The sequence below is a fragment of the Saccostrea echinata genome, unplaced genomic scaffold, assembly GCF_033153115.1.
Source record: "Saccostrea echinata isolate AGI-Se365-2 ecotype Australia unplaced genomic scaffold, CSIRO_AGI_Sech_v1 ptg000009l, whole genome shotgun sequence".
Lineage (NCBI taxonomy): Eukaryota > Metazoa > Mollusca > Bivalvia > Ostreida > Ostreidae > Saccostrea > Saccostrea echinata.
In genome coordinates this window covers 42763396-42835484 of record NW_026889758.1, presented here as the reverse complement: position 1 = coordinate 42835484, position 72089 = coordinate 42763396, and the positions used below count along the sequence as shown (strand labels likewise).

The 72089-nt window shown below is 32.5% G+C and overlaps 4 protein-coding genes across 6 annotated transcripts; 3 read left to right on the top strand and 1 right to left on the bottom strand.

Moving 5' to 3' along the window:
- Positions 1-16766: 16766 nt before the first annotated feature.
- On the top strand, positions 16767-38169 carry LOC133182756 (photoreceptor-specific nuclear receptor-like). The gene is made up of 8 exons (XM_061317604.1): positions 16767-16905; positions 34160-34433; positions 34527-34630; positions 36375-36575; positions 36681-36877; positions 37130-37376; positions 37701-37806; positions 38037-38169. Exons 1-8 carry the CDS (start codon positions 16767-16769, stop codon positions 38167-38169), a joined length of 1401 nt encoding a protein of 466 aa, XP_061173588.1.
- Positions 38170-40409: 2240 nt separating this feature from the next.
- LOC133183756 (transmembrane 6 superfamily member 2-like) lies at positions 40410-44702 on the bottom strand. The gene is made up of 8 exons (XM_061318665.1): positions 44441-44702; positions 44081-44282; positions 42860-42942; positions 42590-42690; positions 42196-42294; positions 41949-42041; positions 41737-41859; positions 40410-41575 (listed from the first exon to the last, which is right to left on the bottom strand). The coding sequence occupies exons 1-8, from the start codon at positions 44643-44645 to the stop codon at positions 41294-41296; spliced, it is 1188 nt and encodes a 395-aa protein (XP_061174649.1). The 5' UTR covers positions 44646-44702; the 3' UTR covers positions 40410-41293.
- Positions 44703-45018: 316 nt separating this feature from the next.
- On the top strand, positions 45019-47610 carry LOC133183755 (uncharacterized). Its single transcript, XM_061318664.1, has 2 exons — positions 45019-45726; positions 47179-47610. The coding sequence occupies exons 1-2, from the start codon at positions 45064-45066 to the stop codon at positions 47254-47256; spliced, it is 741 nt and encodes a 246-aa protein (XP_061174648.1). The 5' UTR covers positions 45019-45063; the 3' UTR covers positions 47257-47610.
- A 3746-nt stretch (positions 47611-51356) lies between these two features.
- On the top strand, positions 51357-69585 carry LOC133182424 (tyrosine-protein kinase CSK-like). 3 transcript variants are annotated; one of them, XM_061317270.1, is made up of 12 exons: positions 51357-51473; positions 54775-54842; positions 55347-55466; positions 56960-57060; positions 57506-57731; positions 64662-64830; positions 65219-65321; positions 65883-66044; positions 66549-66648; positions 66830-66925; positions 67228-67314; positions 67492-69585. In XM_061317270.1, exons 2-12 carry the CDS (start codon positions 54813-54815, stop codon positions 67666-67668), a joined length of 1371 nt encoding a protein of 456 aa, XP_061173254.1. In that variant the 5' UTR covers positions 51357-51473; positions 54775-54812; the 3' UTR covers positions 67669-69585. The 3 variants fall into 3 exon arrangements, with proteins under 3 accessions (XP_061173254.1, XP_061173255.1, XP_061173253.1); XM_061317271.1 differs by lacking the exon at positions 57506-57731 and adding an exon at positions 62238-62457 and having other exon boundaries at positions 55344-55466; XM_061317269.1 differs by having other exon boundaries at positions 55344-55466.
- The last annotated feature ends 2504 nt before the right edge of the window (positions 69586-72089 follow it).

Here is a 72089-nt window from a genome sequence, read left to right as displayed (position 1 = left end):
GGGTCCGGACCACCCCCTGGAATTTGTAGAGTTATTTAATGTATAGACCTATATTAAACCATCTAAAAGTGACCTTGGACCCCCCCCCCCCCCCTAGAAAACGCAGATCCGTGTTAAGTTGATATATGAAGCATAAGAAGTGACCCCCCCCCGGGCGGAAATAGGTTTTTCACGTTTAGGAAAGGAGTTTACGTTTTTGTTTTTTGTTTGTTTTGTTTTTTTTGTCAAGAAATTTCTGGGTTGGATTTTTTTTTACTGGGGTGGGTCCCTCCTGTAAAAAAAATCCTGGATCAGCGCTTGGTTTTATGAAAATTCACATAAATATCAATATAAATATAAAAATTTATTCAAATATGTGTGGCAGTTGGCAGTAAGCAGTGAGCAGTTGGCAGTAAGCAGTTAGCAGTTGGCAGTAAGCAGTTGGCTGTCGTATATGGAATTCCATAGTTCATTACTATATTATTTAAAAAAAAAATTAAAAATCTTTTACATGAATAAAAAAAATAGAAAAAAAAATCAAAAGAGATTTTAAAAATTCTTCGATAAATTACAATTTTTCTCTTGAGCCATTTTAAGGCCAGACGACACATTCTTCGATAATATATTTTTCCCCCAAGAGTTTGACATTGAAGTATTGCTATTTTTATACGTTTCTTCACAAAAAACTTAGGCACCTTACCAGACATTTGTGCAAGATACCAGAGGATGGTGTTTCCTATATAATCCTTTAGAAATCGCTTGAATTGCCAATATTACAATTTTTGGTGTACTCATTTTTCAAGACATTTTGAAAACAGTTTAAAATTCACAATAGAATTACAATTATGAATAATTTTTGATATATTACGAGGAGATACAAAATAGATATTTGAGGAACGTGTCCTCAGACCTTAACATAAAATATATTCCACATATATTTTTAATTCTCCCTTTTTAATCTATTGCGATTGGAGTGAACCATGTCTCTGTAATGCTGTATTCCAATTAATCAGATACAGCGATCGGAGAAATACTCTAACAACGGTTTTTATTCTTGATTCATGTGACGAGTGTTTGATTTAAACTAATAAATGATATTTTCTGGCGGTCTTCAATGAAGTGAAAATTAATAGGCGAGATAATACCGTTCTAGAGGAATTCCATTAAAACATAATCATATTTAGTCAATGGAGGTATCGCAACTGATTGGTAATTAGGACTAATGCAGGCAAAGAACCACCTGAAGACGCATATTGTGACCTCTTGTCATTCAGAAGCAAACGACAAAATCCTTCCAAGTATAATAATCGAGACGTGGAAATAAAATGTCATTATCCGCGGTTTTCAATGGCAGAATTATGGCAAAATTGCACGATATGAAATACGTCCTGCTATTGACTGATATTGGGAAAAATGAAATTAGTGATAATTGTGATATAACGTAAAATTGTTTAATATGGGGAAAACATTATACTAAAGCCTTAATAAAACTCAAGAAAGTTATGTTTAATTAAAAGATATCAAGTTGAGAAACATATAGAAATACACTTTTTGAAAATAAATATAAAAAACCAAGTGTAGAAGTGCCTTGTATATTAATTTATTTTTAACGCTTTCAAATTTAATGTGGGTGAATTATTAGTTTGCATAATCACGAATATAAATATTTTTAAAGCTCACCAGTTATTTTGTCGTAGGTAAGTGTAATGATTTGACTCACAAACAGTGACAGAAATCTATACTTATAAATTAATAAATTTTGCAAATAAACTCCGAAACGGGTGCACCAGAGTTCTTACTAACTCCTCTAAGAATACACTAGATACAAGATGATGTCTGTAAACTATATTTAGATTTCACTCGCATAATTAGTATTGTACATTAAATTAAAAGTTTACCCTCATTTTCTATATACAGCCATGAAATAGCAAAAACATGAGTACGGTGGCGTTTCCGGTTGGCGGATCTAAGTTACTGGCAATTTTTAATAGCATTAACAACAAGCAATCGTTTATTTATTTCATAAAACGTCATCACTGAATTATTCAATCAAAACTTGATTTAAATGATATAAAAGAAATAAGTTGTGATACCCGATTAAAAAGGGAAATGTGCAATTTTTTTCGTCATTCACCGATCCTAATATTGATGGAAGCTTCTAGAACATCATATAGCATCGAGCCCGATGTTAAAAAAAAACCCCAGGCGATTATGCTGCATGAACATTAAAAGAAGCTTTTGTGTGAATGGTCATTGAAATAATGGTAAATCATTGATAACACTATAAGTTTTGAATATATTTATATATCGAAAGACTATTACATATATGTAGTAGGTTTTCCTAATAAATTTATCGGTAAAATGCTCACTGAGAGCATAGTGGCAACGAACCCGAAGTACAATTTAACTTCATAATAAACTTGCTTACATGAAAAGAGAAAATTAAAGAATAAGGTATTGTCCAAATACAATTAAAGCTGTAAATTTTTGTGCTTTAGTCAATACATTTCAGTTCTATTTTTCTGAATACAGTCTTTTGTATCAAATACTCGGCCTTTTCATAGGGCATTAAAAGCCCCCCCCCCCCCGGAAAAAAAATCAATTTATTAATAAAATGTGCATATTCGCTGCTTTTTCCTTGACGGAAATGAAATAAAAGCACTTGAAGTACAATATCCATAACTATAACATAGTATAACAGGTTTCACAAACGTCAATTAATGAAATAGTTATTTTTCAAGTTTTTACAAAAAAAGGGAGGGGGGCTACATCTACTTCATCCGGGATTTTTAACAAAGTATTTCTTCCTGCTATAAACCTGTAGGTTGTCAGTAGAAACTACAATATATATTATTGGAATTTTTCTTTCGGTAGTGATATAAATTCAATTCCCCGCGCTTGTGCGGGATTTCATCTAGTAGGTATTAAAAAGAAGATAAGTTTTGTTTGGTTGTTTAACATCCCTTCGAGAATTTTGCCTTTGAGCAGCAAGGGATGCTAGCGAATGTTAATGAGAATATTAGACTTACATGCAAAAAATAATTTTGATTGCCATTCCTTCAGTTTTCATTTGGTCAGACTTGAGTGATGTGTGGTAAAATGGAGACTTTATATATTCAAGGTTTGTTTAGGATTAAGAGATTACCAGTATTTAGTGACTTCAACTAAAACCTGTTCAATCGATTAAGTCAGCAAAACTTACTATTAAAACCTCAATTATGCTACGATTGTACGAACTAGTACAATAGTTTCTTAAAGGTCTACTGCTTGAGAGAATCACGCAAAGAAGTTCTCTGCTAGATACCCGCAGTAAAGAAGATATTATTTTCTGCATTTCCTATACGGGATCAGCTTAATTCAACACCCTCAACCAAAACTGAGTCTGAACCCTGATGAGAGATACTTAATCTATTGGTCGAGGCAGACACATAAATATCAGATTATTTATGCCTCTAGTTGAGGTGCCATCGCTCCTTATAAACTCCAAAAACGGGGTAGACGTTTGAAAACTTCAGTTATGAGTGCCTTAGTACGTCATACCCCAATTTAATTGGAATTTTCCCTGTACCTTTGTAATGCTATATACATGTACCAGCATAGCTTTGAAATTCAGCTTAGAGGAATAAAGAAAAATACTGGTATATGGTATATAGATTACAAATAACAGAAGGCAAAAGGTCACCGAGTCTCTAAGGGGATTTCTAAAATGAGCGTGAGGATTTTTATCGGCCCAAAAATTTATATTGTATTCCATGAGTTGCAGAACAGTGATTGATGTTTTCAAAATATATACTAAGCAACTGAACTTATTTTCACAACAGATAACAACTTAAAAAAATATAGCATCTTTTGAGGCATAATATCCATCCTTAATTCCATGAAGAACACAAAACAGTTGATTTCTTTGTTATAGTAAACTAAGCAAGAAATGTTAGAGAAACTTATATCCCCCCTCCCCGTGTGGTAATAAGTTAAATTTTAGAATATGTGTAATGGTAGAGTATAAAATTGGTCATCTACTAGTCATGGCAAATATTATACTAAGTTTGATCTTTATTAGACCTCAATATCATTAGCAGTAATTTACCTCTTAAGGGAACTACCAATGTACTGAGTTTGATGCCTGTCAAGCAATTAAAGGGTCTTCAAGATATTGAGCGGTCAATATATTCTTCTGTCCAATTTAACCCTTAACCATGTGAACCCCAAATTAATAGGGGTTATCTACTCCTTAAAGGGAACCAGAGTACTCGAATCAAATTTGATGTCTGTCAAGCAATGGGTTCTCAAGATATTGAGTGGTCAATATCTTTCTATATCCAGTTTGACCCTTAACCGTTGACCTTGTGACCTAATAAGCAGCTGGGGTCATCTACTCCTTAACAGGAACCAGTGTAAAAAGTTTGATTTCTGTCAAGCAAAGGGTTCCCAAGATATTGAGCTGTCAATATTCCCCAATATCCAGTTTGATCTTTGACCTTGTGACCTCAGAATCAATAGAGGTCATTTACTCTTCAAGGGGTACCAGTGTAGCAAGTTTGATGATTGTCAAGCGAAGGGTTCTCAAGATACTGAGCGTACAACACTAGGTCTAACGTCATACCGACCGACAGAGGTAATGCAATATGCCCCTTTTTAAGGGGGGGGGGCATAAAAATGCCAGTACTAATGGAATCTTAATTCAGTCGTATATTTATTTGTTCCTTTACATAAAGATTCTTCTTATTTAAATCTAAAGTTTGATCTAAATGAGCAAATTTCAGTTGAATCAATATTCATGCATCGCTCCGAAATAGATCTTTTATGGAATCTGACGTTTGGCACTCAATTCATTGGATAAAAAAGCGAGACGAGTATTTTTCGGAGAAAACAAAACGATATCTTATGCATCCACTGTTCGAAGTGGTACACTCTTTTTTCGTAGCTGAATCCTTTTTACGCAGGTATATGAAATTCAAATATTCAAGAGTGATTTTACTTCGAACAGTCCTTGAAGTAAATTAAAGAAAGTACTCGTTTTGTTTTTTTTCTTTAAGAGACTCGAGCGGTTTAATTAGATTTTCTACTAGAAGGATTTGCATTGAATAAAAAGAGGCAAAAAAGCAATCTTTCATTGCGAACAATCACCTTAACTCGTTAAGAATCCTAATTGAATTCCCTAGCGACAACTGGCTTGAATCAGATGTAATCTAACCGACTACGATAGATAGTGACAAAAGATTTGTTGAGATTATGGAAGCATGTCTGCTTCTTTTCGTGAATTACTGGTCGCGTTTGAGGGCATTATTTATAAGAAATTAGTTTTATTAAAGATTGCTGTTCGTGTTCTATGGGTTTCAATTTTTCACGCCACTGTGTCGGAAAATGGACAGGGAGAGAGGGAACATAATGTGACTTAAACGGTCGGTTTCACGCCTCTGGGTCACAAATCGCCACAAGATAGAAATCCGTTTTCAGATTGGTATCAAGAGCGACTGAGGATTTTCTGATATTCAAAAAAATTATCTTGAAATAATTTTCGATCGATCGATCGAGAGAGAAAGAGGGGGGGGTGCCTTTATTTATTAAAAAAAAATCTACAATGTTCTATGCATTCGTATTATTTGATTTACTGATTGGAAAAAATGTAAAGAGCTCATATGTAATCTAATTTGACATTTATTCTTCTGTTTGAACTTGGCTAACGACGATTTACCAAAATATACTGTATGTTAGCTATATTCTTGTGCCAAACTATGAAAGTGAATCAGAAATTGAACTAGGTTGAATTCACCGTAGTTAAACTGTGCAAAGTGATTGCAACAGTTCAAAAATTTCTTATCCTCCTATCTATTATATTTTTGGCGAAGGTTCTTTTTACTGGATGCATCAGACAATATAATTATTTATTTCATATGCATCTAAACTTTACTAGAGCATTTCCAAAACTTCCATTTATAGAATAATTCTTGCTCACCAGTTCTAAACATTGGATCATACAGAGATCTGTAGGAAGTGGTTTTTTGAAACACAAGCTGTTGACTATGTTTCTTGTATATTTTGGAACTAAAGAATCTTGAGAGTGGGCTTGGCGTTTCGACACGGAAGTCGACAAAAGATTATTAATTTATAAAGACCAGTAGACGAAACGCTTTCCGATCGGAAATTCAACTTAGAATGCAGCACTTTGAACTGCCGGCAATTAATTTTACATCTTATTGATTCTCTTTTCCAACTTATTTCCGATTCTGCAACATCGCGATTTCTTTTTTCAATACCTTATCTGTCCCCTGCTTGATCTTAGGACATCAGTAAAGATTGGAACGTTCCCCATTTCCGCTGCTTGCATATAATACGAGGTCAAAACTATTGAGTCTGTCATATGGTGATGAAGTTTAATTCCATTAAAGATGCTGCAATGTCGCCGTCTCTTGCTTTGTAATGTAGATATTTTTTGGGTTAACATGCGATCTTTACGTGTGGTAGAGATTGTAAATTATTGATGTGCCCAGAAAACTATCAATTGTAGTACTTATACAATAGTCGCTCTGAAGAAAGAGATGGTTTCTTACATGAGATCTTTCTATTAAATAGGAATGCCACGACAAAGAATTTTACACCTTTGTTGTTTGTGGTAGTCTTTCATTTTGTCATTTCTTAAATCCTTACATCAAACGTATTGATGAAACTGCCTAATTTCTAACGGATTCAAAATTTAGATATTCTATTAACTAATTCTCAGTTCTCAGTGAGAACCATTATTTTTAATAATTAAAAATAAATATAAATAAGTATCACTTATCTTTTAGAAAAGTGGGAATTTTTAAAGGATTTTCAAGGGAACTGTAGATGTAAATTGTCAAAATGTATTCAATGATTACTTCGTTTTGATAATTAATAGAATGGTTTTCTCCATTGCATAAGTGGCTAAATTATAGTACATCTTGTTTGTGCCTACCTGATACTTATGTCAATTTTTGCAGAAAAAGACGAAATATTGCGAGAAATACTAATGTTTTCAAGTTTTTCAAGGTTTTCAAGTTTAAACCATCACCCCTTTTCATTCATGAACTTAAATACATGTATAATTATGAAGGGACGTATTGGAGAATTATGGAAAGGTCACACAGAGCATTTTCTCAGAATGAGAATATATCGTGTTTTATTACATTTTCAACTGTAAAATACTGTAATTTATTAAATTTTCATCAGTACTATACTGTGATTTGTTAATGGAATAAAAGAAATATTTTTTTTCAGTGTGAGAAAATATAAACAGTGCGACAAAATTCTCGATTTTCCTTCCCTTCAGGAGCAGTGTTATAAAAGATATAATCCCTAGCCTGTTATAAAATAAAAAGAGTAAATAAACCATTCTGCCAAAGTTTCTCAAATTGCTGTTTAATTAAATACATTTTTACAATTTTCAATTTCACAATCGTCGCTTAGATATGACGCCTCACAACCGCTCAACGAAAAGACAGAGGCAAACGGAAGATCAAAGAAAATGTAATAAACAGAAAATTAAGTGTTTATAGTGACAGGATTTTTTATATATATCTTCACTCGTAAATATATATTGAAAAAAAATCCTGTCCCATTCGTGAAATAAATTCCATATCTAACTACAAAACATTGAATGTCCTCTATATCTTAAAAATCCCTTTAGAATGCGGGAAATAACGGTTATTTACAGTATATTTTATTAAGAGGAAAATATGGACAAAAATATACATGTAGTGTTGATCTGAAATGAAACCAAGTCATCAGTTTAAGACTTAAAGTCAAATCTAAATGACAATGGATTTGGCAAGTATATCAGGATTGTTTTGTCAAGAGCTTGCTTAATTCAAAATTAGTGTAAAGAGGGTATTGCAGATACCTGCGATTATTCCCTACATCGAGAAGGAGGTTTAAATACCCAAAATATCTCTAATTATACAGATGAATTTATTTACTAGTATACGTCGGGTATGTCTAGCTAGCTTTTTAAACTGTTAAGCAAAAACACATCACATTTTACGTTTATTTCATGCATAGCTTTTCCTAACATAGCAACCGTTTAGCGACCTGTTGATGGACTTTTTTTTGCATGTATATGTCATTGTCGCCATATTGTATGAGAAAGCTGGAATAACAAGCATTCTGAAAGTATTGCATTAGCAATACTAGTCTCCTACCGGCAAGTGTAATCTGGTTCCCGTTAAAAATTGAAAATGCCATAATTCCGTCAAAAATCAATGAAGCGGGGCGAAATGCAAACTTGATCTATAAAGGTAAAGTCACATACCAAAAATCAGCTCAATATCTGAAAGCGTTTAGGAGAAAATTGCGGAAAACCCCTAAAAATTGAAAAGGCCGTAATTCCGTCAAAAATCAATGAAGCGGAACGAAATGCAAACTTATTCTATAACTCATCAAGATACACTCACATACTAAAAATCAGCTTAATATCTGCAAGCGTTTAGAAGAAAAGTTCGGAAAACCGAGTGGGACAGACTGACAGACAGAAGGAACAGACGGACAGACAGACAGACGGACGGACAGACTCAGAGGAAAACTATGGTCCCCTCCGGTTTCACCGGTAGGGGACTAATTAATTAACAGAATAAAAATGAACCAAAATAAGTATGTAAAAATTAAATTATTTAAAACAATACTTTATTTTTCATTACATCACCACCAAACTGAATATATCATGATGCATGGTGGCATATTTCTGCCCCCTATGTGCAAGATAATTATGTCTACATGCAAGAAAATTATGTATATATGCAAGTTACTAATCTCATAAGAAAATATTATTTTAAATGGGTAAATTTACTTACTAACGTTAGTATCTGCCATCGTATATGCAAGATGCAACATAGTTATGTTGACATGGGACTTATTTGTGTAATCTTGCAAGATAATTATGTTAACATGCAATATATTTATGTCAACATGCGACTTATTTATGTTAACATGCAACGTAATTATGTCAACATGCGACTTATCTATGTCAATATGCGAGTTACAGTTTTAATATGCGAGATATTTATGTTAGCATGCAAGATAATAAGTTGAATGTCAACATACATATCTTGCATATTGGCATAATTAACTCGCATGTTAACATAATTATCTTGCATGTTGAAATATATAAGACGCATGTCTACATAATTTTGTTGCATGTTAACATAAATAATTCGCATGTTGACATAAATATCTTGCATGTTAACATTAATATCTTGTATGTTAACATAAATAGGTAGCATGTCAACATAACTACGTTGCATCTAGCTTGTATGATGTCATATAATGGCGTTAGTAAGTAAGTTTACCAAAATTAAAATCCTTATGCAAGATATTTATGTCAACATGCGAATTATTTATGTTAACATGCAACAAAATTATGTAGACATGCGACTTATATATGTCAACATGCAAGATAATTATGTTAACATGCGAGTTAATTATGCCAACATGCGAGATATGTATGTTGACATGCAACTTATTATCTTGCATGTTAACATAAATATCTCGCATATTAAAACTATAAATATCTTGCATGTTAACATAATTATCTTGCATGATTACACAAATAAGTCGCATGTCAACATAACTATGTTGCATCTTGCATATATGATGTCAGATACTAACGTTGGTAAGTAAATTTACCCATTTAAAATAATATTTTCCTATGAGATTAGTAACTTGCATATATACAGAATTTTCTTGCATGTAGACATAATTATCTTGCATGTCAGGGGCAGAAATATGCCACAATATTATCCATATTTATTCATGATCTTTTTTTAAGAGAACTTCGTTAAAAGATTAAAAAAAATACTATAATCATTTCCATATGTAAAGTTTAAATCACTCTAAAGAGCCGTTTACGTCATATTAAGCACATTCTTTCAAATAACTGAAATCTTATCATTGATGAGCACATGCATGCAGTGTTGGATAAAACTCGAAAAGTTAATTAAACTGTTCGCCTCTTCCACCTAAAAAAAATATCAGAATTGAAAAAAAAAAAACAAAAAAAAAAAAAAAAAAAAAAAAAAAAAAAAAAACAAAAAAAAAAAAACCCACCTGCACAATAATTTTTCATTGATACAACTTCTATTGATAATGAACTATATCAAGATGATGGTACTTTATTTAAAGCATGCACTTGAACATTCATTTGTTGCATTTTTTTCCCTTAAGTATTATATATTTCTTAATTGATATAATATTTTGATACACTATTTTGTAAATATTACCTTTCATTATAAATTTATTATAACTATGCCCGAAATCGAGGTTCAGCTAACGAGACTTGCCATTGTAAGAAGCTATGTTATGCTCTAAGAGTTCACGAGAAGAACATTTACTAAACCAGAGAATTTTCACAGCTAATTAACAGAAAATTTTCATGTAAAGGATTTTTTTTTTTGGGATAAACCTCTCAGTCCTAGTTTGGTAAGAAAACCTATGAAACATTTTAAAATAAGCTTCTCCATATTAAGAATAGAGGATGTATAAATATGCACTTCTTATCAATGAATGAGACTCTTGAAATTTGCATTTATGATTCAAATTGGACGTGAAATATTACTAAGAATAAAAGTCTTTCTAATTTGCATGGTTGCAAATCTGTCGTATTACTCTTTAAAAAAACATATTGAAGAGGGCTGGAAAAATCTCTGAAAATATTACATTGGTTTGTCGGTTCACATGGCTTGATGGAAATGTAATGAATTCCATATTTTTTTTTACTATAGATTATGATTATCTATCATAATTTACTATCACAAAATAGCATGGATCTATACGTTTTAATTCATTAATTAGGAGACGTTTGTGATCGTTTCATTGACCTAATTGCTGATTAAAAGAATTATAGCGTCATGTTTAAATTTTGAATACTGGGTAGCAATAACTTCAAAATTTATGATAACACCATGACAACTGGTAAATTATAATTTACTACCACTCGGCAAATTCAAAATTTACAACAGATAATTAATCAAATTAAAACATGTATTTTTAAGAAGTGCATTTCAGGCACTTCGCAAGCAAATGTAAAGACAAGTTTAGTAAGAAAGGAACAATATGCTACCAATATACTTTACAATTCTTTTTACATGCATATGTCAATACCAACAATTTTTTTTGAAGAAGTTTGCCATCGGATAATACCTAGATAGCAATGCTCTGTCAAAACCTTTCATTTTGGGTTGCTATGGTTGGAAATACAGAAATCCCAATTCCACTTGGCCTTTGGGAGGGTTCTTTTTGTTTTAGTATGGATGATGCATGAACAGAGACTAATTGCTATTGCCATAAACAAAGATACATGAAGAGTCTGCAGTCAAAATGCTAATGCCGTTGACCCTAAAGGAACTGTGAAGATATTTTTATTTGGAACCTTGTTCAAATCATGGTAAGGTTTTGAGGTGGGAAAACTCTATTGATAAAATGTCCTCTTCGCAGTCCTAAGTATGGTACTTTATCGTATCATTCAAAGCAGATTAATACAGACGGAAAAAAAATTGTCTCCTTCCGGCGACTTTTTACACAAAAAGTAAAAGAACAATGAACAGTATTCCGAATTATAATGTTTAAAAACAGTTACTTGTTCGTTGTTTTTATTATAGTTGAATGCTGATTCTAAAATACTTTCATACGCAAAAATGCAAATGCAGAAAATATCTATAACTTGATGTGTGCCACACTTGTGAATGAAGTTTTTGGGGTGGTAGAGGTCAATATATAATCAATATGTATCTAGTTGAAATAATCAGTGAGAAAGGGTACGTGTATATATTGTAATTCATAATGACGGAAAATCGCCAGCTGTATCATAAAATAACGTTTCTCTTGAAATTTCAGCAAAATTGCGGTTTACAAGTAATGATCCATAATACCGTACGATATTAATCCGCAAGTGTAATATGTTTATTTGCTAATAGAGTTATCGACTGTCAAGCTATATACAATCTTCCCTTGCTCTGACAAATCAAACGGTATTATATTTCTCTATTTTCTGATATATTCCTGTAAAATATGACAGAATTTAATGGGCTATTTTCTCGATTCATCACTGCTTATACGAAAAGATTTCTGGATATGGCGAGAACCCGCAGATCATTTTAACAATGACCGAGGATCCAAACAATAGAGCTGTAAAATTTGTGAGGAACACCGGTGATTGCAAGTCATTATTCGAAGTATCAATTTTCCTTCTATGATTGATGCCAGGAATATCCCTCGTCTTATTAAGTTTCCTGTTGAACACATTACTATTAAAATCTTGTTTATTACCCTGTTAACTCACACGCCCTTCGTTTTGCTAAAAGGCAAATTCGCGTCATGTATTATAAATGTTAAACAAGAACTCTATTGATTCTACTTTGCCATGCGCCACCTCGCATGTGAAATGCGCGTGCGGAAACGTGCACTGAATGATGAAATAATCATCAATGAGAAAAGTCATAATAAAAGCTTTGGAAAATGTTTTCATTATTTCTGCACCAACTCTCGTACTTTACCAACAAAACTTACCAAGTCTAACCTAAGCTTCATCTACTGTGAGACATGCTTATTAATCAGGTATTTTTTTAAATAATCCAATTACATGTGTTATAATTTTTTGGTTTTTCTTTTTGGATTGTGTTTCGTTTTATTTTGACCTCGTTCTAATGGCGCCGAGGAAATCGAGGTACGATTTTTTGTTTGTTGATGTTACTTTGTTTTGTTTTTTGCTTCAGTTCTCCCAAGTTGGTACAGAGTTTGTTACAGAGGACTCCAGTTCCACAGTATTGCAAATCTGACTTGTATTGCCTCACTGAGAGACTATAGTAACATATACGAAATACATGTAAATAATTTCCATTTCAATTTGACTTGTAATTCAACAAGGTTTATCTGTTTTTATGCGATTTTGTATTACGACGTCAATAAGTAGTAATACATTTGAAGAATAAAGACATTAAAGTTTCGGATGTAAAATATTCAAGGGGACGTATTTCTAAATTAACAATATTCTTTTCCATTCCTACGTTGATGATATATCCCATTGAACTCGAAATAAAAGATACCACAGAGTCTGACACATCTATTTCATATTTGGATGTTTTTTTCTGGAAAAAGACATTGATGGCAAACTAAACTTTATGACAAACGCACGTGATGACTTCAACTTTTCTATCGTCAACTTCCTTTATTTATGTAGCAATATACCATTATCACCTGCATATAAGGTTTATGTTTCCTAGTTGATTCTACGTACAAACAATTTCTAAAACGAGGCAGGCTACTGACAAATAAATTGACGATACAAGGATATTTATATATTTCGTTTAAAGTCAACATTTCGCAAATTCTATGGTTGATATAATGACATTGCTCACAAATACAATCTATCATTTGGTCGAATGTTGAGTGACGTCTTTCATAAAATTATTAGCCATTATTTTTACACTGAATTATCTACGGATTTTTCTGTATATCCAATCATGAAAAGGGGCACATGTGGTGTGACCGTCGACAGGGGATGGTCACTCCTCCATGGCACCTGATCCCACCTCTGTTTTCAGAGGTCCATGCTTGCTCTGCTGACAATTTGTATTGTTTATTTCGAATTTTGAGCATGATAACTGTTCGTTATCCTCACGTCTCATTTGTACTATTTTTTATTCATCCTGCTGATTCGTGAGCTTCCACCTAAATGGAAATAAACCAAGTATCCCTGGCGTTACATTATATACAGCCTTACACTAAATAAAGCTCAGAATCAGCATGCATCATAGAAAAAAGGTCTGTTAATATACAATTATATATGTTTCAAAATTTCAAGGGTGTAATCACACAAAAGAGAATCACAGATCTCTAGTCTTAATGTTAATCATCGTCATTCAACAACACACCAGCTCATAGTAACTCTTTACAAAAGTATTTTATTAAAGTTTAAAAATACAAGGACCGTTACATTTTAAAGAGGATCGTGAACATGTATATACATGTGTATTTTAAAAAGATTATACCTCTTTTAAGATTAGACCATATAATATGCACTGAACTCAATATGTAACTCATTTCTATAAACCACGGCTGAGGAGCCCTATCTGGTATCCTGCAAACGGTACCAGATATTCTGAACCATAAAATACGCACCGTAATGTGCAGATAAAGAGCAGAAATACATACAAGTGCATACAGGCAAGGCTTCACAGGCAAATCTACACCTTTTGTTCGAGCTTCCCCTATCATTAGTAATATTCCCCTACGTACTTTAACATGCAGAGAAATTGCATATAATATCAATCAAAGATTACATATGTTGACTAAACAAAAAAGGTTTAAATTCGTCTGGCTTGCATTCCAATTCACACTACTTGTTGACTTTGTGACAGGTGAAGCTCGTAAAGGAAAGTAAAGGCACATGCCATTTCAAAGCCAAATGACACAGACCGTGTATCGGTAACAGATCCAAATGTCCTCAAGTGTCATCTATTGCACTTCAACAGCTGCGCAACCCATTGGTCACGTGTCGCGGAAATTCATTTCCCATCATTGCTGCCATTTTATTTTACAAATCTGTTTGTGTTCCGACACTTGAGGTGTCACATTACTGTAAATGTTAAACCAATAGTTGATTGAAAAATAACAAATTAATTTTTTTTTTAAATAAAAGTTTTTGTCCAATTCTTAAATGTAATAGGTTTGTTTCTAGCAAGACGCGGTTCCTCACATTCATATATATATACAGACTGGGAATTTTAGAGATTTAGATGCACATACTAAATATATATCATAGATATTTGGAAAAAAAACAACACTTATTATATTTTTTTCTAGATTGTTGTAGTAATTATTATGAACTTATTAATATTTATAAATAACCATCGCTTTATACATAACCGATTGAAATTTTAAATTTTATATACAGTACTTCACATCAATTCGCCTATTTTGCAGTGCTTCAATGCAGTGTTTCTTACAAAGGCTCAGCTGATTTACATATTAATTTCCTCACGTTTCTTAGTTTACAATAAAGGCTGGACTTTTGTCTCATTCGACCAATGAAACTTGGGATCATCCATAATGGGCATCATCCCTAAAAAGCACCAAATAGAAACAGAAATAAAAACGGGATTGTCCGTGTCTTCAAAGAATTGTTGCAACAGACGGCAAATGGTGATTGCAGAAAACAATTTTCATCTGTCCTTCTGAAGACAAGAGGAATGGATCTCCATCATGTTGATGACGACTCCCCAGTTTCACGCGTTGGTAAGTTTGCTGAAAAGTTATATAAAGATTGGGAATAACAGGACTAACCTAGAAAGGGAAAACTAGAAGACTGATTTAGCAATGTTTATAATGTAAGGAATTGTGTAAAGTTAATTCAAGGTGAAAAGTGTTCTACATTCATATGAATGAAATTAAAAAGGGTTTATGGCATAATTGTTTTCTTCTAAAAGTTGATGGTTTAATCTTGAATGATAATTAAAGCATGGCAATGTTTTATTTATAATATTCATTTTATACAGTAAATGAGGAAAAAAAATAAGAAAACCGTGTCATATTTGGCAAATATGGCAAAAAGCATGAAAAATGTACTTGTATATGTGTTTGTTTCTATTTCTTTTTTCATTAGATGATTTTTTGTCGCCTCAGTGGATCTGGTTTTTGCATGATCCCTTAAGATTTAGCTGAATGTTAACTCGATTTATCTTGGTACTATATCTTGTCTTCTTCTGGTTTTATGTTATGTACATGTGTAACTTACAGGTAAAATTTGAGATACCAAATCTCACTACAAACGTTAAGCAAAGTTATGTTATAGGTATTAAAAAAAGAAATGCCTCTTAAAGAATTAATGATATAATTTATTATAAAAATTTAATATAAAATTAATTGTATCATTAGTAATACATACTTGTTTTATGATCATCTTGTCTTAGAGATTTAAATCTCAGCCAGTTCAGATGCTATCAGATGTTAAATCTGTATCTAATTTTACGTAGAGTTTTGCTTGACAATGATGTTTCTAATTAGGTTACACTGTATATACTTTGGCGCATTGGTGTAACATTCGGTATGCTTTTATGATGACCTCCAAACATATTTTATATTTTTATATAATAATAACACATGGAAAATTCTTAATTGTTTTCAAATATTGGTGATAATTTTATATTATAGGTGCTAAATTTTATATACTGTAAAATAAGTACTCATAATATTATTAACTGAATTTTAGATAATTTATTTGCAAGAAGTTTACATATTTTCTTTCTAATTAAATGTATAGAATAATCTTTATATTTTTATGACATATACGGAATCTGCAATAAGCTATTACATTTCCCATAATAGTGATACTCTATGTAATAGAGTGCTCTATAGTTCTTTGTGAGGATGCTATATATTTCCAATGTTTTTCAAAAAATGAGAGGGGAGAAAGGGATGAGAAGAAAAGTAAATGTATATATTCATAAATACATGCAATAAAGTTGTATACGTTTTAAATTTAGGGAATGTTAATATATTTCATTTAGTGCTTTTGTTAGAAATTTAATTCCCCCAGTAACAGTTCTTCTGCGGATTCGTCCGCAAATTAACTGGTATTGAATATGTAGATTAAGAAAACAAATTAAAGGTTAGAAATTAACTTTCAGCCTTCCACTTGATGTCCCTCCTTCACCATCACGTATCATGATAGGAGTTGATGACTAACTAGATATCTAACTGTGTAATTCCCAATTCTTTCATCCTTGAGTTTATTGAATCAAACCAAACTGGTGATATTTTTATTGAATTAAGAGGAGATAATGAAAGAGACATTGAATAAAAATCTGATTATGCAGAGCGGGAAAAATCTTCGCCATTTTGATTATGGTGGGATGGATGATGAAGAGGCTAAGTTAGAGATCAATGTGGAGAATTTCTCAAATTCACAGCAAAATTATTGTAAGATCAAAAATGCGTATGTTTATTCCTATTTCTTTTGTTGACCGTTCAACGACGATTTCTTATGAAACAAATAAATAGTTGCTTTCATTTGTGACGTTACACAGAAAGCATTCCATCGTGGTAATTATTATTTAGAGATATCCATATTCCGCAAGTTTGGAAAAGTAATTTTATTAAAAGTGTGTGAAAACTGAAGAACAAAACGTTAGTGTTCTTAGTGAATGAAAAGAGAAAGATATAAATATATCCTAACAAGCAATTAGTATAATAAACTAGAGCCGAGCTCGTTGCAATGCAACGAATAGGTCTTCCGTCGGAGCTCCGGACAGGACATAGCGACCTTGAGTCAAGGTCATGCAACATTTTAAGGTTATAAACAATCCTGTAAGGGGCATCAACTTTCAATGTTTCAACAGTAGAAAGACAGTAAAGGAATGTAAAATTCCCCTGTCACTGAACTTGAACTTGTCCAAATAACCTTGCATCAAGCCATGACACATTCTGCAGCTGGTTAAGAGCAAACTCCATCTGTATGTCACCGACATAAAAAAATTCACAGTCACGTATTCTTTCAGACTATTCATCCAAAACATCATATTCTAAGTGACTTCGAATTTAAGTCAAGGCCATTACACACTCTGGATGATATATTTATATCATCTTTTCAGTGAAATGCAAATGCATCCAATTTTTTCTATTACAAAATTATAGAACTTTTTGTTTGTTTGTTTGTATGTTGTTTAACGTCCCTCTCGAGAATTTTTCAATCATATGGAGATGCCACCAATTGCCGATGGAGATATGCAAATTTTGACCTACCGTATACTCGGCACTCATGGCCATTGAGCAGTGAGAGATCTTTTTCGTGCCAGCACCTACTGCCAGTATACGGTTTCATCCGAAGGATCGGTCTCTGCGTCCCACAGTGGGATTCGAACCTGTGACCTAAAGATCAACTCCTTAATCCACGACTCTAGAGCAGACACTCTTACCACTGCGCCATGTGGGCGACTAGACCTTTTGAATTTTGCACTTATTATATCAGTGACCTTGAACTTGCCTAAATGACCTATGCTAAGGTCAAAAACAACCTTTGAACAAATTATGAGCTTCCATTGATACTCAATGACAAAGATATACCTGAAAAAGAATATTGCACTTTTCTGTCAGTGACCTTGAACTTGCCAGAAAGACCTTGGATCAAGGTCAAAACACATTCTTCGATCATAAGCAATCTCTGTATCAAGTAAAAGCTTCCAGTGATTTTATATTACACAGTTATAGCATGGAAAAAAATAATATTTATCTGCCAGTGACCTTGAACTTGCCGGAAAAAACCTTTGTTCAAGGTCAGGACAAACCCATCTCAGGCAATCTGAGAAAAAGTTTCCTGTGTTCATCCCACCCTTTATAGAGGATGACTGCACTTAAGGGCATGGGAAATTTGTGACAAAATAAACTTTCAAAACAAGCATTTTTCTTTTTATTGCAAGAATGGTCAACATCCAATCTACAACATTATGTAATTATGTTAAATAAAAGTGTGTATTTACGAAGTTCGAATCTGTTTTCAAAGGCAGGGGTCATCACAATTTCTTGAATCTCCGTTCGAAAATGAGGACGTCACTTTTTTACTGACCTAATACATAGTCAGTGCATGTTTGTCTATTGTTCTACGTTTAACAGTAGTTGTATATTTGCATAAATAACAATGTGTCTAAAGGAGATTAATAGACAAACATGCGCTCATGGTTAAAAAGAGAAAAAACTGCTTCTTCTTACATTCGCTCTCTGTGTTGTAACCAAGGATTGTGACATGTTGAATATTATAATTCACCACGCGATTTCTTACTTCAGGTAACTTTGTGAATACTAAATTCCATCACGTGAATTGTAAGGTAGCATGTTTTGTGCTAACTACTCTAGGACATTGTGTTCGAATTAATTTTAAGATCCGCCTTTTCAAACCGCACGAGACATTTGGAACGTCTAGACTGTGACGTCACATGACGTCGTATGTTAGCTGTATTTCCATAAACAAATTTTGAAAAGTGCAAAAATTTTAACAAAGAATGTTTAATCTACTATCTGTATGCAATTCATTGATTAAGGTGATTTTTGGTGAATTTTTAGTTGTTGTTACCGCACGAACGAAGTTAGCAGCGTTGCTATAAACAATCTAACTCCTCAGTGGTTTAATTGTGACGCCACAATCGTGAAACACGACGTTTTGTTGCAATGCAAACATGATGGACACGTGACCTTCTTAGCCAATCAAATTCTATTTTACTAGTGATTTTTCACTTGTAAGCTAGTTTCACAGAGGTATAATAAACGTTTTTTTAGACCATACATTGAAATGAATTATCATAATTTCTATAGTCGTAATTTATTAGGTTCAACTCACTGCTTTAAAGGTTCATTGTAAATGTTTTATGCCCAATTTGGATACTGAACAGGGTGTGTTTTTGAAACACTGATGCCCCCATATGGCATCTTATGGCGAAAGTTAAAGTTTCTCAAATGTACGTCAAACTCCATGTTCAAGGTCAAAAGATAAAAGAAATGTTTTTACCCAAAGAAAGGTCTTGAACAGAGAATTTACTGTGAAATATATATGAAAGCCAAAGTAGCAACAGTTTAAAAGTTATGGCCAAGGTTAATTTCTTTAAAAGGTCAAATCTCAAGGTCAAGGGGTCATAATTGTTTGTACTTGAGGGGAGGTCTTAATTGTTACAAGGAATACACATGTGGTATAAAAAAGCCTTAGTACCTACTGTTCAAAAGTTAAAACCAAGGTTAAAGTTTTTCAAAAGTAGGACATACTCAAAGGTCAAGGTAAAATGGTCAAAATTGTTGGTATACAATGACAGGCCTTGTCACAAGAAATACACCTATGAAATATGAAAGCCCTAGTACTAGCCATTCAAAAGTTGTTGTCAAGGCTAAAGTTGTTTAAAAGTCGGTCAAACTCCAAGGTCAAGGTCAAATGGTCAAACATATTTATACCCAAGGAGGAGACTTATCACAAAGGATACAGAAGTGAAGAATAAAAGCCCTAGCACCAACTGTTCAAAAGTTTTGGCCAAGGTTATAGTTTGGTAAGATTTTGCAAAAGAGGATCAAACTCCAAGTTCAAGGTCAAGAGGTCAAATATGTTGGTACCTGAAGAAAGTCATTGTTACAAGGAATACATATTAGAAATATGAAAGCAATAGTCCCAACCAATCAAATTTTATGGGCAAAGTTGAAGTTTTTGCGGACAAACAGGCTAACATAGGCTAACAGACAAATAGACCATCGGACAGGACAAAAACTGCGTATGCCCTGGGATCTTCGTTTACAACAGCATAAAAAATGTTGGTGTCTTTGGGTTTTCGCACTGGCCTTAAATCTGAAAATCCAAAGGATTACAAGGTGCATTACTTTCACGTCATGATCTATAACGCAGAACATATTGTCTGCAAAGAGAAATATTCAATTCAGTATTTAATTAGCTATGCATAATTATCTACTAGAATGTTGTGTTCATAAGGAAATATAAAAAAATATTTGTTTTATATTTTTCATGTAGAGATATACAGAAAATGTTTTCCAATCTTAAGTTCTATCTCAATACACATTGAAATAAAAAAAAAATGTGTGTGTTGGAGGGGGGGGGGGTCATTACATTTTTGCAGCGATTTGCCTATGTATGACCGTAGAGGAACAAAGAGTGGGGAGGGGACAAGCAGCAACTAAATCAAAATTTACATATTAAAACTACAGCAAAAGACTATTTTCAGAAAAGTCTCCCCCCCCCCCCCCCCGGTACAATCCGTACAACGGACCTGTGAAAAAAAACTGATCCTACATTCAGAGTCCCAGGGCACCAGGAAAGAGTGACAAAAAGAGAATATCAGTTTATTTCAGTCTATAAGTCGAATCAAAATATCTTTTCCTCAAGAGTCTTCTTTTTTTGAGTTCATCCCAGTGATCGTGTGATTCATTTCATTTATTTTACGTTCTGTTCTGGACTTGGAAAATGAGGACATCTTTAGGTTCCTGAGCTGGCCTTGAAGCCCGCAGAACAGATTTTATGCTTTACGATAAATTCAAATGATAAATGCAAGTTATATGTAATTCGGTATTAATTTTGTGTTGATTTTTTTATGTTGATTTCATCAAGAAATATGAAAAATCAATTTTTGAACTATACATAGTGAGGCATTTTTTGTGTGGAACGATTATTTGGGGTTTTTCACGATTTTTTCATATGGTACAGATGATGAATAAGTGCAAAAAATATAATTTGTGAAAAAATGTACAAGCCCCGAGGTTGAATATCTGGGGGTTGGGGAGGGGGGGGTCTAGTCCACAAGTACCTGTGGTCAAACCCGTGGAAAGCAATTTCAATTTTTTGAGGGGGGAGGGATCAAACAGAAATTTCCACAGGTACTTGAACTCGATTTTTTCCTATAGTGCACCTGATGAATAAGTGTAATAAATATAGTTTGTGGAAAAAAATGTCCCAACAAACATCGGGGATGAATTGGGGTGGGGGGGGGGGTGGGGTCCTGTCCACAAGTACCTGTGGAAATTTCTTGATACATAAACAAAATTAAAAAGCATGTATAAGACATCAATTGAAGGGGAGAGCGCACGACCGTAATTAAAAGCTATATAGACTTGGAAGGAATGAACTGTCATTTGTTAAGAACTATTACCTAAACTCTTCACTTCCACATTTTCAATTACAGATTCTTGTTTTAAAAAAGCTATTTTTGTACATTTATATGTATCTATTAGATGCATAAATTATGTTATTAATCATTTTATCTTAAAGGAAAAGTAAAAATCTCAATCAAACTTGTTCCGCATATTATGCTCTCTAATTCATTACTTAACAGATGCTTAATATACATGTAAGAAGGGAAGACTGCAGGTGTGATAAATTCACAGCATGCAGCTCCAGTCTTAATTCCAACTTTGTTCCAAAATATTATTATTCAACGCGAAAAATTAGAATTAGCCGAAAGAATATTTTGAATCACTTCGGAAATGCTGCCGTAGCACCAGACGGAGTTTACAATATCGAGTGATTTTGATTGACAGGCGTAGCGCCGTTGTGCATGGATTTCGTGTACGTTATATGTACAGATTGTGTTTGAAAATAATAAACAAACAGATCTAAAGAAAAGATACTGTATAATGTACATATATTTGTTAAGAACCAGTTAATTCATGAAACGAATTTAGTCGTATTATGTGGGCCCATGTTAGATTTGACAGGTTGATTTACTAGTAGAAATTAATATTTTAATTCATCAACTTCCTTCCGTTTCGAAGAAAATGCCCGTGTAAAAACGTTGCATGATATTTCTCATCGATGTCGTGGCGTTGTTGGTGGATGAAACATGGCATGTTAGGTATCGATAGAACGGCAATTTTATAAGCTTCTGTGAGTATTATTTGTTTTTGCTAACACCTCAAAAATATACTAGTTACATGTAAGGCCGCATTTGTAGCCCCCTACAGTTTGGAGTATTTCGAACCACGTGTGTACATGCCCACAGCCAAATAAATTGCACGCGCTACATACATGTTATATGTCAGATATTTTCTAAATGTTGTTTCTTAAATGCAAGGGGTATGAAAGTAATGATTTGACAAAGCAAGAGCTAATAAGACTATCCCGGGTCCCGGTATACAATTGATCAGTATTGATCACTGTTGATGTGTACGAGTACGTGCAAGTTATGCAGTGATATATATGTCATTCTTGATAATCATGATATCTAAATATGAGTTGATTTAATTCCTTTTCACAATTTTTTTTATCATCATTATATCATTTTTGGTAGCCTACTCGTAGAATTATGACAGTTCAATGTTAATTGTTTTGCATTAAAAAAAATCACATGTGTGAAAAAAAAATACATAATTATCAGGATTATATTTTAATTACATGACAACAATTTACAATCAGGTAATTTCTGAAAGTATTATTTTGTTGGTATTTGCTTTTCTGCATGATCCGCCTCTGAGAACGCTGTTTTATAGTGTGCCTACAGAGGGGTGGGTGGGTGGGTGGTGGCTTTAATAACTTAATAAATAAACAAGAACAATCAACAAGAAAATAATTCTTTTTATTTTTGATACTTTTGGTAAACAATACCAACTAATTCGTTGTTATCTGACCGTTTTTAGCTATTTACCTGGTGATTCGAAATAGCCTGAAGTGACCTGCAATACACTCAAAAGGTGATGTAAATTTAACCCCTGTCAAGGCCGCTGTATCGTAGATAGACTCGCCGTGTAATGTAGATCTGATTTTTCATAGAATTGGCTTTCCTTTAATACCAACCATTTATAAACTTGTTAATAAAATCAATAAATAATCAATAAAATCAATAAAAAGTGATTCGGAATACCCTAAATGTATCCGTTATAAAAACAACTCATTATCAACTCAGCAGACCGATTATTTACTTAAGGAATAACTGTCTAATTTTTTGGATTCATGATGTGATCAATCGAGTGGCTTGCGTGATAATTTGCATAATCGCCGAAGGCGTTTATGCATAAAATTATCACGCAAGCCAATCGATTGATCATCGTCATGAATCCAAAAAATCTGACAGTTATTCCTTATATTTACATGCTCCTGATTCTGCAAATTCCCGTGCTAATAGCCCCGCGTCTGTCTCTATTTGTCCCGCCCCACACGTGATCTTTTTTAACCGCGCCTATCGATGAACCAGTAGATTTATGTAGAAATAAAGTATTTTTACAATTTGTAATTTTATCTCGGACAAAGACATTGGAAATGTAAATATTTCAAAATAAGCTATAAATCAATAAAATCGATTTCAGATTTAGCGATATTTTGTTGCAAAGATAATGTAAAACAGAGACGGGGAATTCTGTATTTCTCTGTATTTTAAACTCTCGATATGCGATATTTGGGGCGCTTTGCATATACATGTACACTTGTACATTCAAATTCATGAAGAGCATGTTCTGTATTTGCATGCATGTATGTATGTATCCGTAAAACTTTCCGATTTTCCCGAGAATTCATCCTCACAATGTCAATTAAGGTTCCGAAATCACAATACCTTGACATTGTGAGGATGCCGAGAATTGAAAAAGTCACCTCCACTTACAATTATCATGCATGTGTACATGCAGTTTAAAACATGAGACAGAAAAATAAATTGTTGCAAACTTAATGGTTAAGTCGGCAATGAAAACGCAAAAAAATTGAAATGAATAAATGCACGGGCGATTAGGATTGATAAAAATAAGCGTGAGATAGTGTGAAATAAAATAATATGTAAGATTCGAAATGATTTCAATGTATTGTTGTGTCGAGTGTCGACAGTGAACAGGCCGGTGAAAGCGATTCAAATTCGAAATGATTTTATGCACCTGTGTTTGGAATTAAGATTAAATCAAAGATGGGATTAAGTTATCTTAAAGATTCGATATTAAATTAAAAAAACCTTATGTTTCATTAATCTTTGTTTCTACACAATGGATTTTAAACGCGATCACAGATGTTTGTTTTGTTTACATGGTTTATGACCGCAGGTGGCTGGTACACTGGTGACCTCGGCAACGTGGGATCACGGGTTGTGTTACATAACTGTATGCATCGAAGTGAACATGGAGAACCTAAAATGCGTACAGTTAATGATCATTAATTATTCAATGCTTAAAGTTTAATATTACTTATATAGTTATATAGATACATTTAATTCCTTCCTTTATTTGAAGACGTTGTTCCCTTTAAAACTAAATTAAAAAAGAAAAGAAAGTTGTAAAATATAATTTATGAGTACACAGAACACGTTTAAAACCTTATTTAGAAGAAAATTAGCATTAAATACAGTAGGGTATATTATTTATAGCAAGTTTGTTTAAGTTATACACATGAAGAGTTCTGATTTACTTGCCGAATGAAAACGCTTACCTGTTTGCGGGACCTGCTTTTTACCTTCATATTACGACATATTACGCAATACTCGAACAAAACAACATTTTTATGAGATCAATAAGGTGTTAAAGAGCAACTTTAATTCCGAAAGCCATATCGAAATATTTACCGTTTTTGAGTTATAAAGCAAAAAATTTCAAGGGCTCTAGATCCCTAATTTTAGGGGCCAGCCCCTTTTAAATGATATCAAATGAAAGCTCTTGCAATTATGCACAACTTTTATTCTACATGTTTTAACAAAATATTTTTAGTTTTAAAGATATAAAGGAAAATATGTCAAAATTTTTGCTCTTTTCCGCGTTCCAACTTTTGACCCCTCTTTAGCGCCATTTTTAATGCAAAAATCAAAAAACAAAAACCGATGTGCACAACTTCAATGCTTCTTCTTTTCAAATTCAAAGGGTTTTGTGCTCCAATTATTACAGTCTCAGAGCCTTTGTCTGGAAATCGAAGGCCTAAAAATTTCAATCAAAGGGGAATAACTCGTGAACAGAAGGTAATTTCCGAATTGTATAACCGTATTCTGAGAGTGTTTTGTAAAGTCTGAAAGCTCTGAAAATTTGAACAAAATCCGTTCAGAACTGAGGAAGATATGAAGCTTCAAAGTTGGCGTCTAGGAAAAAAAAAAAAAGAATAATAAGAATAATCTTAACCATCAGAATCAGTAGAAGGTCTCCCGCTGGAGCGGAAGACCTTAACTATGAATTACAATTCTTTAATACTTCGATACTTTACTTTGAATTTGAAATTAAACTTTGAATTAACTTTGATTTACTTTGAAACTTTACTCTATATTTTTTTTTGGGGGGGGGGCATTTCCAAGTTTTTTTTTTGGGGGGGGATATTATTTGAATAAACAAGTAATTTTTTTCTTTCTGTATATAAAAAAAAACTCATTTGAGAGATTGATAGATACAACGGTATTATTATTTAAATTTTATAGTAAAGTACTTTGATCTTCTACAGTAAAAACTTTGATATACTATAGTAAGCTTTAGTTGATTAGAGTAAACTATAGTTGAAAATGGCATTTTGTTAGGACATTTTGACCTTATGAGACTTAGTTGAACCAACTAAGAGTAACTAACATTATTAAAAGTAAACTGTTCATGAAAAACGAAATTCATATCATCTTGCCGGTGGAGGTAATTAACTTTCTGATATTCTTGAGAAGAATATGGTCGGTACAGATTGGTAAATTTTAAATTAAGGATTCATCTTTTTCTTTTAGCTTATTCACATGTCTAGTAAACAACATTAAATTATCTTTTAAAGCTTTAATCCGTGTTTTAAATTTCCTTTACGATAGCAGACTTCAACACCTGTACCAAACGTTTGTTTGATTTCTCCACCTGTGCTCCATTTTTATTTTTCTGCTGTAATGGTGATCTATTGAATTCTCTTTGGTCTGGAAACCCGATATCTGTTTCTTCTACGTGCTGAACTTTAGTCTTGGTCATCTTTTACTTCATCTGTAACCCCCAGAGTTTATCTAGTAAAATCAGACCAGTACATGGTTATTCTGCAGATAATGAGTTCCTCTTTCATAGAATAGAGACGTGTCGAGGCATTAAAACAGTTCACAATTTAATTACCATTTCTTCAAACAAAAATTATAGACACCAAATGTTGCGCCTCAGAAGTGATACAAAACACACTTATGGTGTGTTCAGAGGTCACCTACTTGATCACCTCTGTATAACATTTATATTACTATATTTAAAAGAAATGCTTACTTCCAATGTTATCTCCTTCATTGCATGCCACTTTTATGTTGTGGTTCCTGAAGAAAATTTTTGCAATTTGACTTTTTTAAAAACATATAAGAAACATGTTACTGTCTGCACTCATTTACTTCATCAACAAGATAATAAATAACTTATTACATACTAAATTTCAAATTATATTTTTCCTATCTTAAAATATTTAGTTAGTGAACTTTTTTTTCTAAATACTTTTAAAAACAAAGAACAAAATAATGGACACTAAATAACTATGACATTTTTAAAAAAAAATAAAATCAAGTGTACTTAAACTATATTTATAAATATATAATCATAACGTACTTTTAATGTGATATTTTATAAGTTTTTTTTTATAGTAACATGTTTATACATTAATTTTACACTCATCATATAAACAAGCATAATATAAAACACCCTTAATTACATGTTAAATAATAAATAATGCCTAATAATCTTAATTTTTTACAAATAGATCATCTGGAGAAATACATTTTTGAGGATTTTTATTAAGTTAATGAAAATAAATGGTACTCGGAATGCACAGAGTTACAAGGTGCTGTATATGTTTGTATCTGCTAATCTGAGAGTGTACATTGCAAAGCTATTTAATTATTTTTAAAGTGAGATGGTCTCTAATTTAATTTTTCATATTTTTTTTTTAATTTTTGACTTGTGTCGAAAGTTACAAAAACAAATTCGTGAAAAAGAATTCTTTCAAGAGAAAATTACATGTACGAGGGTTGATCCAAAAATAATGTTACAACTTCTATAAAAATCTTCATTGTATAGACTACTACATGTATGTATATCACGAATAAAATTATTCTCAAATAAATAAAAATCTTTAATAATCAAATGTTATCAACAAAATTTGACATACTAATACCCTTATCTGTGTTGACTTTTGCCTGAATATTTCATTCGATAATATAAAAAAACTATTTAAAATATTAAAATAAACACAACATTAGATTTTGTCTATGGCCGCACGGCAAGAATGTTACTGACGTCGTTATTTATATGACGTTGCTTTTCGGCACTTATTTTCAGTTCATTCGCATATATCTTTTTAACCTCTCACGTGCTTCTATAGATTAATAATCTTTTCTGCTATATTGCTATTAAACCGTCTTTTTTTGAGTTGTAGTATTAGATTTATTTGAACTTTGTTTATTCTAAATTCACTCCTTTTTGCGTAAATCTTAGGTATAACCAGATTCAAAATGAATGTCGACGTGAAACGTCATAACGAAGTCGATACATTTTGTCGTGCGGCGATAGACGAGACCCATGTAGCGTTGTATTTATTTTAAATATTTTTTGAAAGTACAGTGAAACTTGTCTAATCCTGATGTTGTATATATCGAAATCTTGCCTATAAGGATGTTTACATTTAGTCCCTTTTAGAACTTTCAATTGTTTGAAATGTTGTCTAATCAGGAATGTTATCTAATCCAGCCAATTTCGGTGTTCGAATTAAACAAGTTTTACTGTATTGCATATATCCGAATGAAATTTTATGGCAAAGTCAAAATAGACACAGGTATTAGTATAAAAAGTTTTGATGAAAACTTTCGATTATCAAAGATTTTATAGCAGTTGTCACATTACTTTTGAATCAACCCTCGTATTTGCACAAGTGTTCAGTTAATAAAAATATTATGAATATTTATTATTAAGAGATCTTGAATATCGAGATATTTTTGAGAGAGGACTCTTGTTTTCAGAAATACCACATTGGAACACTGTTTTTAAAATATTCAAAACAAAAAATTCATAACTGAATAGGCAAAATTTTAGTAGCAATCTCCTCTTATGTGGCATGATTTTTTCCAGAACTATTTTTCTGCAAAAGATATTTTGTATATATTCATGTATTGTTCTGCTTCCTTGTATGGTTAGAGCTATCGATATAGCCAAACTGCATTCTTTTTTATCCCTCTGTTGAGTTGTGGGGGTTCAGAATCACCATAAGTTTGTAAAGGAAAGATACTTTTGTTATGCCAACTATAGTTTTTCTAATGTTACGGACTATGTCGCTTTAATATCATGGCAATCCTTGAAAATATCTTGTTTTTAAAACTGGTTTCAATATGTAAATATTCGGAATTTCCTCATTGTGTAAGTACGAGGGTTGTCCCAGAAAAACGCCAACATTTTCAGTATCTTTTGTTTCACTAATACTATGAAGTTAAAAATTGGCATAACCATAATCAACATTTTTTGAATAATGCATAAAAATTTCAATAAAATATCTCTAAAAATAACATTTTTCTCTCAGGTAAACGAATCTTACAAAATAGCTGTCGTATTTGGTAGGATTTATTTATATAAATAAAAATTACTTATATTATTAATATTATTGCATGTCATTGTATATACATAATATAATATAATAGATATGTTATTTTAAGAATGACTCTAATTCTTGGCCAAATTATTCGAGTATAACCTGGTTTGGGTCAGTTTACGCTTTTATAAAACAGCGTAAACTGTCCCAAACCAGGTTATACTCGAATAATTTGGTCAAGAATTAGAGTCATTCCTTATAATTTAACTTTAAAATCATTAATCATTAGGTTTGAGTTTTAATGTAGAAAAGAACATACATGTAACTATATCTATTTCTTTACGTTTTTAGCTTCGGTACTCTCCGTGAATTTTCGTATCTTAAGAATACTGGTTTTTCATGCGCGAGCGCTTTAAAAGCGCTCACTATAAATACATTTACCGGTAAATGTTCGATTAATGCGACGTTCATTACAAAGAATCGCAGGTCGTTTTGTTTCTTTGGCTTTCCCTGCCCGCCCAGCCCTTGCATTGTTTATTTTGTAAAAATTATATAATTGATTTGTGTTTGTTTGTTTGTTTGTTTTATTTGAACCAGAGACATTACATCTCATAGGTATACAAAGTATGTACATAAATATTTATACATAAGCTTTGCACAGGATAAGTGTAGTATATGCTATACAATATACATTACATGTGGCAATTACATAAACAATAGCATTTAATGTATTATCACTTCTTATTGTACACTATTTAAAACATCATTTCTTAATTGATAAGAAAAATACAGAAATTTACCTAGGTTACATAGTTCTTTAGTATTTGTGGAACTCAGTAACTGTACTAATTTAAAAACTGATGGTTTTTTAAAATAATAACTCTTGATATATTTAATTCTTAGTTCTTCATATCGAGGACATTTTAATACAAAGTGAAATTCGTCCTCTATCTCATCTGATATACATATTTCACATTTTCTATCTTTTCTTTCTATGTTACAATACCTTCCCCTCTCTATCTTTAAATCATGCGCTGATAGTCTTAAACGACTAATAGGTATTCTATACTTTGAATGTAATGGTTTTCTTAAATACGTCTGTAGTACAACATTATCCACTACATGTTGATATAAAAAATATTTAGGAGAATTACAAATTCTTGCCATAATATCTTGTTTATAACCGTCATACATTCTTTGAAATACGATGTTCAAAGAATTATTATCAATACAATTGCTATTATACATGTCAGTTAAACCAAGCCTTTGAAATTCCTTCTTAATGTTTACAATCCATTCATCATTATTTTCCACCATATCTTGATAACATGATTGTAAAATACAATTATCACTGTTTTTTAATTTCACCCAATATTTCAAAATTTTCTTTTTCCTTTCTAGTATAAGTGGAAATCTACCTAATTCACAATAAACTGCATCATTACTGGTGCTTTGTCTGACTTTTAAAACTCTTTTACAATAAGTTAAATGAACATTTTCTATATCTTGACCCTTGTGAAATCCCCATACTTCAGCTCCATAACTCATTACACTGTTAATATAGGTATCGAATACTGCTAATTGTGTTTCTACGTTAAAATGCAAATCCCTGGTTTTACTATTTACACCATACATAGCTTTTTTACCCTGACATGAAAAATGTTTCTGTGTTTCAGCAAATTTGCCATTATAATTGAACAACATTCCTAGATAATTAAATTGATTTACAACTTCAACAATGCAACCGTTGTATATCCAACGTTCATTTTCAAGGATTTTACGACTATTGCGAAAAATTAATATTTTTGTTTTTTCAACATTTACAGTTAAATTCCACTCCGTGGTGTATGTATACAATGCATCCAACATTCTTTGTAAACCATCAGCAGAGTCAGATATTAAAACAGTATCATCTGCATACATCAGTAAAAATATATTTATCATCTGCAGTTCAATTGATGGACAATTATTTGTAATAAAGTGACGTTCAAAGTCATTCAAATACATAGAAAATAACAATGGTGATAAAATTTCTCCTTGTAACACACCAGACGTAATTTTAAAATACTCTGTAAGTAAGCCATTATATTTTACACATGCCTTGATATTATCATATAAAGACTTAATAATACAAAGTAATTTCCCTTGAATACCCTGAGAACTAATTTTAAGCCACAAGTTAAGTCTATTGATATAATCGAAGGCTTTTTGATAATCCACAAAACAACAATAAAGTTTCCTTTTGTTCCTTAAAAATTTGTTAACTAGCGTCTGTAGTACAAATATTGCATCAATGGTACTTGCACCTGGCTTGAATCCAAATTGTGCATCTGTAATTATGTTATATTCTTTGTCCCAATGCATTAGTCTATTATTCAATATGCTTGTAAATAATTTGGCCATGCAACTAACAAGTGTGATTCCTCTATAATTATTAGGATTATTTGTATCCCCTTTCTTAAATACTGGCACTATACACCCAGTAGACCAGCTCTCTGGATAATGGCCTGATGTAAATATTTTGTTAAATAACATGCATAAAATAGGCATGAGTATTTGTTTACAATGTATAAAGAATTCGTTAATCATGCAATCTTCTGCGTTACTTTTATCATGCTTTAATTTATCAATAGCATATTCGATTTCCTGTTCCGTGATTTCCTGATCTAATTCACAGTATACTGATGGTTGTGTCTCTATGTGATTAAATTCATTATTCCTACTGCTTTCTGTATTACCTTCAAGCAAGTTTTTGAAATGTTCTAAGAAATTATTAGCAGATAAATCTGAACTTGTTTGCCCTTTCTTACGTTCAAACAATTTGTAAAATTTCTTAGAATTGTACTTCCGGATATACTCGATTTTATTACCTTGATGTCTCTCATAACTGTGTTTACATTTTTTCATAATTTTTTTGTATGCCGATTTTTTATTAAGTAATAGCAATCTATTATCAGTAGATTTCTGTTTATTAAAATGGTTTAGAGCTGTTTTATATTCTAAGTACTTTGACTTACACTCTTCATTAAACCATGGTTTATCTTCGGTTTGTAATGAATTAATATTTCTATTCACAGAAATAGAGCTATTACTCTGTATAGTTTTACAGTATGGTAGTATTAAATCACATAAAGTTTTACTAAAATTTTCTACACATTGATTTACTTCTTCTGTGCTATCAAACGAATGAAACAGACAATTAGAAAGCAAGTCATAGTTATTACTGAGAGTAGTATTTATCTGTGTTACATTTTCTTCTACCCATTTTACTGATTTAAAGACCGTTCTACCTGACTGCTCTTGATCACAAACAACATCACTTTCTTTGTATGACCCATTTAGAGAAAAAATAATTGGTGCGTGGTCTGAAAAAACAGTAAAATCTCCTAAAGTAAAATCTACAATATTACTAGCGTTTTCACTATTTGTTACTAGGTAATCAATGGTACTCATACCATTTGCACCATAAAAAGTTATACCCCCATGTAGATCATTTTTATGTCTTCCATTAATAATTCGCATGCCAGTGGTTTTACACAAGTCTGTCAGTTTTCTACCAAAATTATTCACAAAACCATCAATATTATTTCTTGTAGACTCGTTTGTATCTAGATCGTAATCAGTAAAAACTTGCATAGTATCTGATACCGATTTATTTATCATATCGTTCCTTATAAAATCATCTAAATTACCACATCTAGCATTTAAGTCCCCAGTTAAATAAACCTTTCCCTTGCCAGAAAATCTGCAAATTGTTTCTTCTAAATACTGAAAAATATCTACATCTTCCTTTTTATAGAAGGTACTTTTTTCTGGTGGTATGTAGCAAGAAGCTAGATAAATAGGCTTTTCATTTACATTTGACCTCTTTATAATTTCTAGCCAGATAACAGTATTGCAAAAACATTCTACGATATTAACATTAATTGTGTTATTTTGAATAAAAAGCTATTTGTAACGAACGCAACAATCCTACAATATATTTTTTTCTTTGTTTTTTAAATAAATTAGTCAAGAAAATATTTATTTTCGTCGGAGTGAAACGAGGGAGAAAATAAATAGTGGTGTACTTTTTTAGGATGATTACACAACTGTACCCAATTAGAGATTTTATCAATATTTGTTTTATGAAGAAAGGAACAGGACTATAGAACGGATTGCTAACATTGATTTGTAGATTAGCAAGTTTTAAAAATTTTGTTATGTTTGATAAAGAATGAAACCCAGGGCTATATATTTTTATGACAATTTTTTGTTTGGGAAAAAAGTTTTTTTTCCTTGTTAAAATGCATTTTAATTAAATTGTTTTGTGTGCATCTTGTATAAAGACTCTGTTAACGCCTTTAAAAATATTCTTCTCTGCAGAAATTCTCTCTCAAAATGTTTTTCATATAGTAAAAGGTTATTCAATTTGTATGAGACAAGTAATTGCAACAGAAAATACTTTTGTTAAATGTATTTTTTTTTCTCGTGTAAACGTTTTATTGAACAATATAATGTTCTTTTAAGTTATCGATTTACGTTTCCTTTTGTCCACCTGTGGATACTGTCGTGTACTCAATAAATAAAGAAATTCATATAATGACTACACGACAATTATGGAGTACTCATTTTATATGAATTTCTTATCATTCATTATTTAGTGAACGCCATGACCATAGTTAGACATATCTATAAATCCTGCTTAAAAATTGCTCTAGGAGTTTTCTACGCTTTATTTCGGATTATTTAATGATCTTTTCTTCAACTTGCCAAATACAAGTATATCTTATTTGATGTTCAACTGTTAAAATTCATCATGCCTGGCAAAATTGATTACGATGGAAAAATTGGACGTCCTAAAGGACGTGTACTCAAATCTTATTGGGGGGGGGGGGGTCTTTCTTGTGCGTTTCTTAAGTTAGATTGATCAAGATTGAACAATATTGAACAATATTTGAGTATATCAAACTATAAAGGTTATTAATAAAGGTTATTATTCATTTTTTTGTCTTACACGAACATGTTCTTTAAACACTCCCCCCTTATTAACCCCCCCCCCCCTTATGTTTGAGGCTGAACTCTATATTTTACTGGATATAATATATACCATGATATTGATGTACCCATCAAAGACAATTTAAAAATTACTATAAAAATAGAAATATCTTAAATGTTTTACTTTAAAATAGACCAAATCAATCACAGACCCTAACTAATCGTAATTATTTAATGTATAATGATACTTTTATTTAGATTTACATCATTCTCAAGCATCGGACATATCTTCATCATCGACTCTTTCGTCCCCCGGTCCCTCCATTCCTTCGATACCTATATCCACTTCCTCTCCTGTTCTAATACATCCACACCCCATCACTCCACAGTGTGGACCCATGAAGAGGGGATCCCCGGGGCTGACGTGTGTGGTATGCGGGGACACCTCCAGTGGAAAGCATTATGGGATTTTGGCCTGTAATGGATGTAGTGGATTCTTTAAGAGAAGTGTTCGAAGAAAACTGATCTATAGGTGAGTTTAAAAAAATCTATTTACTAATTGTTTTACACTATTATAAACTATCAAGACTCTGAATATCTTCACAATGTTATGTTTTGATTGCAGATGTCAGGCGGGCACGGGTATGTGTTTGGTCGATAAGGCTCATAGAAATCAATGCCAGGCCTGCCGTCTGAAGAAGTGTCTGCATATGGGAATGAACAAAGATGGTAATTTGGTTTTGAATAGTATCTACTAGCAGACAGAAAAATATTACCAATTACAACTGAAATGTAGTTTCCAAATTATTAATATTCCACCGACAATAAAACAGTACAGCAACATTATTCGGTAGTCCGAAATATCTAATATTTTCCAGGCTTTTTTCGCGATTTTGACGTGCCAGGAAAACGTCAGAACCGCGGCGCCATTATGAAAAGTGGAAATTTCGCCGCCCCCAACTGAACTCGATTTTCGACACTTGCAAATCGAATTAAATATGTAACTCATATCTTATCAACAGTACAATGCTTCTAATACTTACCAATATCGCTTTTATTGTTCCTTCGGGCTTTATGGGATTTGATCACATGACCAACCCGTATATACGAGGGGTGATATAAAAGTTCGCGAACTATCTCTATATTTACAAAACCAAAGTTCAGATCCAAAATGAAATTTGGCACACATATAGTCATAAACATGGTCTAAAAATAGTAGATGTTACGTTATGTTTGATCTATGTTTGTGAAATGTGAAAATGACGTCAATATGTAGATGACTTGCGACAAAAAATGGTTGACTCAGTCGTACTCGAGCAACGAACGGCTTGAAAGTTTAACGTATATCTTGAAAATTCCTTGGCAGTAGCATATAATGATTTGTACAAGGTTTATGAAGACAAAAGACTTGCCAGAACTTTAATATAATTAATTGGATTGATTGTTTAAGTGAAGGCATGGAGATGCTTAAAAATGATACTTGTTCTGGTGCCCAGTGAAAGTAAGCTGGGGAAGAGATCTGTCTTTAGTTGAGCAATTTGTTATGAAAGATCGCCAAGTTACAGTTAAAAAAATAGTTGAATATCTCAACAATAATATTAAATCCCTTAAATATCGTTTACTTTAGACTTTAAAGGTATGAGATATGATAAAAAAAAAAAGGCGCCCATACTTTATCCACAATGGAAAAGCGACGCACACAAGACAAAAGAGTCGGGTTGTGATGGTCACCATACTCATTCTGGAAAAAGATATCTTTATCCACCCATCCTATTGTCGAGATTTGGCCATTTGTGACAAACGGAGTATTCTTGTTATAAAAAATAACTTGCTTGGTAAGAAATATAAGAACGCTACGGGGCATGTCACGTGACCGCCTGGATCACTTGAGAAGGGTGGCAGATGTGCATTAAAATTAGAGAGGACTATTTTAAAAAATAATAAACACTAAAACATAATTTTATTTCTTTTATGAAAGTAATTCAATTAGTTCGCGAACTTTTTTATCACCCTCGTACATCCCGATAAAAGTTTAAAAATGATACCTTATTTCTTAATTAAGCGATATTGGTGAGAACTAGAATCATTGTGCTATTGATAAGTTTTGAATTTGACATTTAATTCGATTTGCAAGTGTCGAAAATCGAGTTCAGTTGGGAGCAGCGAAATTTCCTTTTTCATAATGGCGCCGGTTCTGACGTTTTCCTGGCACGTAAAATATCAAAATCGTGAAAACTCCTGGAAAACGTCAGACATTTCGGACTACATTATTTGGATGCGTATTTTACAGACTTTAGCCGAGCAATTTTTAATCAACGTAAACACTTGGACACTTTCGAACATTTTAACAAAAAGGGAGGAAATCACTAGTGGTCTTCGAGTTTAAGATTTAAAAAAAATTAACAATCATGAGTTTTGGGATTGTAGAGGCTATACATAAAACTTTTTCCTTTCATATTTATTGGTCTGTTAGCTGTGCAGAATGAACGCCAGCCGAGAAATACAGCACAAGTTCGCCACGACCAGATACCTGCTGAGCTGGATAATCCGTTCATTCAATCTCACGTGACCATCTCAGCCACTCACCCGGCTTTTAGTCCCCCAGCTAATAGTCGGGTATTCCCGGGAATGTCGCATCCTGAAGCTCACTCAAAACTGGAGCAAGTAGAATCTAGTAAGCTTAAGCAATTCAACATGCTAATCCAAGATAATTTGCATCTGTAAATATTTGTTGGCATTAAAGAACATCCTTCAGTATTTTATCTAATCTTTATTGAAGGTCGAGATGAAAACATAGATGTCACAAACATTGAAACCGAGCAGAATATCGTTCCTCATCCACATGCATACTCAGAACCTCTAATTTACTCGACAGGCCAAGAAACGATATACGAGTGCTCAGCCCGATTGTTATTTGTTGCCATTCGGTGGGCAAAAAATCTTCCATCATTTGCAAATTTACCTTTCAGAGATCAGGTATTTGGATTCTGAAATTTAAAAGATAAACTAATTCCATTGTTAATAAGCATTTTCACAGATTATAAAAAGATCATTTCATGACCATTTCAAAGACTGCAAGGTTTCTTGTCTAGTAGTAGACACGGCTAATGTTAGAACTATATTTGAAGGATATACAAAATGCATTTACAAAACAGTTGAAGAAAAATATAAAGATAATTTTAAGCTAATATCTTGTAATTATTTCAAATACTAATAATGTTTTATAAGGTAATTCTTCTGGAAGAAGCTTGGAGTGAATTGTTCTTGCTATGCGCCATTCAGTGGTCGATGCCGATGGAGACGTCACCGCTCCTTATGACGCATGACACCGTGCAGCCGCAAATGACAAACCTTAAAACAGGAAACCAGTATCCGGACGTTCGTTTACTCCAAGAAATATTCCGAAAATTTAAAAACACGCAAGTGGATCCTGCTGAATTTGCTTGCTTGAAAGCAATCGCTCTATTTAAGCCAGGTATAAAAGCTTTCATCGTCGCAAGCCACGGATTTTGTGTCCATTCCATTTCCACAAACCCGGTTTGTGGAAATAGAATAGACTCAAAACCCAAACCGCTTTACAACAATGGAGTAATGAAAATATAAACCTGTCTCCTACGCATCTAGTAGGGGTGGTCTGGACATAGATAATAATTGATCCTCTCCGATATGGAAAGAAAATATGCTAACTAATGCTTTCTCTAAAAACTCTTTTTTAAAAAAAAAATATTCAATGTATGCGGTGTAGATAATTTTAACAAGACACACACAAAAATAATAATGTCTTCTTTCCTTGAAATAGAGACTCGTGGATTAAAAGATCCCATTCAGGTAGAAAACTTCCAAGACCAAGCCCAGTTAATGCTGTCACAGCACGTGCGATCTAACTACCCAACACAGCATGTCAGGTACATGTATATCAGTTTTACTGAATATTCAGTATTTAAAAAAAAATCAAATTACATAATTATACATATTTTGAGGATTGTTTATTTCTAAAATTAATTAAGTAGAGACAAAATCAAGTATGGGATCAAAATCAAGTTTGAGATATTGTCTTTATGACAAATGATATTTTCGATTTGTAAAGTAATAAAGAACACATGAAAAGAATACGGAGCGATTTTTTTTTTTTTAGGTTTGGACGCCTACTTCTGATGATTCCGTCTCTAAGATTCGTACCGTCAGACAGGGTGGAGAAAATATTCTTTGGCAGGACGATTGGAAGCGTGCCCATGGAAAAACTCTTGTGTGATATGTTCAAGGGCTGAATTTGATGATCATGAATGAAAAAAAAAACGTGAAATGAATTAAATAATTTGGACTTATTTTGATCTAATGGTTAGATTTATTTTTCGAACTTCTTTCACTCACATTTGCCGTGGACTTTTTGAATTTGCCATGACAATGTATATCAAGAAGAACAATAAATCCATTGTGTCATTTGATTAAAAAAGCATAGATTCTACATTCTGTGAATCGAAATATAGTCTTTCATTATTATTTTTAAAAGCAATATAGAAATTACTATTATGCAATGTGTCTGAACAAATAAACGTGATTACTTGTAACAAAGTCACTATTAAAAAGGAATACAGAAATAACCCACGTCTGAAAAAATAATTTCCGTATCTCTAGTAACTGATGTTACGGATTCATCCCGTTAATTTTTTTTATACTACTTCCTAAAGCACTGATTGTAAAGATTATATAGAATAACAAATATAATTTTTCTCAACAGCTCATTTTCAAAATGTGACACTCAATTTGTTTTAACTTTTTCGTTTGTTGAAAATATGTGCATCCTATGGATTCTCAAATTTCACAAGATAAAAGGAACAACATTGTGGATAAGAAACCCAGTTACACTGAGGTAACATTTAACGCTCATCGGCCTCTTGTAAATACTATTCCAACGTTTTTCACAACTGTTCTACATTTTACAAGGCTTGCATTCAAGGCCTAGCAGATAGGTTAGAGAACACACTGTATGAAATAACGTTAGCTATGGCTAGGCTAGCATATCGTTCAAGATCGTATATTTTTACATAGAGCTTTGTTTCCACTTAAATCTTGAACACAGCCCAGTACTTGTATGTTCAATTCTCATATTTTAAAGCAGTTGTACAAAGACTATTGGACATTAGCCATAACTATGTGAAAATAAATGCATATATACTCAGATTATTAAAATATGGAAACTTTTTCATTCAAGTTATTCAAGGATGCTAGTACTTTACCTTTTCAATTGTATATAATTTTGTATACAGTTTATGAATACATGTAAATTGCATTAAGCAACCTAATTGTCCATACCTTAAATACAAGAATATTTGTTAACTTCAAAATTCAGTTCATGGCAAAATGCCCACTGCCAGATGTGCATGAATTTCAATACAAAACAACTAGAGTTAATATAAAATATATATATATTTTTCACTGTAGGAATACATCTGTAAAATGTACCATTACAGCACTTTCAAGAACTACTTATTATCTTTAAAATTTACTAGCTAAGATACATGTATTTAAGACATGCAAGTATATTAAATATAAAAACTACATGTGTATTTAATATACCCCAGATATACCCGGTATATGTACTATTGTGTAAAATGGACTACTTTTTACATTTGATGTCGAGTTTAATAAATACGTACAGTGAATTCCCCATGGATTGGACATTCAGTTAATTTAAATAAAACTAAATTGAGCTTCATACACACAGTAAAACTTGTCTAATCTGGGCACCACCAATTCCATAGAAATTTGTCATATCAGAAGTAGAAAACATTCTGAATTCGACAACATTTCAACAATAAATTTACAGAAAGGAACTAAATGTTCTCAATGCCACAGGCAAAATTTTGGCATACAAACAAGTTTTACTGTAGGCCTATATATAATGGTTATTCATGAAAACATATGATAAAAGGTAATTTAATCCAAAGGTGATTCAGGACTGTTTGAATGGATAATTAAGAAAAAAGATCTACAAAAATTAGTAATCATTGGTATTCACTGAAAATATCTATCTTCAGCAATTACATTGTTTATAAACATTTTAAATACATTGTATTGTGAATCTTATTCAATGCCTTAACTTATATCTTTTTTTTCTGAAAGTAAACCTTACATACATGTATCAGGACATCTTCACGAAAACTTTAAAAAACTGAGAATTTAAACCAGACCTCCATGCTAAAACTTTAAACAAAGACATTTCTTCCATCAATCTAAGTTATTTAAGTCTAATTTTAGCTAAAAAAAAATAATAACACAAGTATCAACCTGTAATCTCAAAGTGTGAGAAAACATTGTAAAAACTTGACTCAATAAAGACAAACAGACAGTACATCCATTCTTTAAGATTGTCTTAAACTGGGGACTGAAAATATAGATATGCATTATGCACAATGACATGGCAATTAAATCTGTAAATATCTTATGATAATTGAATTTGAGCAAAAGAAAAAAGTTTATGTATAAAAAATAGAACACATCAACTTGGATATGCAATGCTATAAAAGGCTGAAATTCAGCAAATTATTAATATTTATACTAATTCTGGTTTTCACATGGTAAAATTACAATATTAAAACTTTCACAGAACTACAGGAACATATATATGCATCTGGTAAATGTCATTAATACATATGCAATGGAAATACTGGCTAAAATTTAAGTATCTAAAATGTATATAAATACCATTAAATTCTAAATCTGTATGTTTGTATTAAAATAATAGTTTTAGTAAAACAAATGGTCACTGCATTTAACAGCAAAAACACCCTATTTGCCCTATACTAACAAAAATGTACAAGAAAAGTTTATATAAACAGCCTAATCAAAATATGTGATTCAAATCTTCATATAAAATCCTATAAAAGATACAGGTACATGTAGTAGTAATGTCTGTTACTATTTAATCATGTACAAACATATCACAATGAACTTTCGTATTTCTTCAGTAAAGTATACCTTAATATAAAGTTTTGGACATTAATAACAACACAATGACAAGGTTAAGAAAATTTGCTTTCCATTGTTAATAAAAGAACAACTGGGGGTCTCTCTTCATATTTGGTATCCAACAAAATTTTTTTTTTGATTGTCTGACATGAAAAACACTAAAGTGGGGGAAAACAGAAGTCTGTGATGATGCTGGAGCTCTACTGCTTTAATTGTAATTATTATAAAGGAAGAGGTAATCCTTGGAATTGAAATTTTACAGCTAAAAATGTTACATTGATTTTGACCAAAACTATAGGAGAATTAGCATTTTGAAAAATTGTTTACACACAAATAAACACATGGACGCTACGCTATTGCAAATGTGCTTCTGGTCTATGACCAACAGAAAAAAAGGTCCAAATTCCAGGAGTGTAGTTAGTACTATTCACTGTTCTGAACGATCCTGTTCCTGAGATTGTAGCCAGTGTTCACCCCTCTGGCTCTACTTGCGGATTTCTTTGCTGGTGATTGGCTAGTACCCCTGCTCTCCCGCTTTCCTTCTTTGCTGTTGGTAAAGTAGTAATGGACAAGAAGAATCTGAGGAACAATAAGGAGGAAGAGGTTCTGTGTCCAGAACTGTAGCTGTGCCTCAGAGGTCTTTGGAACACGATACTTGCTGGGTGTCAGATGGTGGAGTGAAGCAAACATGTATGGTATCTGGCCCTATACAAATAAGTAATGTTTAAAAAACACTTACTTTGAAAAATTTAATAATGATAATATAAATGTCCTCAACTTAAAATGATTTATCCTTTAAATATATTTGTCTTTTACAACTTTTACAAATGCAAGTTAAATTCTTTGTTGGAAAGTGGTTATCTTACATTTAACACTGCACCAGCATAGATGAAAAGCCAGTCAAGGAACCACTGCTTTGCCGGAGCATGAATTAAAGAGTAACTGGCAAATGCACAAAATGGGACACAGTAAAACAAGTAGGTCATCATCTGTATAAAAAAAATGTTTCCTATAATATGTGTATGACAAGATATACTTCATTACATACATTTTTAATAGTATATTTCAAAAGGCAAACCTGAAGTTTTGGGAAGGCTATTGGGTCTCCAAGATAAGGTTCAGAATTATTCACAAAAGATTGTGTGACTTCTGAATTACACCCTAGTGCAGCCTATAATAAAATATAAGTGACTTTCAAATAGGATATATTGTATTGTTTTCAAGATGAAAAATACTTAATACTTAATACATACTTGAAGTTAAAGTGCACAAAAATCAAATGCTAGCTCCATCAAAATGAAAATACAGACTTTTGAAAGACTAACCAGCCCTTTAAAAATGTAGATAAACATAGTTGACAGCAATAATACAATGGTTACAATGTCAAATGGTCTCTTCAGGAGGTTTTCATTGGCAGATTTTTCCTGCAAAAATTATAAGTATATTACTTACAGTCTTAGCTTGTAAATTCTATAAAACTAAAAGTCATGAAATGACATGTAAGTCTAGTTCAGACTATATAACTCATATCAATTTTTTTCTTATTTAATATTTCTCCAGTTTTGATGATGAATGAAGAATTACAAGTATGCAACTATCCATTTCCATGCATTCAATATTGTCAAGACTTTATTGATTTCACTGACAAATACACAACTCAAAAAGTATAACAAGCAACACTTTCCTCCAGATATACATTCATTCCAATACAATTGTTACCTTTATATTGGGTGGTTTATCTAAAACTTTCTTAGTAATCCAAATAGGAACCACCATGTATATAACATTCAACAACATTGACCATCTTGCTCCATGTTTCCCTATAAGGTACAACAAAACAATTTATAACACACATCAAGGCAGTTTCTTATATACCAAGAAACAATAATCATATTACTCATTGAACAGTAGGAGCATCAGTGGGGACATATTAAAAAGAAACACATTTTCAGACAATATCTATAATATCATAAATATATATTGCCTTACCTACAGCTCCACCTAGCATCAATACAATTAGACTATTGACTATGGATCCACCCCAGTACAAGCCCACTTCTCTGTAATTTTTCCTGAAAATAATTTTTTTTAAAAATTATGTCTACTCATAAGTATCATTGTGTTTATTTTGTCAAACTGAATGAATCTGATGCCATGGACAAACACTTTATTCACTTACTTTACACATGCAACTTATTAAAAAAAAAGGGGGGGCTGGAGGGAGTATGAAACTTTTGAAAAATCTACTTAACCTTTAATAACAAGTCCAGATTTTCAAAATAATTACAGAAAATATTGTGTCAGCTGTGCTGAAAAGTTACTGGTCTTGTGAACTGCAGTATATACTCGCCTATAAGTCGGTTGTATTTTTAAAGCTAAAATTAGATGGATTGACCCACTAAAATACCAATAATTTTATAACTTGAGTATAAGTCGGATAAAGAGTTTTGGACCAAAGTTTAACTCCCAAAATACTGACTTATAGGTGAGTATATACAGTATATGGGAGGTCAGGAATTTCATTCATACTTGGTCACAGCCAGAAAAGAAAGTAGTGAATTTAATTAAAAACCATGTTTAAAATCCTAAAACAAATGTTGACATCAAATTATATGGGATTATTTTAAAAATAAATTAGTTTTTAACTTTAAAAAAAAAGCTGAAACACATTTAAAAATGACAGTATGTATATTATCAAGTTTATGACCTACTTATAATTTTCTAATTAGTGATTTTTTTTTTCAGTTAGCACAATTGATAAATATATTACTAAGTAGGGGACAAAAATCATAGTCAGAAAACAATCGTGAATACAGCTTAAACTTATATTTCTGACTTTGCTTGATGACTTTAGCTTGCAGACAATATACACAAGTTAAATTTATCATGTTTATTATGGACTCCATAAGACCATTAAAGTGATGTACCTGTTCAACAGTTCAATGCCTTATAATTAAGTATAAAAAAATTATCATTCATCAAAACAAAGTCCTGCCCATGACTTAAACCCAGGGTATTTAATAATTTAAGTAACAGCTAGTATTCTAGTCAAATGAGCTATTGAATCCCTATTAATCTAGCATACATAAACGTGATAAGATATGGAAAAAACATACAAATCAAATTATTAGACTAGTACATTCAAGTTGATAGGAGGATGAATTAGGACACTTTTCTAGTGAATATAGTATTAGGATTTTTTTTACATACCTGTTGTCAATAGCAAGCAAAATAATTATGTAACAAGCAAAATGAAGGATCCCATCATGATAATTGATGCCTGAACCATGTCCACTTTTCAGATAAGGCTCGCCGCTTACAAAATAGAACGCCATAACACTGTGCACAATGTTGTCATTCTCCAGAGCAATGGTGAGATCAATTACTGCAGCAAATGTCAATATGCTCATAGCTAAAACAAAATAATAACAATATCAACTGATAATCAGTGAGCAACAAACGAAACTTGTGTTCAAATATTCAAAGAACCAGGATATATGCATTTAGATTATACATCCTCAAAATATTTTTCGCATTGACCGTTTAGTTTATAGTATCACAAGCAAATACCATAGTAAAGGGGATCGTCATTTTGGACAAACTGTTTGAATTTTGCAATGGCTGGAATGAGAAAGGCAACCAGAAGGCACAATAAACCTATTATGAATATTGGAGCGGGGTTTTTGTCAATTCCCGGAATCATGTTAACAAAATACGCCATAGGAACACTAAGGATAGATGCTAGCAGCACGATGAATGTTCCTTTTGTCTCCATATTTATATTGTTTCAGCTACTCCTCCTACCCCACGCTATCTCTCTTTAGAATTTCCTCTAATTCTGCTCCTTATCTTTGCTAGTTCTTACAAAAATCTATTCGCATCAAAATCAATTCAAGATTTATCGTAGAAAAATAAAGAATATCAAACGTATTCAATGTTTATTCCATTAATTCCAAGAAAGTTTTCCTGTTACAGTAAGAATAGAGTTTAATAATATCTTTTATTACAATTTAATCCTTTACGAATACGTTCATGTTTGTATGATTTCTCGCCATTACCACCAGGCGGCGAAATAAAAATAAAAACTTCCGTTTCGAATGACGCTCTTGGCACCGTTAGGTACATCGTTGCCTTTGGCTAAGCGTTAAAAATGAGACAATGAGGGAACTACCTTGTTGGTGAAAAAAAGACTTATGATGGATGATGAGAGTCCAACACACAGTCGAGGCTTGTCACCGGAGTCTGGTATCGTTTTAGAGGGAACAGAATGTACTGTAAACTCAAACACAACAGAGAAAACTCTGGAAGAGCTTGCGGCTGTGGATTCTGCAAGAAGCAATGGGCTTTCACCTAATCAATTGTACAACTTTAACTTGGCCAATCCGGAAGAAATTACGAAAATGTTAGAAAATGTTGATTTGACAGACGAGGACACTGACGTTTTGTTACAGGAAGCGTACAATATCAATAGAAAACTTAAAGAAATATTGCGAAGGCGAGAGGAAGGCCATACTTTAGATGCTGCGGATCAAGCAATACTGAATCAAATGATCGTTGTTGTTCCAGGAGCATCTAAAGAGGGTCGCGCCTCAACAGCAAAAGCCTTAGGAGGAATGGAGTTGCAGAAAAAAGATCCTTTACCTCCGATAAAAACGGACAATGAACAAAACCCACGTGTGGCCTCTGCAATATATAGTGCAAAGTTAAACAGACGAGCGGCGCAGGTGACAGTATCTAGTCGTCCTGGTGCGAGAAAACCAGGAGGGGCAACTTCGGGGGATTTAGTTAGCAGGAAGGAAAGGACTGGGTCTGGAGTTTCCCGGACTAGTGTTCAGAAATCAGCATCTTCTACAAAGGTATCAATCTGTTTGATTTGAATGAGATTTAATTAATTAACAAATTCTGAATTAGAATGAAAATTATAAAAATCACATGATGATAATTTAGGTAAGAATAAGCTAAAATTATTCATTCTTATCAATTTATTATTAAGGTCTCGTGACTAATTCACTTATATCTTAATTAAAGTTTTAATTTTGTTGAAATATTTTACTGGGAACATAAAAGGGATTTATTCAAATAGACTTTGTCTTTGCTATTATTAAGGTTTGTAACTTGTCAACACGAACTTCATATTAGTCATCTTGAACATAACTGTTAAATTTCCTTTTGTGTTAATGGATTATAAAAAATATCAGTGTAAATACACACACATAATAAGTTTAAAAGTTAAACCAGTACCAATGCTAGAACAACAATTTAAAGCCCTCATCGGAATCCCATATAAATATTTTACAGAATGTGACATGTTTACAATAGCTTTCAACAATGAGTGCAGACCCAGTTGTTATTGATTGGCTTTATCTATATATGTAAACACGCCGTGATCAGATTAAATTTTTTTGAATGGAAACGGATTTTGAAATTTTGTTTAACTTTGATGTATACATGCATACAAGATTTTTAACAGAAATTCTCAATTACTCAAGCATGTACACATTAAAAATCTTGTATGCATGTATACCGGTACATCAAATTATTTTTTTTTTTTGTAAAAATTGTGCCTTGGGTTTTTACATTCATGTATATCAACGACAGTCTGTAATAAGAAATGTCGTTCACAGTTTTAGAAATACGAAATACAACAGTCCTATCTTAATATTTTCAGATCAATTGCTTAACAAAAACATTTTAACTATCTATCTTCTAGATGTTTCCCTGGACGTACGGAATGTCTACATGGAATCTTATTCAATTGACACTATCAAAATGTTTACGTGATTTTCGCATGTACAGTCAGTCAAAGTAAAATTTTATGGTGATTGGTTTTATGCAAAAACAGGTTTACGCCATTTAATGAAATTGGCCTTTTTTTATTGCACCGGCATTTTCTTTGGTTAAGGCGAGGTTGCATTTACAGCAAGACTGTTTCTTGTCTATGTTATGTTTGTATGAATGTATTAGTAACATATAGAAAGAGGATACAATTGCACTAAATTGTTTGACAATTTTGTGATCTGTACACATTTTACTGAAATATAGAATATGCTTCAATTCGTATGATGGGTTATATAATAGAAAAGTGTTTTTACCTTTTCAAGGATTTCGTATGTGAGATAGAAAACTACACTGTACTTCAAAAGCTTTGCGGAATAAAATGAGTTTCAGTTATTTTTACTTAAAAAAAGGAAACGTGGGATTTTTTAAGTTTTCTTCTCTACATATTTTAATAAATTAATTGTGAAAGACTATGAAATTAATAAAACGAAGTTTGATTTAAAAAGTTTCTCTCTTTATTTGAATTACAGAAAGGCGCATCAGGACTAAGACGGGAGAAAGCACCGATTCCGATAGCAGAGAGACCCGAATGGAACGACAGATATTGACAATGTTAATAAACTGATTTTTTATACATTACTTTATACATTAATTTTCACGTTATTCATTCTGTTGAATTTTAAAATCATAACTAGTGAAGTTATATATGAAATGTCTGCTTGCCAAAAATTAATGATTTAAAGACGATAATGTGGACTTTTAGCTTGTAAGAAAGAGGATACTCAAAGTATTGAAGTATGTCACAGAAAGTCTACGGAATCTATTCATGTATAGTAAGAATAGCTGAAATAATCATTAAAAAAATTAAATGAAATGATCATAGTACATCAATTCTTGTTTTTTAATTGAATAAAGGATACTTTTCTATTTGAATTTAAAAACGAATCTCTTCTAGTTAAAAAGTATACTAAGTGAGGGTATGACTGAGAACATGTGCATGTCTTGGTTTATAGGTCCATCCGTCTGCATGTTAACTTTTCACTTCATCTCCAGAAACACTGGACCAATTTCAAGCAAGCTTACCATAAAGCATCCTTGACTGAAAAGGATTCAAGTTTATTGAAATAAAATGGCCATACGTAAATTCAAGTTTGTTTAAATCATGGTCCCCAGGGTGGGGTTGGGCCACAATAGGCGATCAAAGTTTCACATGTGAATATATATATGAAAGATCTGTCAACTTCTTCTCAAGAACAGCAAAGCCATGATATGTAAACATCCAAAAGTAGTGTCGATTGAAAGTCTGTTCATTTCATGGTTCCTTGGGATAAGGTGGGGCCACGACAGGAGGTCAAAGGTTTACATAGGCATACATAGGGGAAAAATCTGCTGCTGAAGAACAGCAGGGCAAAAATGATTCAGTTGAGCGTTGTGGCCCATGGGCATCTTGTTTCTATTACTTTTTAGATGAAAAGTAATCATGTATACTTGGTACGGATACGACTGAGATAATGTACATGTCTAAGTATATAGGTCGCATTAATTGAATTCAAGTCCATACTGTGTACGAAATGTTATTTTGATATTGATCAGTATTAGTTTTCTATAGAATTAAAATAAAAACAGCAACAAAATGTCAACTTTGTCTTGTGCGTAACGTAAAATAAACAGATGGATATGTACTGGTCCTGGACTACATCGGCGTTTACGTTAAAGTGCCAGTGCAGAAAAGTCTTAAAGGAGACGGGCGAACAAGGGGTGCAAAATGCCTTTAGCTTTAAATGTATAAAAGTCATTTCAGTTTGTGACTTTAGTATTCAGAGTAAAGTTCTTATCATTTGTAAGGTATTAACTTACGACGATCAAAACTCTTCTGAGGCAAATTCTTTCGGCAAAAATCCTTCTGTGATTTAAAACGGTATTCTTGGGGTTCGAACCAAAATAATAAAAATCCTGAATCATTATGTCATATGGTCGTATGGGTTAGCGTGTTAGTCTCGAAGGAAAAATTGATTTTTCCTTCGAGACTAACACGCTAACCCATACGCAATACCGCTCATACCAAATATTTCGGCATTAAAATCATGTTTGTGATTTGACCCTTGAGTAAATAGACTTCAAATATTTCTCGGAAAGGTATGAATGTTGTGTCATAAAGTGTGATTTTAAGGTCTAGTGGGTCTTAACTCTATGTTTTTGTTAACTTAAGAATGTATATTTTTACGTATGTCGGTACTTTGAGTATAATCTTTCAAATAAAAAAAATGTAAAGACCCATTCTTATGGAAAATATGTGTTTAAATAAAAGGCATTGATTCTTTTGCCTCTCCCTTTGGTGTCTGTATGATATTTCATAAACGAATAATTTATTTAAATTTAATTTTTCACTTTCTTATTTGTCGGAAAAGAGGTATTTTACTCGCCTTGTTCGGTCATCTTCTTTCTTTATGACGTGTTCAAACAGGGTTGGCTATATATCCTATTTCGTATGCTCTTCTGCAGGTTTTGTCTGATGTTCATTTTCATCATTCCAACTTTACTAAAATAGAACTAGCTAGTGTTAGTTAAGAATCAAACATCAAACGAGAAGTTTAGAATTAAAGACAAAGATAACTGTCCAAATTCCAAGTTAAGGTTTTTCGTTTAGGTTCCAAGTTAGGGTTTTTTAAAATTCAAAAATAAAGGTTAAAAAAGAAAGGCTTTCTTTGAATGTTGTTGAATTTTATTCAAAATTTGAAAGATAGTCAATTTATTCGATATACAAAGAGTTTAAAAAAAATAGAGAGAATTTATCTCATATTGCTGAATGAAGAAAATCTCACACATGAGAATTATTAAAACTTCTAGATCTCTAGCAAATGAAAAAAAAGTTCCCTGTATTCTAATATGGTATGGAATTTCTTCAATTTGAAAACAAAATAAACTTTAATTATCAATATGTGTTTAGAGTTAGTCTAAATAGCTGGTAGTTTCCCTATGCAATATTTACATTCCACATTCATTTTCCTTATATATGGACAGCGGAAAGGGTAAAGAAGACGTTAATGCGTGCAAAGCAAACAATTAATTTTGAAAAAAAAATGAAATACAGAACAAACCGCTTGAAATTAAATCAATAGACTCGATTGCAAAGTCAACGGACTGCGTTGCAAAAAGAATGATCACAGATGCAAAACAATCAGTCGATAACTGAATTGACGCTAGATGGCGTGCCAAAAAGAACGGTCATAATCTGAATTACGCTAGATGGAATGAAAGCCTGTAAATTATGGAAATCCATATATATGTATTTAGAATAATTATATTTATAATTAAATTTTTAACAGTATACCGTTTCAGAGACGTACTTCTTATTAATACTAGTAAGTAGAATTATATACATGTACATACATTTTATAAATATAGTTTTAAAATAAAAATATATGTGATTTGATCATGAGCGCGCTTTCCTTTTTTATCTTCAAATTCATGTAACACAAAAGATAGAATATTTCCGCATTTCAGATAATCTTTGTAAGATCCAGGCTTTACAATCCCCCAAAAAGGAGCAATGTCATCTTCAAAGCTCTTAAATATTGTATCTGTAACTAGATTGACTCCATGATCAAAAATACATGTAAGTACAAGTGCCCCGAGGTTTATGAAGTATTTTCATCTATACACCCTAGGCACTAAACAATTATAACAAACTCGGAAATAGTTTTGTTTGTTTTGGGGGAGGGGGTCCAGCATTTCAACAAAATCAATAACGTATGAAAAACGTGAATTGGTGGTGGGGGGGGAGAAAGCATTGGGAAGCATGGCCGTAGGAACCCGGGGGGGGGGGGGGACTTGGGGCCGTGCCTCCACCCCCCCCCCAATAATTTTGCCGATATATAGATTACTATAGTAAACATAGATACTATATGCTTGTCCCCCCTCAATAAAAACGTCTGATGACCTTTTTTTTTTGCTTGTCAGGAAATTTTTGGTAGTGCACCCTCAACTGAAAATGTATGGCTGTGCCCCCCCCCCCCCCCGACTGAATTTGCTTCCTACGGGCCTGGAAAGGGAGGTAGGGGTGTAAATACTGTTGGTTTGGCATCGGTGATCGTTCGTTTTGCAACGAAGTCTGTTGATATTGCAGTTTAATCACAAGCTCTTACATTTTTTTTTTAAATTAAAGTGGGGGAGGGGGGTCTATCGATCCCCACTTCAGGCGCCTGTGCCTGGATAAGGAGGACCTCGGTAAAATGTAAGTGATATGTACAGACGTCAAATACAAGCAAAATTAAACTATTAAAAAGTAAAAGGAAGTTATTATTACATATACTTATAGTTTAATACGTGCGATAATATTTCAATTGATAGCTAAACTTAATAGCAAAGGAAAAGGCCAGTTGCCAGAAAATGCATTCTGGTAGAAAAACCTTAACGGTTCGTTTTTATTGGATGTTTCATAATTAGTAAGCATTCTGGTTTTCTTGTGTTCATAAAAAATTATCAACGTTTATTTTATATTATGATATCAACGATTTAATGCAAAAATCTATCTATCCTTTTAATCCCGCTCTCAGGGTCACCGCTCTTAGTACTACTCCATTGTTACTGAGTCTGTGAAAATTTAGCAGAAAGTATCTAATTCTTCTGAAAGCTTCCGTTTCAACGAAAAGGGTTCGTTATGCCTATACACCGTGTTAATGAAAGCTAAATTGAATTTTCCCGCGACTGTGGGTAAAGACGGAGTTATCTGCCCATAGATGGCGTTGTTGTCGTGAAATATTACATGGCCGACATCTACATCTCTTCCTGTTCCTCTAAACTACTACAATGAAATGTATAGAAAGTAAGTGTTTCATGTGATTTTCATCTATGTCAGTAATTCAGAAGGATAATGAAACCATCAAGAATGGTTGGAAAATTTATTAAATGTGGATATTCGGTGATATTTAAAGGCAGCTCGTAAATAAGGTATGTCAAGTAACAGGTAGAGTGCTCAGTGTATTCCAGGAAGGAAAATCAAAATTAAGTGCTAGCTTCTTGAACCCATTAAAGTAATAATTATGTTGTGGTATAGATATATTGTATTGTTGAATTTGTGATATTTCATTATTCTTTATTGTCAAACACTGATGTTACTAACTCCTAACCTAAAGGCATACAAGGACAAGCATTGGGTAGTTGGCTAATATGATTTAGTGCAGGGCAGAAAGGTTCGATCACTGGTGACCAAATAGCTCAGTGGGTAGAGCACCTGACTAGAGATTCAATGGTCCCGGGTTTGAATCCTTGTCTTGTCCTCCTTTCTTGTTACAACTGTATCAGTTGGAAATTCTTCTGTATATTTGTCAATAATATACATATCTGTAAAGTATGAGTTGTTTTCTGAATATGACCACACACACAATTGGTACATTTGTGACTCGACTTGCAGCTCAGTATTTCTAAGTTTAAATAGCTAGGTTATGAGAGGCAGAATCTGTGTAGGACTTACATTTGTTATGATCAGTTTACGTACATCAGTCAGGGATGAGACTGAAATCGGTCATTTTTAAAAATGATGGATAATCGTCATTTTTACTAACTACGTATTTTCATCATTTTTGTCAATATGACTTGCTATCGTCATATTTTCTTTTTCAAAATAATTCTTCTATCCTGGTTACATAAAAGCGAAATTTGAATTCACCGCTGCAAGAAGAGTGTTTACGTAAGTTTCATTTCATCCGCGTCACTAATTACTGCCGACCACATGCGTTAGAACATCAACATGGAAGGTGAAAGTTATTATTTTAGTGGTAAAATGTCCAATTTTGGTAGAAATTATGTGCCATTTTTACATTGCTTTTAGCCATATAAAAACATATAGTACACTGTCTGGAAGAATACGTACTTGTAGAGAAAAGTCCCAACAAAAAGTTAAAGCCATAAAAAAGTAGTGCGCCCCGTAAAACAAGCGAGATATTTCAGTGCGCCCAGACCCTCCATTTTGAAAAAAGACGAAATATCGTCATTTTCGTCTTCTTTGGTTTTTAATGCAAATAAATTGACAAATAACTCTTCCACTCTTATTTTTGCTTGGGAAATTTGTACTGTCAACATAACCAGTATTGAAGTCAACTGTATTAGAGAAATGAAGTTTGTTTACGATGTTTTTTGTCCTTTTTTCGGTTGGTGGATCTAACATTTTTCAAAGAGAGGTAACTCGGTATTCTAGAAACACTGTAAATTTTTATGACTGTTTTTCGTCATTTTCTTAAAAATGACGAGTTTTAGTCATAATAAAAATTTTATTTTATGACTAAAAATCGTCATTTTAAAAATGATGGATTTCAGTCTCACCCCTGACTGTACATGAAAGTAAATTAAGACTGTTATATTTGCAGAAGGAGAGGTTATGTTCATTAATCAACAAAGACATGCATGCAACAATTTTAAAATTCGACTTTTTATGACAATTTATTACTTTCATTGTGTTTCAAGGGTATATAGTAGGGTCAGATGATTTTGCTTTTAAGTGTTTATTGTAGGTCCTTTTCATCTAAATAATAATTGAGGAAGTGTTTACCCTGATTATATGCCTCCTTACATAAGATCACTCAAGATTAATGTCTTCATAGAACAGCATATTTTCTGATAGTGTCCAAGTAAAATATCTGAATTCTTGTATCATGCAGATTGTTTATGAGGATGACATTTTAGTTGTCTTTTGAATATCCTTTATCAATTTATGTCAGTATATTTAGCTTACATTTTCAGTTGTCAATGAGTAATTAATCAAGGATTTTTTCGGGTTGTTTGACCAAGGAAGAATTTTTCCAGAGACAGCTAGTCTTGCACTTTAGAGTGTTTTGTATTTCAGCACAAAATTACTCACAAATATGAAATGTCATATATCATCAATATTAGGTGTATTTATTTACACACATCTCATCATGTTTGATGCATTGATTAGTAATTATCATTACAAATACAAAAGGAATGCATTCATTTGATATATATTTTTTTGTAAATGTACACATATTATGCACATATCGTATTATAAAGGATTGGAGATACCAAGGCTATTGACTGGTCTTCTAATGTCATTGCTCCACCAAGGCCAATTACTACTGAGTAAATTTTCTCCCTCTGCAGGAAACATGAGAAATACTAACTGAAATTGACATTTCATAAATAAACAAATATAAGGCTAATTTGTGCTAATTACTAGATTCCATTTCTTCATATACTAATATATCAAATAAATTGGAAAAGGTTTGTTTTAGGATGTGAATTGCTTTTATTTTTGACTTTTGAGGGTACTAAGACTTTACTTGTTTTGAAATTTTATGAAGTATTCATACCATGACACAATCTTGTCTACTGTCAGTCTCACTTGCTTATCATTAAAGTCTAGTACTTTTATATAATCCAACAATCAGAAATCTGTAATAATGGATCATCCACAAAATGCATTATAGCTGTACATACTCATAAGGCTCACTGATAGTTTATGTTGCTAGCAGAGATATGGCTAGTGAAGTATGTTTTTAGGCAGAACACAGAAATTCATTGTGTACTTGTTTTTTCTTTCTTATCAACACCTATTCCATAACTTGGTACTTGGTTTAAGTGTAATATCTGAACAAGGAAGTATTTCAATGACTGTACAGTTGGGGGAGGTGAAGGGAATCTACAGTTACACCTGGTACATTCACTTCCTGTTGTTCTTCCTGGTATCTTGACCAGATCAGCAGGTTTTTTTTTTTCTTAGAAATCAAATTTCCAGAATGTGTTTTCCTCCTCCTCCTCCAAATACAAATAAATGCCACAGTGTGTTTTATGTAAGACTAAATGCATAATTGCATTGTAATTCATGTCTAGTTTTCAAGTACTAAGTCACGATGAAAAATTAAAATAGAACATGAGATGTACTGTTGTTGTATACATTGACAAAGGAAACAAAATGACTAGGAGTTTGGTAGGTTAAGTTACATCACAAGCCAAGAAATCTGTATTTCTATATATTCTTAACTGTTGTTTTTTGAGATGGGGATTTCCTGGTATATGCACCAATAGTAGATAGTATTTATTTGTTATGTAATGCACTGATAGTACACAAATGATTTAATGCTGTATAAGAAGTGTTATTTTATGTATTGTAGGTTGTGTATGGAATGTATCATAACACAGTGATTATCAGATGACAATGCCCATGGATCAGAATCATCAGGTATATTAAATGCATAGTACAGATTTTCAAAGAAATATATTAGATTTCATGAAGATGAGAGTTTCTGTTTTTCTTTTTAAGCTTTTATCAGCTGAATAAAATTTTAGGATTGAATTTCACTTTGCCTAAATGATTAGAAGAATATTGCATGTAGTCACATAGTTTCGACATGAAGAAAGTTACTGACCCTGACATGTATCAACTTTTTTCCCCAAATGTCTAGTCAAAAAACTTTCTGTGTACTAGCAGATTGATTTACTTGAAAGGATATGACACAATGCTATTTTAGCTAGGAGTCATAAAACTCTGTTTGTACAGAGTATGCGTGATTGCAGAATAAATTTTCTGAATTTTGATACATACATGGTGGAAACATGTATGAAATGTCAAGTATGTGTATATGCATTTTACTTTATTATGTTTTTATTATGGTCAAATAGACATCATAGACATCTATAAAGCTGTTAATTTTGCTGTTAACTTGTGAAAATTCTCTGTCAGCAGCATCATGAGACATGGCCAAAAGGTACTCAGGTTGTGGCAAATTATAACTTTGATGGATCTTCACCAGATGATTTACCATTTAAAAAAGGAGATGTGATAACTATTGTACAGTCCACAAGGGTAAGTGATATCTTGTTTGGTATTTTTCACAAAATGCTCTCGGTGCTTGAAAAACTACTTAGAATTTGATTAAATCCCTGTTTTAACGATATTGTAACAGAGTGAATAATTTGCAAATTAACTGTATACTGTAGATCACCAAATTTTCACGACACCTTATTTTTGCAAGAAAGTTAATGTTTATAAGCAAGAAATCTTTTTTTTTTTTTTATGAATTCCTGATATTGTTGCGTATAATCTCTAATAATGAAAATATGTGCAAGAATGAAAATTTCATGAGTAGATGGTCACGCATAATTACATGAAAATATAGTTTTCTCGAATACATTTTTAGTGATTACATTATGTAGTTGTAAGCTCACTTGAGCCGCATAATAGGTTATGGTTACTGTCAGTAGTATTTCTGTGCATTATCTGTAGTCTGACTCTTCTGAACTACCTAGATATAATGTCTTAATGTAAACTTGAGCTGATATACATGATATATATGACAGGGAGAGTGTCATAACATTTAAACTCATTTCAAACATGTAAAAAGGTTTTATGTTATTGTAAATTCATGTGTCTGGATTGTTGACTTAAGTTTAAGTGTGCCAAAATCCTTGGCTGAAAGTATTTGAATTTGTTCAAATGAGTACCAAACCCCTTTTTCAAGGGAAGATAAATAAGAAATACAGAAAATAGGATGGGGTCATTTAAAAATCTTCCCAAGAACCACAGGGCTAAAAAGAGATAAAAATTATATGAAAGCTTCCCAATTTTAAGTGGGAAAATAAAAGAAATCTTTTTTTTTTTTTTGAAGAACAATACATTGTATTCCTAGTACATGTATTATGCAAGCATGCTCTTGTAATGTAGATACAAGCATGTTCAAATCATCATCCCATGGACTAGGGTGGGTTAGGATGGGACCAAAACAGATGGTCAAAGTAGGTAGGAAAACTCTTTGATCTTTTTTTCAAAGAACAATAGGGTCACAATTAAGCATATTAATATTAAAATCTTTCCATTTAGAAATTTATCTTTCCATTTAGTTTGAAACCATTGTTCAAATCAGACTTTGGACTTGGATATGGCCACAGTAGAAGTTTTATCAAGGAATATACATGTATATTATAAATGAAGCACTTTAAAGAAAATGCAGGAAAAGAATGGTGACTTGGTTGAGCCTTGTGGCCTATAGGCCTTAAGTTTTACCTGATATTACTGTGTATTGTTTCACTGAAGTACACAGTCTTTTTTGAACAAGTATTTGTATCTAAACTGAGCAGTATCTGTTCACAATGGTTAACAAGTATTCAACAAGGCAGTTGATAAATATTTATACTTTTCCCAGCAGTTATTTGATGCAAATAGATAGGATCATTATAAATGATTTCTTACAAATTTTAAAATACTTAAACAAAATCTACAGAAGCATACAGTGTATTGATAATAAAATGTATCAAAGGAGTTGTATTCTATTAGTAAGGTTTATTTTTTCCTTTTTTCAGGATCCCAATTGGTATAAAGGAAGAAATGATAATGGCAAAGAAGGAATGGTGCCTGCCACGTATGTACAGAAAAGGAAAGAAGTTCACTTACAAGCAATGCCGTAAGTATTCTGCCTATTTGTCTGTAAGTGTATGTAGCTGTAGAAATGACAGTTCAGTGAATGTAAAAAAGATCCCATGCCTGGATAAGTCAATGATGTCAATAATGATGTCAATAAATTTCTTAAGTATTTCAGAAAGGGTAATTTCCCAAAAAGCTGGATAAAAGATAGTGAAATAATATGTTTTTTGAAAGTTGCCATATAATATAATCAAACAGGATAAAGTCAGGTTTTCAGATACCCAAAGGTCTGCAGATAAGACAAAAATAACCCTATTTATTTAAGTGAAAGAAATTTGTACAATGAAAAAGTAAAAGAATAATAATAATGTATGATTAGAAAATTAAATAATTTTGAAATAATGAATAATCTGTTTAAAAAATTTTGGAATTGAAAATTACGATGTCTCCATTGCCTGAGAATCCTTTTGCTGCTGTTTTTTCAGTTGGTATCATGGTAAAATCTCCCGCGAGGAGGCAGAGGCTTTGTTAAATAATTTCCGTGAGGAGGGGGACTTCCTTATTAGGGACAGTGTCCATTTTCATGGAGATTATACACTGTCCATTTACTTTGAGGGTCTGGTGGACCATTATAGAATTATTGCTAAGAACAACAAATTAGAAGTGGATGGTGGTGACTGTTTATTTGATAACTTAATACAACTTGTGGAGGTATTGTAACACTGGTTAAAGAAGACACAGTAGAGGGGGAGAAACAAATGGGTGACTTTACAGTTTGTTTCTTGTGTGCATTTATGGGGCAATTTTTATCAATGTTAAAGGAAGCTTTAAGGTATTGATATCTGTTATGTCATTGTGATAAGATAAAAAGTTCAGCACAGGTTTTAGTGGAATTTCTTACATGTTCAAGGTTAGGATTTTGCTACTTCATGCAGATATCTGCTGAAGGAAATAGAAATCTAGCCAAAAAAACAAACAAACAAAACAAAACAAAAAACAAAAACAAATAAACAATCCCAAAGATATATACAAAAACAAATTTACATGCACAAGATGATGTGTATTTTAGAAGCAAAGAAAATTATGTATTGTACATATATAATGTACATATCCTCTATTTATAAAGAATTACCTAACATGGGTAATGGTCTTAATGGTGTATTCTGTATTGGGTTGGGCAAATCTAAGTCTGCATGTTACATGTAGTTAGGTGTAGACATGACTGTGTGTCCTCTACTAATTTTTATCAGGGTGAATTGATAATGAATAGGTTGCAATTTATGATGCTGCTGAGCCAACATTCCTCTTTTATATGGGATGTTCTGAAATATCAATATTATCTAAGGCACAGAAAGAAAACTGTTTACCTGGTACCTGGAAATCATGTCACTCCATCATTTTCATAAGGTCTAACAAGTTTTGAAATAATAAACTAGGTTTATCTTTCATATAACATTTAAGTAGAATCATTGATAAAACTTAATTATTAAGAGGAGCACAAGAAATGAGACCACTAAATTAACATCCATTGACCTATCATTTAATGACATTAAATTTACTAGACTTTGACCAGTGCGTGCACGGGTTGACATTGTTATGAATGCATCCATGTGCATATCGGACATTTACCAAGGGTATCCTAAGTAGGAAAGTAGGAACTTGAAAGTACTTCTTGCTGCAATAATGAAGCCTTTTCCTGGGGTTGGGGGGGGGGGGGTTACAACTCTTTTTGGATCATACAATATCATTTCCATTTTTTAATTGTAATCATACAATGTAATCAGAAACATTTTAAAATAAATGTTTTTGATGTAATTATTCAAAGCATATTTTTTTTTTCAAAATATTTAGTAAAGTGTGAGTTTACCAAACTTTAAAGTTTACCGACCTTGACCGATTTTATTTTGGGACAGCCAATGAGAATTTGGGAGCGGATCTTGAACTGGGCTAGGGGGGCGTAGTCCCCCCCCCCCCACACACACACACTTTTTTTTGCAAAGATAGACATAGTATAGGTTTTGAAAATTGGGACTTACCTTTTTTCGTTGGTTTAGCCCCTCCACTTTCATTTAGCCACCCCTCTTTCAATTTGCTTCCGACGCCTATGCAAATGATTGATATTTTAGCAGCATTGATAGAATGAACTGTACGGGCCGCAAGGGCTGACTTCAGACTACCTATTAAGCGTAGTTACCACGACAACCTTTACATATTTAGAAGAACAGGCTGTCCCTTCTATATAACGTCAGGGTCAGAGGTCATGTATTTACATAACAAAGCTATAAGCCTACAATAATGCTATTAATTTCACTACACTCTCGTAAGAAATATAATGTGAATTTTTTTTGCATGGAATCAAATATTTCTTTGCCCTTAGCTTATGTTTCATATTTACCGCGTTATAAATCTCAGCATTGAAGGTAATAGTAAACATGGCGAACAAATTCAAGTTGCAATCATTTAGACACATTTCAAATTGAAAATATCGGTTATATTGATGTTATTTGATTATTTCGATTTATTTCAAAGTTAAGAAATGAAAATAATGTTATTGTAATTTTTGGCGGAAAAAGAATGCCTACTTCACTAAAATGTGATTCTAGCTGGAGTTGTAACCCCCCCTTCCCCTCAAAAAAGCATAAAAGAAAGGAAGGATAAAATAAAATCGGGTAGTTACATTAATATTGCTCCTACGATCATGAGGTTTTTGCCTCCGTTGAGATGGCCAGAGACGTAAATAACATATAATAAATGTGTCTCCGAGATGGCGAATGATTACCCACGTGGCCACAAAATCACATTTGCATGGATAAACTCAGAAACAATAATACAAATACGTGTAAATTTTCATTGGAAATTTGCTATATATTCTGTTCATATATATTTATGATTTCTTATTAGACAAATTATAAAATAACAAATATATATCTACTTAATACTTTTGTCTTCTCTAATTTGAACACCGTGATTTAGCGTGAATGTAATGCGCACGCGCAAGATTGTAAAATCCAAAAAATCCAGATGATTTCCGGAATTTTTTGAGGAATTTTCGTTGATAATTAATTAGCGAAGCTTAATTGAGAAAAAATAAAAACAAATTGGTAATCTTCAAGTACCAATAATGTTTAAAATATATAAAACAATAGACAGTACTCTTCCGATTTATCGGTATTAAAGGCCAAAAATTCGAGTCTATTATTTTAATATAGTAGTATAGATATGGAAGAAGATGGCATTGACATGTGTACCTATTAAGACAGCTGGTACATATCAGATTTAGGCTCATCAATAGATCATATATTTAAATGTGATGTAAACAAATTCTTTCCTGTTCGCAGTGACATGAGTACTTTTAAAATTTACCTCATACAAACTCAGGAAATTATTAACATTTTACACCACAGTAATGATATATATGGATGAGATTGAAATAGGAAATAGATCATATAAGAAATAGGAAATGATCGGGCATCAAGATTTTTATTAGGATCAATTTGTATGTTTGTAGATAAAGATCAGTATAACAGGGTATGGTAATTATTACATAGGAATTTGTAGTCCTTGGGTGGGTATTAAAGTATATGCCTTCAAGACATAGCAATGTGTAAGAACCTGTCTGATAGTATGTGTGGAGTTGTCTGTATTAACCCTTACTGATGACTCAGTCTAGATCACTTGTGTGACTTGGCTTTCAGTATGTTTATTAACTGTCTTTTGTAACAGTATGTCACATGCTTTTATAGTTTAGTGTAGTGTACAATGTTGTACAAAGTCACTGTTGTCATTTCCGTAAAATTTCATTAATATCTTAGTTGTTTGATTGAAGCACCAACTGAAGAATCTTTTGCCCCAAAGCCTCAGGAATAAAAACATTTTATAAATTATACGTATAGATTCTATTATATACTGTAATTTGAAGTTATCCCCTCCATCAAAATAGATACAAGTCAGATACATACCTTTCTGGACCAGGACTCAGGTGGATTGCTATGCTTATGATCCAGGTGAAAATGAGACAATTGTTTAGTTATTTTAGAAATCAGAGGGTAAAGTTTGAATAAAATACATAAATAATACCTTAAGTTTTTCTTTGTGATCTTATGTATTGCTCTGATCATCCATTATATGTAATTCATATATCAAGGAGGTAGTGACTAATAAAAAGAAACTCTATGAGAGCTAATTGTTAAAATCTGATGAAAGTTTGCTAAATACAATAATTTAGATTTTGCAAAATGAAATGCAGAATTAGATTTAGGTTTACAGAAAAAACTCAGTTATAGTGAAGTCCTAGGGACATGTGAATAAACTTCACTCATAATGTCTGTGATTCTTTATATCCATATAATAAATTTGTTAAAATATATGTAGCAAATTTGCGATACATGTTTTCCTTTTAGTATGACTTCTGATTTTTTTTTGTATTTATAAGTATTAAATACAAAACATCTAAGAGAACTAACAATTTCTGAATTAAATTTCAAACATAAAAAACCCTAAAAAAAAAAGTCATTTGATTTCAATACTTAAATTTGTAATCTTAAAAATTAGTGATAACAGATGTAAACATGTATTTCATTATTTTTAACTTCTACAAGAAGATTTTTAACTTCTACAAGACACAAAATCAATTTGTTACATCTGTAAGGAGCTAGGTTCAGTTTGTGCTTAAAATGTCCCTGTATTTATTGACCAACATGCTATGTTCCATTTCAAACATCAAGATAAAGTAGAGACTTGGTGCTTTCATTTCCTATTAAAAGTTTCCTCTGAAAGTCCAGGTTTTGGAAAGCAGGCTCTGTGAAATTGCTTGTTAGGAGAGTTTGTAATCCTTAAAATTGGGTAAGATGTTATACACTGTACTTTTTATATCTTTTCAAAGAGAGTTGCAACTTTTTAGGACCTCTAATTTTTTTTATTGCCCCCCCCCATTTAATATCATGCATCTGTGGTCATAAAAGTATACTTCATATATTATATGGGGATTTTAGTTTAATTATCTTGTGTGTACTATAATACAAACAAATTTGAATGTAGACACCCTTAAAAATTTATGTCATTCATGAAACTGTTCATCACCATCCACTAACCACTGAGTCACCATTAATGTAAAGTACATTAATCAGTGTTGTAACTGTTTTCAATGGTGTTTGTGTGAATCTGCATTTTGTATCTTTATTGCATGTTGCATGACACTGCATAAATTTCTTATTGTAGATGGTACCATGGGAAAATAGAAAGGAAGAAGGCTGAAGAATTGCTCAAACCTTATGAAGATGGACTTTTTCTTATACGAGAAAGTGTAAACTACCCAGGAGACTATACATTGAGTGTGTGTCACCAGAATAAAGTGGAACATTATCGGATTATTTATCATAAAAACCAGATGACTATTGATGAAGAAACTTATTTTGATAACCTTAGTCAGCTAGTAGAGGTATTTCTCTTCTTGTTTATGTAAGATGCATCAAATTTTTATATACCCTGCTTTTAATATGAGGTACATGTATTATGTTGGCAACCTGGTGGGTGGGTGTGCATATGTCTCCTTGGTTTCAAAAAGAAAAACTTACTCTTAAATTGTTTGTATTAACTTGAAGTAGGAAAATAATTTTAGGTAGACTCCTATTGTTTTTTAGGACATGAGTCAGAGGTTGAGGTCACCTTGACGTGTATAGAAAATTATTTTCAGATATTAAGCTCTGGTTCTGAGCCATAAAACTTATACAAGCTCACTTTTGATCTCAGCCTTGCTTTTACGAAAGGAATCTATAGTGGAAAAGTGAGACTGACCTCAAAGGTGAGCTCATCTAAGTTTTATGGCCCTGGAGCCTGGACTTGGTATATATTTGAGGGTCAGAAGCTTATGGTTAAGGTCATCTTTGAATTGAAGATTTTTTAGTAACCCCGCGAAGCATTAATCATCATAAAAACTAATATTTATGAATTTTGCCAATATAACTATTCAAGCAATTTCTTATTTCCATTACATGCATCTGTCATTTCCAGATAGTAGGATAATGCACAGACAAAACATGATTTTTCCTGATCTGATTTATTTATACAAATTTTTGTTCTATTGCTCAAATTTTCTCTAGAAAAATTTATTCAGCATGTCCAAAACTAGGGAAAATGCTTTTATATTCTTATTTTTTTTCTTTTAAGTTAATTCTTCATTCTTATAAAAATTTGATTTTTAAGCTATTTTTGTGACTTTTGTGAAAAACTTTATACAATGGATATATATTTAATCATTCTCTAGGTATCAGTATCTCATGCTTTAAGTTTTGATGTATGGCAACATTATGATATTTCATGAACTTCTAAATGCCTAGCACTGGGTATTTTTGCCATGTTATTATTGCATTTGTTGCTTTATGTCCATGTGCTTTACTTTTTAATGATGTAGCAAGCATTTACACCTGAAGGAATTTCAGATACATTTGTGGCCTGGAATTTTTCAGTGGCCAAGAACACTTGTTCCAGCAATGAGCTGGGGGGTTATTATTATTTTCTGATTTCCTGAGAAGCTGTAACATCTGGTACATCTTTTAATTGTTATACTGAACTTGATACAAACAGTGCTTCAAGGAGACTGTAAACTCAAGCTTAATGTTGCCTCAGGTCATAAGGAGTGCAAAGCTAGTATATTGAAACATTAAAACATGGAAATACTTTCCAAAGAAATTTAATTAAATGTCTGTGACAAGAAAAAGTATGAAAGGCATTTTTTAAGTTCATGCATGCAAGTGCAATTCACTTAGGCACTCAAGAGTCACTGATTGGTTCACATACACTGTGTATATAATTTAGCTCTTACAAACTGCCCAGTAAGTGCATCATCTTTTTGCATGCTTTGTAGTTGATGTGCTTGATTGAATTCAATGCATACTGACAAATTCTTCTGCAGCAAAATTACTACTGACGTGTAAATAAATCAAACAATTCAATGAAAAAAAAACCCAGTATGAGCATTAAGTGAAAGACAGATCAATGGTTATCGTATTTCTGCATATGTTGTTTTCAGTATTTTAATTGGCATTGAATGTTTAGGAAATCCCAGAAAAAAAAAATCTTTAAATCTGAGAATAAGAAAACTCCAGGTCATTCTAAAAAATGTGCTGAACAATTCCATTTTGCCTACAGAAAAATAATCTTGCACAACATATTTGAGTGTTTTTTGTTGTGATAAAGATGATAAATAAATGGATCTGTTCACAGCTGTAAGCTGTCTACTTGTTACATCTAAATCTTATTATGGGTCCTATGTTTCTCTTCCTCTACTGACTATTTGTATTTCTTACATTAAGAAGGAATTCTGACTTTCTTGGTCATTGCAGCATGTTTTATCAGTTTAAGGACAAGATTTTTCATTCGAATTTTTTTTTAAATGCCAGTGAATATGAATCTATAGTTTTCATTCAGTTTTCTTTGAGAACATCTGAAGAATGTATGTTTTCTTGCATTTTTTGAAATTCAGCAAATAATATATAAAGCCTTGAGGGAAGGGGAGAATTAAACTGGTAAAATTAGTCAGAGGGAAGTATATTGAATATTATGAAAATATTTGCCTTTGATTTTTTTTTATTTTTTGGTGTGTTCAAAAAATTTAATTTCATTTCCTTCCTTTGTATTCAATAGCACTATGAGAAGGATGCAGATGGATTATGTACAAAATTAAAACGTGCACTGCCAAAGAAAGGAGACAGCTTTGGAGCTGTGAGGATTCAGGACTTTGAAGCTGGGGGCTGGGTTATTCAGAAGAAGGATCTGCAGGAAATTGAATTAATTGGCAGAGGAGAATTTGGAGGTGATAAAAAGTTGTTGAACAAATTAGCTGCTGGAAAATACTGATCTGATAAGAATTAGGAAACAATGTTTAGAGAATTCAGAGAACTGTAGTTGGAAGAGTCAGTTAGTAATTAAGTGACCCTGTGTTAAATGAACACACATTGTTTTATTTTAAGTCATATTATTTATTTATGGATATGTGGTATTCATTAGGAACCAAATGCACAGCTACAAATCGAAACCAATCTTGTAAGCATTGCAGATATTAAATGTTCATTTATGTGTAGTTGACTATGCAAGAAACACATTTTAGTTGATGCAAACACAGGTTAAAATTTTATCATTGTTTTCTCACGTAGCAGAAAAACGAATGAAATTTAAATTAAAAAACATATCTTCTTTGGCAGATGTATACAAAGGTCTGTACAAAAATCAATTTGTTGCTGTCAAACAGTTGAAAGACCAGGACCGTGCAGCCCAGGCTTTTCTTAAGGAGGCATCTGTTATGACGTGAGTCAGCAATGTTTTTAGTCTGGCTACATTGTATGATTTAAAGTTGGTTCCAGGTGCATGAAAGTTTCAGTTGGAGAGAGAGAAAAATGTTTTTCACAAATCTTGTGTTAGTATAATTTTGTAAATTTTATTTAAATGAATTAACAGTCCTAAATGTTGTTGGTCATGTTCAAAAGGTGTCATGATCTTAAGCCTTAAGAAATCAAAGCCACCCCCCCCCCTCCCAAAAAAAATAAAATAAAATAATAAAGCAATGGGTTATGAAATTTTATTTTCAAACTACATGTATAACAGTGCATTGTTAGTAACTTGTGAGTGAGTTTTATTTTTTTTATGATATTTCAAGATGAGTTCTTTAAGGGAGGGTGGGGGGGGGGGTAAAAATGGGGAGAAGTGGATATTTTTTATTAAGTGTAAAGACAAATTTATGCAAAGATAATTTTGAGATTCCCAAACTTTTTGATACTTTTGAAAAACCATTTTAAGAAATAATTGAATTTTTGCGCACCATTAGCAATTGAAAAATCATCCACTGTTAATATATTTATTACTTTGCAGATCATTACGCCATCCAAACCTTGTACAATTAATTGGTGTAGTCACTGGTGACCAGGTGATTCGACTAGTAACAGAATATATGGGAAAAGGAAATCTTGTCGAATACTTGAGGTCAAGAGGTCGTAGTGTCATACAAAAGAAAGACCAGATCGACTTTGCAACGTAAGTACATGCAATTAGAAATAATGTTGTTCTAGTAATTTGTAGTATTTCAATAATTGAATTTCAGTATTTCCTTGTTTTATAGAATCATCTCATTATATACAAGCAACTATGCTTATTAAACACAGAGCCCATGATAGTGGCAGACTGCTTTAGTGGCACACACACACGTTTGTTTTGATTAATTGATCATGAAGGTTTAAAACTATTGCATGTGTATTGGCAATATACCAGCTATTTGTTTCAACAAAAATTCTACTAATAGCTGGTTAAACTGAGTACTACCAGCATTTTAACATTTATATTTCTTAATAATACATTTTCATTTCTATTTGCTTAAAAAATAAGGCAATCAAAAATGAAATGTATATAGAGGATGACTGAATTTTACTTGTACATGTATCAGTTTTATCACAAATAACTGGTAGGTACTGGAAAACCTTTTAAATATCAGGAGTGTGCTGATTTTGTGAGAGATAACAAATCAGAAATGTACCTTTTTAGAGATACATGTTCTGCCATGGAATACCTAGAGAGTAAAAACTTAGTTCATCGAGATTTAGCAGCAAGAAACATACTCATTAATGAGAACAATACTGCCAAGGTAAGTACTGTGTGTACATTACTAATTGACTTCATCGCAGTATCAGTTCAGATTGAGAATAAAGTTTATGCACTGTTTGGTACCATTCTTTGTAACCTGAAAGGTTGGTGATTTATAAACATGATTGTCATTGAAAGGTTGATAATTATTTGATGTGGTGATCAGATTATGTTTCTTACAGGTTTCAGACTTTGGCCTTGCCAAATATGGAGATTATAGTACAGAGGGAGGCAAATTCCCCATCAAGTGGACAGCACCTGAAGCTCTCAAAAACAATGTAGGTTATCGGTATCCTTAGAAACAGTTCATATTTCAGACTGAGGAAATAAATGTACTCTGTTAAAAAATATGTTTCAATCAATGTTAAAATAATCTTTAGTTACTGGTATCTTATATTGCATTTAGTTTACTCAAGCGTATTGATTCATTGAAGTACCAGTAGCAAACTAGAAAAATTAATATGCTTTATTATTTCAAAAATATGTTTTTGTGTAGGTTAATTATTTTTCTCTATTTGATATTTGATTTGATGTTACATTGATGTATTTCCTGTTATTTATTTTGTTGTCTTTTCATTAGAAATTTAGTAATAAATCTGACATGTGGAGCTATGGCATACTACTGTGGGAGCTGTATTCATTTGGAAGGGTCCCATATCCCAGAATTGTAGGTAGTTTTTGGTATCTTTGATGACATTAAGACAGTTGATATTTTGCAAGTTTTCGGTGGGAGGGAAGATACTACCATAACATATATTTGGTTTGAGACCATGCCTTTACTTATTGATAACATTTTTTTTTAATGATTTTCATAATTTTTGATTGCTTATGTTTGCTTTTGTAGCCCCTTGCTGATGTTGTGATGCATGTAGAGAGAGGATACAGAATGGAGGCACCAGAGGGATGCCCCAAACAGATTTACAACTTGATGCTTCGAGCCTGGAATTTAAATCCTGCAGAACGCCCCACCTTCAAAGAGGCCTTACAAGAGTTACAGAACTTGAGATCAACAACTGTCTAGTGAATTTGATGTGTATAGTATAAACAGTTAGAGATGTTCCTGCATAGATTTGGTTTTAAGTGCTAAATTCTCAAAAAGAAAGGATGGCAGTTCTCCAGTGTAGGTATTTTTTGATTTGGCATAATGAAAAGTTCTGAACAGCTGTTGATTATTATTTTTGTTTTACAATAGTTCCAAATTACTGTTCACTGCAGAAATTTTTATTTAAATGTTACAGTATGATAACATATTCTAGTTCAGATTGATTTCTTTTAAAGCTCTTCCAAGGGATCCTTTAAAATCTCTATCTTTTGATGATTTACGTTTATTGTATATGTTCAATGATAGTTCATGTATATTTGAGAAATGTTGGTGTGTAATGGTTCAAATTTTGAGATCATATATTAAAGTTTTGAAGTTGATCTTCAATTCCATAAATATCATAAATATTTTGATATCCTTTTTTTTTTATATGCCAGTCTTAGTTCCTTTTGATTGTTCATCGAGGCTTGGAGTTGCAGTACTAATGCTTGTATTGTTATAGTCAAGTAGCTCCAACCTTTTAATTCCATCCTCTTTATGTCAAATATTTTAGTGAAATGTTTGAGATGTGAGATGCTAGGAAGTCTTTGAATAATTTAGGCTGTAGGGTCGCATACAAGGTATAGGTTAAAAATAACAGAGCCTTGTGGTGATCCTGTAGAAGCACTTGCTTAAAAGTTGAAAAATCTTAAACCTTTTCAATGTGATTTTTAATCAGATTATCTACAGACCTACAATGAAATTCCACCCCATTTACAGTTATGTGATAAAAGAAAGAATTGTAACCTTACTTTCCTTTTTATACAGCTTGCATGTACCTTCATGAGTTTTTAGAGAAGAAAAATTTATGAAAGTTAACCACTGTTAAGAAGTATTTCATATCCTTTTTTTTTTAAAGGAGGTAGAAAACGGAAAATAAAATCTCTGTCAATCTATTCAAATGGTAAAATTACAAAAGAAAATAGTTTGAAAGGAATGTTTGTTTACTATGCATATATAACATACAGTAACACGTTTAACATTTGATAAAATGAAGTTTGTAATTAATTTAATGTTCATAATAATCTTAAACCCTTATAACATTTGAGGGATAAGTACTTAACACCTCAAAATTGAAAGTTCTTTCCTGTATTATTTTCAACATTTTCAATTGCTTATTGTAAAGGGGGGTTTTCCTAGTAAAAATTTTCAAATTGTGTTCAAGGCTTGTCTCAATATCTTCGTCTCCTGATGAGTTCCTTTATTGGTCATTGTGTTGCCAGAAATTCATTTTGCAATTGTTTCACAAGGACATGTAAATTATGCTCAAGAATATTTCCTCATGAGCTATGCAGAAAGTGCTAGCTGTTTGTTTGATTAATTGATTGATTTTATTCTTTGTTTCTCAGAATGAATTTTTGATGTGAAAGTGTAAATAAATGATTCAAATCAGCATTTGATGAACAATATCCCCAGTAAATAGAGATTACTAACATTCTATAATAAATTTTTGATATAGTGACTGTTTACACTATGGCTATTATTTTTCCTTGAAACAGCATTTAGTGCTTGAGCACTAAGATTTATATGCATGACTATCAAATTGATTATATGTCATTAAGTTCAGCAACATGTTTAAATGATGGATATGAGTTTGAAAATTAATGTCCCTATTTTGAAAGTTTGTGCTATAAATCAGTATTTATTTACTCTGGTGTTATTTAATGATGTATACAAGTCAGTATCTTTAGAGGCATATTTTTCACTTTGACATTTTTGCTTTCACCTTTGTTTAGTTTAACTCATTTAAAAAAATTCATCAGTTACTCATTTTGTAAGGTCATAATCTAGCAACATGCATGCACTCCATGGATGTCATACATGTAGATGTATGAATAAAATGATGAGGCTACACAACTTGTTCAGATGCTGTTGATCATTTTAGCACATAAAAATGTCTGGTTTATTTGTTACAAAGTGCAACACTGTTATTTGTCACGTCGGTTTGAGTCCACATAAGGAGAACTGAAAATGATGTGCATTGTAAATGATTTTGTTGTACCCTATTCCATTAAATAAATTTGGATCATGATGGTTTTGCAGTTCAGGACAAGATTTAGGAAGGACCCATGCAGCTTATGACCATTCATTTAAAATGAATTTGAAAAAAAGTTTTTTTTTTAAGTCTATGAATAAGATTGTAAAATGATGTAACAAACCAGTATTGATTCGCCAAGTTTACTGAGATTACAGGAAGGTAATTAATGTGAACAATTTTATCATAAAGCTCATACATTGGTGTTTTATGTGTTGTCTCTGTGCATTTAGACAAATTCTCAATCTCCTCCAAATTTTGCCTAATTATGTACACTTTAGATATATCATTTCGTATTGATATTCTGATTTTGATGAAAGGTAATGTCACTAAAAAGTTGGAAGTACAACTCCTGCATTTTTTTTTTTTTTGAAATTTGATAAAAATGTGGACTGCATCAAAAAAATTTGAATTGGCTGAACTGTTTTGATTTAATTTATTAGTTTTAAGGTACATTTTGCACTGTAAAATAGGATCACGAGCAAGCATCTCCACCTTAGAAGCACATGCTATAGTACCATGTACAGCATCTTGTGTACGATATCTCAGATATAGTCAGATTTTTGCTCTGTTATACTTTGATATTGTAAGTAATGTATCAGACATCAAAATGGAGAATATGTATTCATAGACACCTGATTTACATTACTTTTTTGTCAGTGCAGTAAAACTTTTAAAATGCACTTGAGAACTTCTACTTTCATGATTGGCTTTTTGAAATCAATGGAAGAATCAGTAAATGGGAAAAAAAAAGAACCCACATTAATAACATTTCTTAATGCACACTTGCCATTTATATTAGCATGTGACCTGGTATGTTTTATCTCTTGCATACTGAATCTCGAATTTTAAGAATTCATTGAGTTGGTTTTCATATAGCAACACCTTCTTCACCATATTTATAAAAAGCAAAAATCTTGAGGGGGGCATGCAACTGTTGGATCCCAAAGGAGGGGGGGGGGCAGATTTTGGAAATAAAGTCTTAGTAAAATTTCCTCGAAAATTTTGAATGTAAATAATAGTTAATCTGTCCTAAATTGACAAGAAAATAATTTGGTACCCTGTCCTTGTCTGCATGGTACGTCGCTACTATACCACACGCACACACGAAGTAGAGTTTTGAAGTCTGGGAATTTTTCTTTATTTTACCTCCGGCGTCCATCAATCTGTAAACTTCTCAAGAACCACTGGACCAATTTTAACCAAAGTTGGCACATCCTTAGGTTACAGCGATTCGAAATTGATCAAATGAAGGACCAAGCTCGCTTCGAAGGGTGAGATAAACAAGAAAAAGCAAAATTTTGGTGGGGTCATTAAACTCGCTCAAGAACAATTGGGCCAGAAAAGGTGAAACTTGCGTGAAAGCTTCTTGTGGTGGTGTAGATTCTTGGCCCAGGGGGTAAGGTGAGCCGATGCGTGAAAGCTCCCTGTAGTAGTGTAGATTCTTGCCCAGGGGGATAAGATGAGCCGATTACACTTTAGTGAAATCTTCCTGAGGTTGTTTATATTCGAAATTGTTCAAATCATGCCCCCCAAGATGAAAACAATAGTGGATCAAAGTTTTATATTGAAATATATTGGAAATCTTTATATATTTAAAATCTTTTTTAAAATCACTGGACCAGAAAAGATTAATTTTATTTGAAAGATTTCTGAGGCAGTGTACAAATTATTGCCCCGGGAGGGGGGGGGGGGGGCTAGGGTGTGGCCACAATAAGAGATCAACGCTTTGCATGGGAAAATTTTTAAGAAATCTTTTCAAGAACCACAAAAGAATCATTAATTTGTAAACATTATAAGTTGTGTTGATTCCCATCAAATTATGGACCACAGATTCCTTACCTTAACCTAAATTCTTTGTGTGCCAGGAGGAACACAGGGCTTGGACACCTTTCTGAGGCTGCACGGTGTGCCGCGTTCCAGGAGCTCCAGCCTGCATCGTCCTGCTTCACCTCGCCATCATGTTGTCTTGGGGCGGCCCGCTTCCTTCTCTCCTCAGGCGTACACCTGAGGACAACAGTACACTCATCCTTGGATCCCTCCTCAGCACATGGTCGATCCAGTTCCATCTTCTCCTCCTCACCTCTCCACTGATGTTTTCTGCTCCTGCCATCTCCAGAAGTACGCCCGCGTACCGCAGTGATGAGAGCGTTTGCTGTAGAGTCATGATGTAAAGAGTAGATCCTTACGTCGCGGGTTCGAATCCACTGCAGGACTTGGAGGCCGGTCCTTTGGGTGAGACCGTATAAACCGAGGTCCCGTGTCGCAGTAGGTGCTGGCACAAAAAAGATCCCTCACTGCTCAATGGCCCTATGTGCCAAGTATA

Excerpts from the sequence above, each read along its gene's own strand:
- LOC133182424 (XM_061317269.1), top strand. The coding sequence starts at position 54,813 with ATGACAATGCCCATGGATCAGAATCATCAG. Across the intron at positions 66,045-66,548 it reads GACCAGATCGACTTTGCAAC|AGATACATGTTCTGCCATGG; the intron begins GTAAGTACATGC and ends GTACCTTTTTAG. Across the intron at positions 66,649-66,829 it reads ATGAGAACAATACTGCCAAG|GTTTCAGACTTTGGCCTTGC; the intron begins GTAAGTACTGTG and ends TGTTTCTTACAG.
- LOC133182756 (XM_061317604.1), top strand. The coding sequence starts at position 16,767 with ATGAAAGAGACATTGAATAAAAATCTGATTATGCAGAGCGGGAAAAAT. Across the intron at positions 16,906-34,159 it reads AAATTCACAGCAAAATTATT|ATTTACATCATTCTCAAGCA; the intron begins GTAAGATCAAAA and ends ACTTTTATTTAG. Across the intron at positions 36,878-37,129 it reads ATTTACCTTTCAGAGATCAG|GTAATTCTTCTGGAAGAAGC; the intron begins GTATTTGGATTC and ends ATGTTTTATAAG.
- LOC133183755 (XM_061318664.1), top strand. The coding sequence starts at position 45,064 with ATGATGGATGATGAGAGTCCAACACACAGTCGAGGCTTGTCACCGGAG. Across the intron at positions 45,727-47,178 it reads AATCAGCATCTTCTACAAAG|AAAGGCGCATCAGGACTAAG; the intron begins GTATCAATCTGT and ends TTTGAATTACAG.
- LOC133183756 (XM_061318665.1), bottom strand. The coding sequence starts at position 44,645 with ATGGAGACAAAAGGAACATTCATCGTGCTGCTAGCATCTATCCTTAGT. Across the intron at positions 42,691-42,859 it reads GATGCTAGGTGGAGCTGTAG|GGAAACATGGAGCAAGATGG; the intron begins GTAAGGCAATAT and ends TGTACCTTATAG. Across the intron at positions 42,042-42,195 it reads TCTACATTTTTAAAGGGCTG|GCTGCACTAGGGTGTAATTC; the intron begins GTTAGTCTTTCA and ends ATTTTATTATAG.